General features: G+C 40.0%; 3 protein-coding genes across 5 annotated transcripts in view; 1 reads left to right on the forward strand and 2 right to left on the reverse strand.

Annotated features, from left to right (window-relative positions):
- Nucleotides 1-301: 301 nt before the first annotated feature.
- Nucleotides 302-27,291, reverse strand: LOC125456156 (structural maintenance of chromosomes protein 4-like). The gene is made up of 12 exons (XM_048538944.2): nucleotides 27,219-27,291; nucleotides 22,126-22,194; nucleotides 18,566-18,599; nucleotides 18,073-18,221; nucleotides 15,146-15,227; nucleotides 14,863-15,055; nucleotides 14,371-14,438; nucleotides 13,421-13,497; nucleotides 11,992-12,092; nucleotides 11,001-11,080; nucleotides 8,336-8,497; nucleotides 302-3,722 (listed from the first exon to the last, which is right to left on the reverse strand). The coding sequence occupies exons 2-12, from the start codon at nucleotides 22,189-22,191 to the stop codon at nucleotides 3,583-3,585; spliced, it is 1,152 nt and encodes a 383-aa protein (XP_048394901.2). The 5' UTR covers nucleotides 22,192-22,194; nucleotides 27,219-27,291; the 3' UTR covers nucleotides 302-3,582.
- Nucleotides 27,292-27,343: 52 nt separating this feature from the next.
- On the forward strand, nucleotides 27,344-41,182 carry mmachc (metabolism of cobalamin associated C). The gene is made up of 4 exons (XM_048538945.2): nucleotides 27,344-27,481; nucleotides 31,817-32,011; nucleotides 34,204-34,356; nucleotides 38,985-41,182. Exons 1-4 carry the CDS (start codon nucleotides 27,410-27,412, stop codon nucleotides 39,315-39,317), a joined length of 753 nt encoding a protein of 250 aa, XP_048394902.1. The 5' UTR covers nucleotides 27,344-27,409; the 3' UTR covers nucleotides 39,318-41,182.
- A 9,108-nt stretch (nucleotides 41,183-50,290) lies between these two features.
- The window catches only part of zte38 (zebrafish testis-expressed 38), a 34,317-nt gene continuing 12,518 nt past the window's right edge, over nucleotides 50,291-72,089 (reverse strand). For 2 of the 3 annotated variants that reach the window (XM_048539084.1, XM_048539085.1), the window contains exons 5-15: nucleotides 66,881-66,917; nucleotides 66,616-66,636; nucleotides 61,069-61,095; nucleotides 60,892-60,959; nucleotides 59,724-59,863; nucleotides 56,439-56,674; nucleotides 56,120-56,153; nucleotides 53,932-53,993; nucleotides 52,538-52,609; nucleotides 51,611-51,727; nucleotides 50,291-50,546 (exon numbers count right to left, since the gene is read on the reverse strand). In XM_048539084.1, coding sequence (XP_048395041.1) covers nucleotides 50,487-50,546; nucleotides 51,611-51,727; nucleotides 52,538-52,609; nucleotides 53,932-53,993; nucleotides 56,120-56,153; nucleotides 56,439-56,674; nucleotides 59,724-59,863; nucleotides 60,892-60,959; nucleotides 61,069-61,095; nucleotides 66,616-66,636; nucleotides 66,881-66,917 — 874 coding nt within the window. In that variant the 3' untranslated portion in view covers nucleotides 50,291-50,486. The remainder of the gene's footprint in view (nucleotides 50,547-51,610; nucleotides 51,728-52,537; nucleotides 52,610-53,931; nucleotides 53,994-56,119; nucleotides 56,154-56,438; nucleotides 56,675-59,723; nucleotides 59,864-60,891; nucleotides 60,960-61,068; nucleotides 61,096-66,615; nucleotides 66,637-66,880; nucleotides 66,918-72,089) is intronic. The other variant, XM_059647972.1, reaches the window with a different exon arrangement.

The raw sequence follows: 72,089 nt of genomic DNA on the forward strand, positions 1-72,089 counted from the left end.
CTTTATTGCTTTCATCTTCTTTCCCTGATATGCCTATCCGTTGTTCCACAAATGAGGGAGAAATGTCTCAACAGTTATTATCCACTTCCAATAAAGGACAATTACCAGTTATCATGTGAAGAACTAGCTGAGAAGGCTCGTATGGTGCAGTGATGGTGTTCTGATATCTGGGTCTGAAGATCCAGACTGAAGTCTTGTCTGTCATGAAGGTGTAATAAATTGATCGTACAAGTTCTTTCTTTTTTATTTTAAGAGAAACTAGCTGTGGATTTGCAAATCTGTCATGAAGATTAGAGAGATGTACAAAAAATGAAAAAACATTTTTATTTTGAACAGTTGTAAATTGTTACTTCCTCCAGATAACTCAACTCAGTTTGCACAAATACACTTAAAATAATGTATAAATTATTTGTCTTTGAAATGCTTAAGAACAGTTGATTTGGTTTCAAACATCCAATAAAACATGATAAAGATTCAATCTGTTGTATTTCCAAAATGTTCACTGAACAGTGGCACTATGCTTAAGTTGGTTTACTTATTTGCTCATAGTATGTGGGCATTGGCTAGGTCAGTTTTTATTGCACACTTGATTGCCTTTGAAAAAAGGTGGTTGTAAGCCTATTCAAATATACTTTAACCTATAACTTATTACTATTAGAATTTTACCTCTGCTTTCCCAACTATCTGGTTAGGCTTGAAATTTTTAGCTTTGTGGAAGATTTCGACTTTGATTTTGTGCAAGTAAAATTATTATTTAAAATGCCTGGACTAATACAACACAACTTTCCATTCAAGACCCACTTGCAGTAGTAAGCTTTGAGTGAGGTATAACCACAAAAAGGTTAAGTACCTATTTTGCTCAATTGAAAGGCAAGTTTAAAAACTGGAAAATGTTTTCAGCAATAATTATTTTAATTACCTTGAGATACAAGGCTGCACTGTTTGTAATGACACTGAAGTTGCTGTCCACAATTAGTGAAAATTACTAAAATTTAAATGTTCATTGTCTTATTCCTACCATATTTTACCAGTAATTATTCTCTGCTAATCTTGGTAGTTGAGATCGCAGAAAGTAGTGAGGAAATTGGTGCAGTAAATTCACTGGATGAATCAGGCAAAAGGGATTGGTGTATCACAGATTGAGGGACACTTGTATAACCCTGCCAGACTAGGATTATGATAAACCGCCTCTGAGGGGACAAACACCAGTAATTGGACAAAGGAGGACCAAAAAGATTGCCATCTCTTGAATGAAACAGGTTCTTTACTTACTACCTAGTTATTGCTTATTACTAAGTGTACACTTTAAAATGTCCAAATTCTACTTTATGGGTTATCAACAGCATTGAAGAGTTGCTAGGGCAATGGACTCGAACCATGTCATGTGGAAGGGAAGTAAGTGTACTGAGTAAAAGCAGGCCTTTGGAACTGGGAGTCTAAACCTCAACCTCCAGCTGAAGTTTAAAAATCTGACCAGTGTATGAATAGAAGTGAGGGATACATGACCAATTTTCTACAGGAGCAGGGTCTCTGCCAACTCCCTTGACTGAACACCATCTGGCCACTGACCACACTCCTAGCATAAAATGCCTGGCTGGATTATTTAAATGAGGATAATCTTCTATGACACACTCTATTTCTCCATACTTTGGTAAGATAAGAGGTCGCAGGTAAGTTGGTTATAATACTTCAGCCAGGATAGATGACTAACAGAACTGCAGACCTTGTGCATTGAGAAATTTATATTTTATCAATTTATTTCATTTTAAAGTAAGGCCAGCAGTTAGTGCCCTTTGAAACAAACTATGTTGAAGTTGACAATCAGTAAATGAAAGTTCACAAATCCAATGATCTGTATTAACACCTCTTATTTTAGCTTGGTATTAATTAGTGGCTGATAATGCCAATTGTGAAGGGTTTTGATGCCTCATTACAATACAACATAAAATCAAGCTAAGATAACTAGGTGTAGAGCTGGTGAATACAGCAGGCGGAGCAGCAGCAATGCTGACGTTTCGGGTCTGGACCCTTCCTCAGAAAAAGTACCCTTTTTTTCCTGACGAAGGGTCTAGACCCGAAACTTCGGCTTTCCTGCTCCTCTGATGCTGTTTAGCCTGTGTTCATTCAGCTCTACACATTGTTATCTCAGATTCTCCAGCAAGGGCAGTTCACACCATCTCAAAATCAAGCTGTTCGTGCAGGTATGTTCACATACCCTGTTACGCCAGTGGAGGGTGCTGTCATTAATTTTTCACAATTCTGTCTTGCCATTTTAAAATTAGTTTGATCACTTATTTCAGTCTTTTATGCACTACTTATTCCTACTTGGTTGAAAGAAGTAAGCAATGAATTCTGCTAATTGTCCACTGACACCCTGTGCTCAGACACATTAACTAGTGTCATGGGCCTAGTGAAGGTCACTTTTTAGAAATCCTAGATATGGCACACTTCGATAAATCATTACCCCTGTGTACTCTTAAATCTTTATAGATTAAAAATTTGAAGTTGATCAAACAATTTTTTTCCTTTTTGAAATCCATATTGGCAGCTACACTATTGGTTTCTTTTATTGTTGTTACAGTACTTAATGCTAAACTGACTAAATCACGTCCAGAAAACTGGATTACTATTTAAAATAATACCAGCTATTTGCCAAAAGGTGGAAGAGGAATTTGTTGAATGTTGAAATTGTGACAACCCCAAAATTAAGGCATTTTGAAAACCTAAAAACTTCAATGACTAAGTATAGGAGCTTTCTAATTTAATAGATTAGGCCAACAAGGGAAGACTTGCTGTTGGATGTGGCAATCTGAAGTGAAACCAGTACCTCCTTCCAAAGTTCCACTCCTCTTTCCCTTCACTCATTCATTGGATGGCCATTTATTCAATACCAGACTTAATCCCTGTTTTGGTTGGCCTCAGCTAGCATTCTCAGTGACTACACCTGGTCACATGAATACTCACTTTAAAAAGTGCACCAGTTTTTTTTTGAAATTGTGTAATGCCACTAAATCAGCTAGTATGATGAAAACCTCTTTCATTTCTCTCCAACCAACTTATTCACAGAAACCAAACCTATTCATTCTGATCTATGCACAACAGTCATGGAACAACGCAAATATTAAGATTGACTACCTGAGGTTTTGTCTTTCAATGAATAATTTACTGTGATTATTCTATTTCTTAATAGTTAAGAGAAAATCAGAACAAACCTGAGTGGTTCCCTGGTGCTAAACAATTCTTTCATGTTCATTCAAACTGATGTCAAGTCAGAGTCCCATATTTCTTTGCTAGTTCACTTGTAGAAGTTTAACCAATTTTTGGATGTTTTTGCCTGGCACCATAAACAATCTACTTTTTTAAAAAAATACTGAAATTGCTTTTTTAAAACTCTCAATCAAGTATACCTAAAGTATGGATATCACTGGCACAGTACAGATAGAAGTTATTGCCTTTGACATGGAGAATCTTGATTTAAATTATTAATAAGGTGCAAATCTTTGAAAATGTTAAAGGGGTCTTTATGAGAAATATTGCAAAAATATCACTCTGCAAGGCTCCTATTTTTGAAGACTCCGATACTCATGACAGATCACTGAGAGTTAGTTCAGGTGGGTTGTCAGATAGCCCTCCTAAGTCCACGCTAAGATCTTCATCAGAATAATTTGTTCTTGGTTCGTTCTCACACTCCTCTATGTGCAAGGCAGAATTGTACCCGACATCTGTTAGAACAAAATATTTGAGTTAACATCACTTGTTTATGCTAAGTGCTTTTTGAACTAGTGTTGGGAACGTCATGCTTAAGAACTTTCCAGCTCGGAGTTATTACTCTCCATTTAAATGTTTAAAAAGCAGCACTTATTTCTCTATTTAACATCCCCTGGATCTAATTTTTTTTTTGTAATTTCACCCAGTTCATGAAGTTATCAGAATCCTGTTTGTTATATGAAATGCAAACAGGTGTGAAACTATGAATCACTTGCTATTCAATTTCATTGACCTCAGTGACAAGTATTTTTTCATTTCATTTGTTTTCTTTCCATTTGTTGATAGCATTCTGGTGTGATCCGTTATTATTCTGTCGGCATTGCTGGTGAGGCTGACATTTACTGCGAATTCCTAATTAGTCTGAGCAAAGTTTTGCTGAGCCACTGAACTACTGTAGTCCATCTGGTGTAGATATAGCTACAGTGCTGAGGCATTCCAGGATTCCTATCCAGCAATTTTGAAGAAATCCTATACTTCATCATATACTTCAAGTCAGGATGGTATTGGACGGGCAAATTGCAGGCGATATTCTCATGCATCTTCCACCTTTTGTTGTTCTTGGTACTACAAAGTTTGGAAGATGCCATATTTTTAAAAAAAAAGCCTGAGGAAATTTATTGAATTGTGTGCTATCTATAACAGTGCACCTCTAATGGCACGATTGAATGTTTAATGTGGTGCTAATGCAACAGACTGTTGTCTTCGATTTTTTTTTTAAATTCATTCCTGAGATATAGGCATCACTGGCTAGACCAACATTTTATTGCAATTGCCCAGAAGGCAGTTATGAGTCAACCACATTGTGGGTCGGGAGTCATGTGTAGGCCAGACCAGGTAAAGATGGCAGACTTCCTTGTCTGAAAAACATTAGTGAACAGATGGAGCTTTTCCTCAACAATTGATTAGTCATTCTTAATTCCAGATTTTTATTGAATTTAAATTATACCATCTGCCATAGTGGGATTCAAACCTGGGTCTCTGAAATGGTAGTCATGAGACCCTTGCCTCCCCTAAGGGAGGATGATTGCAAGCTTGTGTTGCTGGACTTGAAGGGCAGAATAAGTGCATTTGATCACATTCCTGACATCGTGCCTATTAGCAGTTGGATAGGCTTTGGGGAGTCGGGAGGTGAATTACTTGTCACAAAGTTCCCACACTCTGACCAGCTTTCATAGTTACCTTTTGTGACTGGGTCAGTTAGACGTTCTACGTATTATTAGAAATTTATGCTGGGGTATTCACTAACATCATTGAGTATTCAAAGGTAATTGGTCATATGTACTGATGACTAAGATTTGAATTTTGCTCTTTTGTAGAATTCAAAGTATCATTTTTCCCCACAGAGTTTGGGCCACATACTGCACCACATGATCTTTAGGAAGCAGCCAATGATTGCACTCATTCCTTGACTACTTCTGTCCCCCACTTTTTAATGTGTGAAAACACAGGTTTTATCTTTGAGCAAGGATAGTTGATTGGCTCAATTCACTCCAGATCCATATAGTGATCATCCATTCTTCTTCCTGCCCTTTCCTCACCTCTGCTTCAGTGGCTTTTTTCTCCTTCAACACAGCAGTTTCCAAATCTGCTCCTCACTTTCATGACCTTGTTCTTTCTGCCTTCCACAACCTTCCTCCGACTGATTTTTTAAAAAAAAAATCATGCATATTCTATGAGCTCTTTCCAACTCTGACCACCCTTTAGAACTCTTTTTACACAACTTCTTAAGATGTCATGGCCATGCACTTTAGAATTCTCTGCCACCTGACACACTTCCCTCCTTCAAAACATTCCTTAAAACAATTTTTTGGTCATGCCTTGGGCATCGTCCCTTATCTTGTATAATTATTCAATTTCACTGCTGAAATTTTTGATTTTAAATTTCCATCAGAGTCTTCAAACATCTTAACTCAATCCAACTTCTATTCCGAAGTCACTTTGTGTACTATTTTCTTCACCTTTTAAAAATCTCTAGCTATTTTGACAAACTTTCAGACATCTTTCAATCCTCTCACATAGCTCTGCCTCGATCTTGTTTTTTGTTTGTTTTGCTTTCCTCCTCTGTAAAGCCTGCTAATGCTTCTACATTTAAAAATATGTTGCTGCTTTCTTGTTCTACTTAATTTTTATTCTTGAGTCTTTGAAAAAGACTCATTACTGAAAATAAAATTCATATATGAAAATATGTCTTCATACTCCAGATCTCCCATGCATTCAGACATTGTTAAAATCTAATAACAATATAAATTGGGAAGTTCCACAACTGAATTAAGCTGCTTCTCAGAATAACCTTTTGGAATTGCTGTTCCATACCTGAACGTCTTGTGCTAGGTGGGTGGATTGGCCATGCTAAATTGCCCATAGTGTTCAGGGATATGTAAATTAGGTGGGATGTCTGAGGGTCGGTGTTGACTTGTTGGGCCGAAGGGCCTGCTTCCACACTGTAGAGATTCTATGATCTAAGTGGTGGTAATGCTGGACATGGAAGCAGATTCTGAACTAAAATACCAATTTAATTTTAAATAATTGAGGTGGCCAGTGCAGGCTTCAGTACACAGGCCTTTGTATATTTTGCATATAACCTTTGAAAAGTTGAATTCAACAATGGGCAAATTCGTTTTGTGGCATAGCACTAATAAATTTATGTGAAGCTTTAATTTTGCACAATATCTTGCATGTGCTTTGTTGAAATGTGTACAATTCTGACTGTTAACTAGATAACTCACCCCCCACCCTTAACATTTCAAAACGTACTAAACTGCAGACATTCCAGCTTCCCATTTAAGCTTTATATTAGCTGACATTTAACTGTTCTCTTTCCTTAAGTTTTGACCCTTTTTCGTTCAAATGTGTAGTCATCAACTCTCAAACACTATAAACCTCATGTTTGCCAACTACTGTCCCATTCTCAACATCCTTTCCTTGCTTAAAAATAATGGACATGTTTTTGTCTCCTAAATTTGTACTATGAATCCTGTCAAATAACTTAGTCTCATTGCCTTTGTCACCCTATCCCTCTTAGGTTGCAGTCTGGTCAAGAAGAACTGACAGTTGATCACATCACCTTCTCCTAACACCTCTCTTACTATTCAGCCAGGAAACGCTGCCCCAGAAACCAGAAGAAATCTATTTAATTGTAATCAGTGCCTCATCATTAATGATTCCTTTTTTCTCATTTCCAATTAGCCAAGCCTGATTTTTCCTCGAGGATCTAATGTTGAGACCCTATCTAAATTTTTATCTATGTTTCAAGGAGGCAAGGGTCTAGTGGTATTATTGCTAAACTATTAATCCAGAATTAATTTTCTGGAGTAGAGAAAAACTGCAGATGTTGGAATCCAAGGTAGACAGGAGTCAGAAGAACACAGCATCCAGAAGAAAGGAGCAGTCAATGTTTCCGATATTACCCTTCCTCTGGGCTGGATGTGGCGTGATAGTTATGACCTGGTTGGTCAATGCCCCTCTCATCAACTAACTAGGTTGTACCTACCACCATTATGCATTCTTTCTATCCTCTGTTCCTCAAAGTAAAATATCGACTCTCCTTCCCTCTAGATGCTACCTGGCCTGCTGTGTTCTTCCAGACTCCTGTTTGTCTACCCAATTTTCTCGGGACCTGGGTTCGAATCCTGGCAGAATAGTGGTGGAATTTGAGTTCAATTTTTAAAAAAGAAATCTGGAATTAAGAATCTGCTGCCTATGAAACAGTTGCTGATTGAGGGGGGGGGGGGGAGGGGAAACTCATCTGGTGACTAATCTCCTTCTGGATAGGATCTCTGCCAGCCTTACTTGGTCATGCCTATATATGAATCCAAATCCACAAAATGTGTTTAACTGACTCCACTGCTCTCTGAAATGGCCTAGCAAGCCACTCAGTTGTAAAAATTGTTACAAAGCCTCAACAAATCATTGCGGGTTAATCCACAACATGTAAACTGCAGTGGTTCAAAAAACCAGCTCACCACCAGCAATAAGTGCTAACTTGCTCCCACTTTTTTGACATGTTGATTTTCAAATCCCATTACTGCAAATCACCTCCAATCTTTGAAATCTCCTCCAGTTTCTCACCTGTCCATTAACTCTGGCCTCTGAGCATCCACGGTTTTAATGACTTGATTTGTGGCCACTCCTTAAGATGTCCAAGTCTTAAGTTATAGAATTGTGTCCTTAAATTTCTGCCTCTGTACTATAATTTCATCCAGCTCCCTGTTTTGGTCATCTTTCCAAAAATTTCATAGGTTACTATTGGCTTGTTTGCATTCATTTATTTAACCTATTTTTCTAATCAACCCCTGTTCAGAGATGTTATTACACACTTTGAGCAGCTGGAACAATTTGTCCACAAATAGAAATACTTTCCCTCTAACTACTCTAACAAAACTTTTTGACGGTCTAAAAGACCCCCCAACTGATTACTCCTCCACTTTTGCCCCAACCTTTGTGATGGGCATTTTACGCCCATTGAAGGTAATGTGACTGGACTAAAAGCTGAGTTTAATGGTCTGCCATTACAGCAACTGGATTGTTCAGCCAACCTTTTCAACAGACTAATTATTCTAGGTTTTACCTTTTATACGTGGAGGATCTAAATCAAGATCTTGCAATGATGAAAAGTCATCATCTGAGCTGGTGTCTCCCAAACTAAGAGTGCAACTTAGAGTGGAGTCAGAATCTTCATTTAGTGACTGGGTCACAGATTGGTGGTTCTTTTGGTACTGTTTTCTTTCTTCTGAAATGAAGAGAATGAAGTACCTTAATAAAATGAAGTCAACTTGAATACTTGAATATCTAAACTACTACAGATTATTACTCAAAGCAACGAAATGCTGCAATATCAACAAGAAAACACATTTTGTCTGCTTGTATTTAACTAACTTTCCATAGTCTTATATAATTATACTCCATTCAGCATCCAGGCCTGGAAGGTCCAGTGTGTCTTGCTGCAAGTTACTTTAGTGAAAGTACAGAACTGAAATAGTGGATTTCTAAGGGAAAATCATCTTGGATTTAAATTATCTGCTTTACTTTGCAGACTTTACAGAAAGTTACCCAAGTGTTTTGTTTCAGTGTACAAATGATGTCTGTTTTGGAAGATCCTTGAAGCTGCACTAATGGAGCCATCCAGAAGCCAGAGTGAAATTAATTTCCTCTAATCATTCAAAACTTTGTTTAATCAAGAGAAGAGGAGTAAGCATGGCCCATGTGTCAAAGGCTGCAGATTGGTTGAAAAGGACAAGGGTGCACCACAAACAGTGTTATGAATATCAGGTTTCATGATTAGTGTTTTGTAAAGTAACTTTCAGGAAATTGAAGTTGCAGTAATTACAGTTACAAGGTTACTCTTTAATACTGTCTATGTTAGAAGTGACAAACAAACAAGAAAAACAAAACAGTGGATGACCCATCTGAGCTTTTGTTACGAGCAGGAGGTCTGCAGTAATTTCAATGAGATTTGAATTACTTGTGCAGTTCCCAGATCAAAGATGATAAAATGACCTTTGTACGAAGGGGTTTCCTAACTGAAGAAACAAGTCAGGCAAGAGTTATTTAATTCTATTACATATATAGATTTATTCAGGTGGGTCACAATCAAAGGGTTGCATTGGAAGTAAAAGTAATTGACGATGAGCATTTTGATCTGGGAGCATTCCATGTATATCACATGGCTATGGAGATAGGCTGTACAAGGTTAGTACTTTATGTTAATTTTTTTTCAGCCTTGTTTTCTCAAAGGGAACAGGGAAGAGGGAGAGGGCTACAGCGACAGACAAATCTGCACGGGCAGACTTGAAAGAAGCAACCGGTGTCTGCTGAATGCCGGAGTGCGTAGGCCATTAGGAACTATGGGTGTTCATGATTTTTTAAATCCTTGAGCACAACTGCATTGAGACCCCAACTTCAGATTAGAAATTCACAACTGTGAGAAGTTGAAGAAAAGATGGGCGGATCACTTAACCAAAGGCTAAGGATCCCTGTGAAATTTTGTATTTGAGAATGATTGGAACCGAGGAGAAATCAAAGTGAATTCCAAACAGCTATGGCATTCTATTTTTCATTTCAAAAGAAGTGAACGAGATTGAGGGTTCAATGTAGCAAAAACAGGAAGGCAGACCATCTGAATGGTGATAGATTGGGACAGGGGGAGTGCAACAAAAGCAGAATGTCCTTGTACACCAATTGCTGAAAGCAAGCATGCACCTGTGACAGGGACTGATGAAGACAAATGATACGCTGGCCTTCATAGCCAGTGTTTACAGGGGCAAGGATGTATTGCTTCAATTGCACAGGGCTTCGGTGAGACCACACCTGGAATACTTTGTGCAGTTTAGTTTCTATTTGAGGAAGGTTGTTTCATTCCTTTCGCAGCCAGAATAAAGATATACCAGACTATTTCCTGACATATGAAGAGGGATTGGATCAGCTAGGCCCATATTCATGAGCTTAACATCAAGGGATCTTGTAGAAACACAAACTTCTAACATAAGCAGATAGAATAAACACAGGGTTGTCCCCAATGACCAAGGATTCCAGAGATCACAGCCTAAGGATTAAGATACATAGTGAACCTGTGAAATTCTCTGCTACAGTTGATCGGAAAACATTACATGCTTTCAAGGAGTTAGATATAGTTTTTAGAACTAAATGGATCAAAGGGATGTAAGGAAAGTGGGACCACGGTGCTGAGTTAAATGATCAGCTATGATCGTACTGAATGACAGGGCAGATTCAAAAAGGTTCATGCTCCTATTATTTATGTTTCTACAAGTCTTCGGTGAAAGTCTTGGCAAATTATTAAGTTAGTCTCACTACTTCTTTTCTTCTATATACTGCAAAGCTTTTGTTTTGTTCAAAAATTTTTTTTGTGACATTTTAGTTCATTTATTTTAAGTGTTTTGAATTTCTTCACGTATTACGTCGCTGAGCTTTACTACAACAGTCTGAAATTTGATACAATTAAAGTCATATTAGTGATGGAAGTAAGTATAGAATAGTGATTGGCCTTGAGGTCCTTGTTTAAATCTTTCCAGTGAGGATTTTAACATGACCGCATGTTCAAGGATTTGGAGAAGAAAAGATATTTGAAGAGATAATTATATTCCAGGACACAGAATTGTTGACAGGACTAAAAACGAAAGAAGACAGTAATCGAGGGTTAATATGAGCTTTTTGGAAGAGTTACAATCAACGGCGAGAGAGTGGTTGCAATGTTAAGTAGGTATTTATGTACATACCTGGTTTTGATGGTGTACTGGTCTGTTTGTCAGCTATATGGATGTTTCTCAGTTGTTCCTTCAAGCCTGCAACAGTGGATCTACAAAGAAATTTCACCTCCTGAATTAACAATAAGTATTACTATGGCTGCAGTGAACTCTATTTGTTTATATTTAACTCTTCAGTGACTATTTTGTAATAATTAGATATTTTTATAGATGGATGTGACCGCAATGAAAACTGCGATCTAATCTTGAAGTTTACAATAAATCTACTTGAGTTCCTGTAATGTTTGAGGTCATTCAGATCTCTGATTAAGATTACATGTTAGAAGGCCATACGGTTCAAGGGCTGCATTAGCTCCAGCCTACTCTGCGGCAAATCAAAACAGCTTTCTTCTTCTTCACTTCCCATCATTTTAGCAAGGTCAAGAAAAGACTGCACGTGTGAATGTTATCACCTCCAAATCACATACTATGCTATGCTGACTTGGACATTTTCTTATCATTCCTTCATTGATGCTGGATCAAAATCCTAAAACTTCTTATGCAACAGCTTCAGCACATGATTTAAAAAGGCGACTAACTTCCACCACCTTCTCAGGGCAACAAGGACTGCGCAATAAGTGAAACCTTACTTCCAATACCCACAGGCAAGCATTTTTTTTCCCATCTGAAATCCAATATAATTGTGCTTGTATAAGTAAATTGCATGATTTCACAATATACATTTGCTGTCACTTAGCCATTAGGATTATGGTATGTTTCTACCTCTAAAGTTGCATGTGAGATTTATTTTTAAGCTAGTGACCTATCATATGGAGGCTAGAATCTGAGGAAGACTGCAGAGACTATAGAAGAAATGGAGAACAGGATTTAAACTTTTGAAGAAATGTATATAAAGGCCTTGGCCGCTTACATCAAATCTGGCTAGCCATCAGCACAAAGTTTAGCAGTTCAACATTTACCAAAGCTTCAGTGCTTTGTTTGTCAATTTATACTATTTACTTACCTGAGGTGTGTAAGCTCTTGTTCTGCATATGCTCGTTCATGAACTGACTTGTTAGAATCCAAAAGGTGCAATTGATACTTACTCATCAATTCTCTCAGAATCTAATCAGAGGGGAAATTAAAAAAGACATCTTTTACAACCTGAGGACAATCCAAGGTTCTTCACAGCCAAAGGAACAGTATTAACTGCTATAAAATAGGAAGTGCATCAGGCAGGTTGTACTGGTCAAAACACCAGAGGAACTCCCTGCTCTGAGTTACACCATAAGAACGCAAAGATGTTAAATCGGGCTTTACCCTTGTCTAAATGACAGTAACTGCACCAGTGTGGCATTCCCTCAACAATGAAAAAAAAATTAGTTGCCATAAATTTGGCAGAAAATGACATAAGCACACATCAGTCTGTTTGACCATTGTAATAAATATTCAGCACAATTCTACATTTAAGAAATACTGAATAAAAACAATTAATTTTAACTTTTTTTCTATTACCTAGAACAAAATGCTGTACATGCTGAAAATCTGATTAAATACAAAAAATAACTGGCAATAGGAGGTCAGGCTCCACCTATATAGAGCGAAGCAGAGTTATGGTTTCAGGTGGGTGAATTTGCTTGAGACCATTTGACTGAAAATGCTCACTTTTCTGTTTGCAAATTTGCCTGAATTGCTGATATTGGCAGTATTTTGTGTTTATTTGTATTTATATACATTCTGCAGCAAGAGCAGATTTCTGGAGAAACACAGCATGTCTGGTGGGTATCTCTGAAGTGCTGCAAACCTATCTACTTTGACCTTGTCATAAGAATAAGGTTTTTGTCCCATTATATTTTTCATTTTAATTAAAACCAACCTAACAACACATTATGAAATGCATTGCAGTTACAAAGTCAGTGCTAAAAAATGTCGTTGTTCTTTTGCGATTTTATGCACCTCTTTTAGGATGGGTGCTACCCAGCATTCTGAACCACATACTTTCCAAGTGCAATATGGAACCAATTACTTTTAGAAGCTGGATTAGCTTAATCGGTGTCACTCAATAATTTGGACTTTTAAAAAATAGGTATGTTGAATTTGAAACAGATGATAGCAGAAATCAGGAGAGTTAACATCCTGGAGAATTGCCAATGCTCTAGTCAGGGCTGCAAAGAGAGGGACAAAGGATGCAGTGTCCAGGAATAGGTGGGGGGGAAAGAGTGAAGAGCTGCAAAGAAATGTGAAAAGGGCTTTTGGGAGATAAGGGACACAAAGGTGGGGCAAGTTGGGCTGCCAAGGAAGTGGTTTTGAAAAGGGAGGGCATGAGGCAATCTGAAAAGGGACAGTACAAGGATGTTTGAAATACTGGGAGAGGGGCTAGTACTAATATTACCAAAACTAGAGTGCAAATCAAGACATATCACACAAAACATTCCTAAAATGCAGTGACTTACCTTACTACTTTTCTCCTGTGATTGCTTAAGTTCCCTTGTATCAGAAATGTGATTCAGTAGTTCCTCCTCTTGCCTCCCTAATAAATACAGTGCAAATTCATTACAATTCACAATATTTATTAGATAATAAAGTCTGAACCAAGCATATGTAATAGTGTGTCCAACATTTAAGAAAACACACAAAATCTAACTTTCTTTAAAAATATGGCTTACTATCACATCATATCAAGTGCCTGTGTCTGGAATACCAGAGAATGGCTGTATGTGATGAAATATTTTGTTTGTAAATGTCAAATTACAGAAAACTGTAAAATAATATATGTAGCAGTATAATTGATTTAACATCATTAGCGAGGACTAAGTTTCTTAATGAGACCATATAAATTATGTTACTGTCACTGAACTTGGTAAAGTGAGATTGCAAAATCTTACAAAATAGAGGAAGTAGTCTCAACAGTCTAAACTTAAATGATCATAGAACTGTAGTTCTGAGAATCCCTAAAGTGTGGACATAGACCCTTTGGTCCAACAAGTCCACACTGCCAACAAAAACAAAGTTCCTGGAAAAGCTCAGCAGGTCTGGCAGCATCTTTGGAGGAGAAAACAGAGCTAATGTTTTGGGTCTGGTGACCCCTTCCTCAGAACCCAGTTGCCTAGTACAGAAGGGTTCCACTGACCTAATCTGGGAAATGTAGTAAGGAATAATGCAGATTTTTAAATTATCCAATGTTTCATGGATTAGCAATGCAGATCAATGTCTTATCTCTCACAGGAATTCCCTGTCGTACATTAAGTTTGAAGAGGAGGGAAAGAGAAATATAAATATTTTTAAAAATACTTTAAATGTTGATGGCAAACAGATCCTTTCAACTTCTGTCTAAGGAGGGGGAAAAAGAAGAAAAACTGAAAATACAAACAATCTAGTCTACTGTCGTCAAAAATGCACTTACATATTTTGTGCTTCAAGTTATTAATCTCCCTTCGAAGTGAGTCATGTTCTTCACATAGATTTTTTTTGCTGTGAATAAAACATTTGATTAAGAAATGTTTTGAGTGGATTATTTGTAATTACTCACTGCTGTGATAATGCACAACAAGCTTCCTGATTTTAGAATAGTTTTTCAAAATAATTCTAATTCAAGTGCACTAAGTGACAACACAAATTTTCATATAAATTTTCAGGCCTGCAATGAGACTAAAAATGCAGCAATGATCAGTTTCCTTACATAGAGACCAAAACCAGATTTCTCCAGTCCAATCAGTATTAATGAAATAAAACTGAAGATACTGTTTAAAAAAAGAAAGTTTGGCTTTTTTGGCCCATTATATCAGCTTCATTGTTCTATCACTGCCTATAAATAAAAGCATGAAATCTAAACAAAACATTATTACAGGAGCACAAGGTCTAAAAAACAATGAAGATTACTTTAATTAGTTCCTACCTTTGCTGCACTTCTTGCATCAGACTAGAAACTGTGATTTTTCCATGACTAAATCTCCCATCCACATGTTGTACTTGCTCTCGTAAGCTATAAATTTCATCGGATATCTCCCGCCGCCATTCTTCCATTTTCCTCTCTAACTGGAAATCCAAACATCTTTCTCCAGATTTACTCTGTAATCGTCGAATGTCCTCTATGTCAGAGAGGAAATTGGTAAACAGAATTCAGAGTTGTTTTTAGTAAAATCTTAAGATCAAAAGTAAAAGGTTTTTGAAAGCTTTACCTTCTAATGATCGAATTTTTTGCTTTTGCTGTACCTTTTCTGTTTCAACTCTCAATAAAGCTTGTTGTAAAAATTCAATTGTCTAAAAACACAGAAATATATTGATCACCACTAATGAAATTATGCAAATACAGCAGAAGAGACCACTTTGGAAAAAAATGTTGTTTTGATCTATTTTGTCATAAACATAATACTGGCTAGTATTCAGTTTGGATGATTTACGTAAAAGATGTCAAATGCAAATTCCATGAACTGTTGAAGCAAATAAGGGCTGGCAAATAAGAAGAAACTAACTACACCAGATGTCAGCCTGTTCTAGCTGGTGATATCTGGCCTCCATGCATTCCAACTAGGCAACAGATTGAGTATGAGAATGGGGAAAAGTGTTCACAAAAACATAAGTTCAGGAAACAACCATCCAGCCCACTGAAACCTTTTCTTTTGCCTTTCAACAAAATGATAGCTAATCCAATTATGGCCTTAGCTCCACTGTCCCTCAACTTTTGACACCCTTGTCAATCAAAAATCTATAACACAGACATGAACTTATTCAATGACCTGCCTCCATTACTATCCAGCGAAAAGAGTGTCACCAACTCAAAATCCTTTGACCAAAGAAATTCCTTCTCTTCTCCAACTTAAACAGAAATCCTGTCTTTTCAAATCGTATCCTCTGGTTCTAGATTCCCTTGCAAGAGCGAGTATCTCCTCAGCATCTATTCCTGTCAAGCCCCCTCAGAATCTTGTATGTTTCGAGACTGTCACCTCTTGATCTACTACATGCCAATAGGTTAAGGCCAAACCCGCTCAACTTATCATTATGGAATCCTTTTATTCTGGGTATTAGCCCAGTGATCTATCCTGGAACTGGCTGCAGGTTACTAAACTTAAAAAAGGCTCACCAAGTGCAGTGGAACTTTGTCCCAGTTATAATTCAAAATGCAAGGCTTTCTCACCCTCACCCCTATATAACAAAATTTGGCTGACAGCTCAGAAATCCACTAAGACTGTTCAAAGAGCTGAACCCCATGGAAAGCATTACACAATTGCATGACCTGTCCCTCTAACCTATTCTAATTGGGTAGTGCTTATTTACACAAGATGGTTTCAGGTAGTTGCAATTCTAAAAGGGTTTGAATGCTTGACATCCATTTACTTTGTACAAAGTAAGAACAATCCCCTTCCTTTCTTTTTGAAAGAAGTGCTTTTTAAAATTTATTTTTTATTCGGAAATAGAAAACAGGAGCGAGAGTAACCATCCCAGCCCACCAGGTCTGCTCTATCATTCAACGTGATCATGGCAGATTCTCAAGCTCCACACCATGCTCCCGCACTCTATTTCTTTCTTAAACATATTGATAAACAAACTTATCACACTCAAGTGAAGAAATCACTGCATTTCAGTTTGAAATAGTCTGCGATCATGATTCTTTATTCTATAACCTAAACAAAGGGAATTATCCTGCTTGCACCCAATCCGTCCAACCCTGTTGGAATTTTATATAATTCGATCAGATCCTCTCTTGTTTTTGACTCCAGCGAATACAGGCTCAAGTAACCCAATCTTTTCTCACATGACAAATCTGCCATCACAGGAATCAGCCTGATCATTGCGCTCATACATGTCCAGTTCATCTTTGCTCAGGCAAGTAGACCAAAATTGTACACAATACTCAAGTTACGGTCTTAAAGCCCAATATAACTGTTGGGTAGACATTCTTACTCCCTGTACTCAAACTCTGCTGCATTGAATGCCAACATAGTAATGGTTCTTGTGGTGTAGTGGTGAGCCAGAAGCCAGAGTTCAAATCCTGCCTGTTCCACAGGTGTTTCATAACATGTCTGAACAGGTTCATTAAAAACATCCACAATTTGCAAGCCTAACTTCTTGTAGCAGCATGCTTGCTTTTAGTGATGGTTGTAGAAAGACACCCATGTCCCTGTGTATATCCACATTTTTCAATCTATCACCATTTAAGTAATACTTCCTGTTTCTAGTCTAACTTTAGGGCTCTTGTCAATTAAATGGTGTAAATTTTTAATTTCTTTTATGGGATGTAAACGAGTCAGGAGCAACACTTATTGACTATATTTGGCAAACCACTCATGAATTGTTTCAGTCCATGTGGTATAATGCTGTCAAAAAGGGAGGAAGTTCCAAGAATTTGACCCTGTGACGGAATGAACAGTGATATACTTCTGAGCCAGGATGGTGTATGGCTTGGAGGGCAACTTGTGGGTGGTAGCACCCCATGCATCTGCTGTCCTTGTATGTGGTTACAGTCATGTGTTTGGAGTGTATAGTGAATGAACAGACCTGGATGTGTCATTGCTTGGCATGGGCGCAGGCATGAGATACTATGGGACTTGGTGGTGCCCAAACCTGGCCTGGGAGATATGAATAACTAACTGGGAAAGGGGAAAGAGCCATAGTTTGTCATGGAGATACAAAGGGAATTTGCAAAGCATAGTTTGGCACTGGGGACATGACAGGCCATGAAGAGGTGGGCAAATGCCATAGCTTGCTAAAGGGATCGAAAGGCCATGGGAAGGTGAGTGGGGAAGCACTGTCTGGTAATATGAGGCACTAGGATGACCTTTTGAACCTGCCTGACAAACCAGAGATGCCATCAATCACGACACTTTAAAAAGCTGTCCGGGCTGTAGAAAATTGACGATGAGTAGGACGTGCCTATCCTCAAAATGTTTGAAGTACAGCATGATAGTTTGTGAACTCAACCAGCCATCACCCTTAAACAACAAATCTGAAAACTGGAAATCCTGAAATGGGGTCAGGAATGTTGTCACGTCCACCATTTTTAAAGGGTTTCCACGTTGTCACAGTTCAGCTAAATATTTTTAGACTCCATACAGAGAAAATCATGAATATGTAAAATATGTAATTTCATTTACTTTTTCACACTTACTTTTCCTTGGGATTGGAGCTGTCTGTAGATACCCATTAATTCTTCTTTAGGTAATTTATAGCTTAACATATCTGAATAGGAAGAGGGTTCTATTGTAACTGATATAGGATCACTGAACTGAACATGTTCCATTTTATCAAGTGAACCACCTACAAGAAAGCAGAAGAAATTTAAAATACAACTAAGCAGCTGAGAGACCTGCATATTTTGGTGATCACACCAAATAAATTATTTTTTTCAGGTATTATGTGCTAATTTTTCCTCAGATGGCATGATGACATAATGTAACTTACTCCACAGAATGGGAGAGAAAATTTCTTGTCAGCACACGTATGTTTTGTTCTGCGCAGGCAATGCTCATGAGAAATTCAGAGTCTTGATTTATAAATGATACAGCATAGAACAGGGAAAAATTAGGAGTGTGATTGGAAAGTGTATTCTCATTTTAATTTAAATCACAAATAAACATTCAGCTATTACATTAAAGAAGTACCTTTTGCATAATAACCTGCTGTGTTCAATCTTTTCTGTAAAGAAAGAGAAAATGTATTTACATTAATTTTCATTATTATTTAATAACAGTAATATAATTTCAAATGATATATGTTTGGATTTTTCAGCCAGCAGTCAAAGGAGCAGTGCTTGCTGTTTTTTAAGATTACAGCTGCCCCAATATTACATATGGAGTTTTGATTGACAACTTGTGGTATGATTTGGAGCTTGATGTAACACAGTATCTCAACAGGGTTCTAGAACGTGTGTGAACACAGAAAGCAAAGTGGGCCTCTGCACCCAATTTGACTCAAGGATTTTTACTGAAGCACACAAAATCTGAAACAGGAAACATTCGTTTGAATGTTCAATTCAAAGTACAAAAAGTGAAATGAAAAAAAAAGCAGATACAAAGAAAGGAGAAAACCTGTCCATTTTGTTACACTTCAAAAGATAATTAAACTAATTTTTACAAAACTAGTCACCTCACTTGCAAAAGTACATTTTCACTGTCAAAGGCAGTACTTGGCTATAGTTAAAACATATCAAATTATGATTTTTTCAAGTAGTTGGTCAATATCTAGTAGGCAAGTACAGTAACCTGACATACAGAAACAAGGCTTGTTCCGCGTGTTAGAACAGAGGTGAGTCAAGATTCTCAAAAGATGGTAACTGAATGAAGGAATTTATAGAATGTGCATGATAATGGAAAAGGTAGTTATCAAGATGAATATATTCTTGATCAGAGTAATACAGCATAGAAACAGACTTTTCTTTCAAACTGGCTCATGCTGACCATATACCTGAACTAAACCAGACCCCATTTGCCTGTGTTTGGCCCATATCCCTCCGAATCTTTCCTATTCATGTACCTGTCCAGAAGTCCCAGTCTATCTAGCCTAATTTTATAACTCAAACTGTTGCGAAGTTGGATAGAGTACTAGTGGATTGGAAGGCAGAAAGTTAGAATTTGGTGCTTGTAACATGCTAGCAGGGCGGGGGGGAGCATTGTGTGGTCCCTTGAAAAGAATTTTTTTTTCTATGCTTCAAGATTTACAAAGAATACATGTCTGTGAGCCGCAGCTTGACAGTTTGCAAGTACACAGAGAGCACTTGAATTAAAACATCTGCATCAAAAGGCCACAGATGATGGGAACTGCAGATGCTGGAGAATCCAAGATAACAAAGTATGGAGCTGGATGAACACAGCAGGCCAAGCAGCATCTCAGGAGCACAAAAGCTGACATTTCGGGGCCTAGACCCTTCATCAGGGAGGGGGATGGGGAGAGGGTTCTGGAATAAATAGGGAGAGAGGGGGAGGCGGACCGAAGATGAAGAGAAAAGAAGAGAGGTGGAGAGGAGAGATTAGGCGGGGAGGTAGGGAGGGGATAGGTCAGTCCAGGGAAGATGGACACGTCAAGGAGGCGGGATGAGGTTAGTTGGTAGGAAATGGAGGTGCGGCTTGAGATGGGAGCAAGGGATGGGTGAGAGGAAGAACAGGCTAGGGAGGCAGAGACAGGCTGGGCTGGTTTTGGGATGCAGTGGGGGGAGGGGAAGAGCTGGGCTGGTTTTGTGATGCAGTGGGGGGAGGGGACGAACTGGGCTGGTTGTGGGATGCGGTGGGGGAAGGGGAGATTTTGAAACTGGTGAAGCCCACATTGATACCATTAGGCTGCAGGGTTCCCAAGTGGAATATGAGTTGCTGTTCCTGCAACCTTCGGGTGGCATCCTTGTGGCACTGCAGGAGGCCCATGATGGACATGTCATCTGAAGAATGGGAGGGGGAGTTAAAATGGTTCGTGACTGGGAGGTGCAGTTGTTTATTGCGAACCGAGCAGAGGTGTTCTGCAAAGCGGTCCCCAAGCCTCCGCTTGGTTTCCCCAATGTAGAGGTAGCCACACCGGGTACAATGGATACAATATACCACATTGGCAGATGTGCAGGTGAACCTCTGCTTAATATGGAAAGTCATCTTGGGGCCTGGAATGGGGGTGAGGGAGGAGGTGTGGGGGCAGGTGTAGCACTTCCTGCGGTTGCAGGGGAAGGTGACGGGTGTGGTGGGGTTGGAGGACAGTGTGGAGCGAGCAAGGGAGTCACGGAGAGTGTGGTCTCTCCGGAAGGCAGACAAGGGTGGGGATGGAACAATGTCTTGGGTGGTGGGGCCGGATTGTAGATGGCGGAAGTGTCGGAGGATGATGCGTTGTATCCGGAGGTTGGTGGGGTGGTGTGTGAGAACTAGGGAGATCCTCTTTGGGCGGTTGTGGCGGGGGCGGGGTGTGAGGGATGTGTTGTGGGAAATGCGGGAGATGCGGTCAAGGGCGTTCTCGACCACTGCGGGGGGAAAGTTGCAGTCCTTGAAGAACTTGGACATCTGGAATGTGCGGGAGTGGAATGCCACATCCTGGGAGCAGATACGGCGGAGGCGGAGGAATTGGGAATAGGGGATGGAATTTTTGCAGGAGGGTGGGTGGGAGGAGGTGTATTCTGGGTAGCTGTGGGAGTCGGTGGGCTTAAATGGACATCAGTAACTAGCTGGTTGCCTGAGATGGAGACTGAGAGGTCCAGGAAGGTGAGGGATGTGTTGGAGATGTCCCAGGTGAACTTGAGGTTGCAACCTCAAGTTCACCTGGGACATCTCCAACACATCCCTCACCTTCCTGGGCCTCTCAGTTATCACTTCTACACTTTGAGGCAATGAGGTGTGCCATCTACAAGATGCTCTGCAACAACCTATACAACATTGTTAATGGTAACTTACAAACTAATGATTTCTACCATATAAAAGGACAACTCCCTTTCAAATCACACTCCGTTTTGATTCATAACAATTTCTCACACTAATGCTGGGTCAAAATCCTGAAATCCATTTCTAACAGCACTATTAGTGAAACCCATATGAAGAAGGAACAATAGTTCAGAAGACTGCCATCTTCTCAGGAGCAATTAATGTTGCCAGTGATGCTCACATCACAAGCATAGATTATTTTTAAAGAAGTATCAATTTATCTCAAAGAATGATCAATACCTGCAATGTACTTCATACTGGAGTAGTGGAGACAAAAGTACTGAGCCTATTTATGAAATAGGCGCCACATGGGGGAGCGTCAGCTTTTTCAAACTAATTAATTGGAATAGGTAGAACACTGTTCTTCCTGAAAAGTCTCTATTTTAATCTTGTATTCACTCATCCCTGGATCTATTCTAGCGACTCCATATTGGAGATTTGTACTAGACAATATTACATCTATAAAGCCGCATCAAAAATTGTAGATGTAATTTAAGTTATAAATTCTCAAACAAACAGCGACAAGCATAAGTATACACAATTACTGACAGAGAAAAGTCACAAACTAGTGTGTAACTGTTTACTAAGCAAGCACTTATATGAATCCAAAATTTAGCTTGTATGTTGTTTCAAAGTGGCCTGGAAAGAGCTTTGAACTTGGACTACACTTTGAGAGATTTTCTGCAACACAGTATCATTGCATTCATCGTTACAGTTGAAAAGTATAAACTAAAAGGAAGAAAAGCACATTCAATACAACAGCATAACATACTTACCTTAATTTTTGCAACATTGCAGTCAGTATCATTCAATATGGAATTTAGCTGAGTGTCCCAGTTCATGTTCTGTTACAGGAATGTAAACACAGCTTATGTCAACAACTACTTCAAATACATGACCAGGCAAGCTTAAAAATCAACAAAGATTCACTTTTTATTAAGTTGCTGTTGTTGCAAATGGTAAAATAATAGTGAATTTTCCTTAGGGTTTTGAAACAAAAACATTAATTTTGTTTGTCTTTAAACAGGAACTGCACAAATATATAAATATTTGCTAAAATAATAATTTACTTATATAGTAACTGTAACATAGAAACATAATCAGATAAGAATGCACATTAGCCAAAGGAGGAAACATTAGGAAGGATGATTGAAAACTGTGTCAAAGAAGTGGTTCTTAAGGAGCGTCTTAAAGAAGGAAATAGAAACACAGAAAGGGAGGGAATGCCAGACAGATTAGATTCTTGCCAGCATATTCAACATTATGGAGTGAAATGAATGAGGAATGTGTACTCAAGCAGTGTTGAAAGAATTACAGGGCTGGAGAAGATCACAAAGAAACAGAGGATTGACTAAATAAAGGGGTTCAAAGAAAAGGAAATCTAAATTTCATGCTTTGGAGACAGTCAGAGGCCAATACAGGTCAGGGATGAGAAGGATTATGTGTGAGGTTACATAGGTGGAAGTAGCAAAAACTCAGCTCTGGATCAAAAACAATGTTGAACTTGGATATCCTGGTTCAACCCAAAATTCCACCCAATACATTTCAGCAGCCAGGATGAGATATGGAATCAATGACAAGGGCATATCGAACTGGTAATGCAGCCAATGACAATTGCTCCTCTCTGACCAATACACAGGACATTGTGGCTCATCCAATACCAATTGACAGATAAACAGTTGAAGAACAGACACTTGGTTTGCTACCATTTATTTAAGTCTTTCTTTAAAATATAAAATGTGGAGGTTTGTTTAGGTTGGATACTGGACATCTATTTATTTTGTGACAAACTGCCACATGTTCAGACCTTAAGAAACAGGAACAGATGGAGGAAGTTCAGCCCCTCGAGCCAGCTCCACCATTCAATAGGATCATGACTGATTCAATAGTCCTCATGTCCTGTTTTCTGCTCTCTCCGCTTAAACCTTGATTTGCCTACTGATCTCTCTCTCCCAGCCTTAAATATACACAAGGGCTCTGCCCCCACAGCTCTCTGGGGCAAGGAGATTGAAAGACTCAAACAACTATGAGAGAGGGAATTCCAATTCACCTTAGTTTTAAAATGATGCCTCATTATTCTGAGACTATGCTCCTCTAGGGGGAAACATTTTCAGTATTTACCCTATCAAGCCCTTTTAAAATCCTGTCTGTGTCAATGTGGAAGCACAGTGGCTCAATGGTTAGCGCTGCTGCCTCACAACGCCAGGGACAGGATTTGATTCCAGCCTTGGGCGACTGTCTGTGTGGGGTTTGCATATTTTCCCATGCCCGTATGGGTTTCCTCCCCCAGTCCAAAGATGTATGATTAGGTGGTTTGGCTGTGCGAAATTGCCCATAGTGTTGAGGGATGTGCAGACTAGGTGGATTAGCCACGGGAAATGCAGGGTGAGAGGGTGGGGAATGGTGTTGAGTGGGATGCACCTCAGAAGGTCGGTGTGGATTCAATGGGCTAAATGGACAGCTTCCACACCATATGATTCTACATAACCTCTCATTCTAAACTCCAGTGAATAAAGTCCCATCTGTTTTCGCCTTTGCTCACAAGACAATCTATCCATACCAAGGATCATCTAACAACCATGTCTGAACTGCCTTCAATGAAATCATATCTTAACTTCAATAAAAGGGACCAAATCAGCTCATAGACCAGATATAGTCTCCCTAGCACCTTGTACAGTTGCAGTAAGACATTCCTACTCTTATTCTCCAACCCCCTTGATAAAAGGACCAATATTCTATTAGCCATCCTGATTATTTGCTGCAGCTGTTGAGCTGGCTTTATGTATTCTGTGCACAAGTACCCCAGAGTCCATATGGATTGCAGCTTTCTGCAGTTTTTCTCCACTTAAATATTATTGTTCTTTTCTCTCTCTTCCAAACTGAGCAGCTTCACATTTTCCCACATTATACTCCATTTGACAACTTACTGCCCACTTAACCAATCGATATCTCTGTAAACTGTATCCCTCTCACCAAACAGCGACATACTTATTTTTTGTGTCATATGCAAGATTGGCAAAACTAAATTCACTTCCTTCCTCCAATTCATTAACATATTCTAGAAACAGTTACTATCTCAGCACTCACCCCACTGGTCACAGGTAGCCCACCTGAAAAAGAACCCTTTATCCCCACTGGTTGTTTCCTGCCCATGAGCTAATTCTCTACCCAGCCCAATATACTGCCTCCAACATTGTGGGCTCTTATCTGATGACTTAATCTTTTGCCGAATGCCTTCTGAAAGTCCAAATACAAAACATGTACTGGTTACCCTCTATTTGCTCTAGCTGAGACTTCTTCAAAACTCGAATAAATTAGTCAAACACTTTCTTTTTAGGCTATGCTAACTCTGGCTGATTAGATTATGGTTTTCCAAAAGTTCTGCCATTTTTCCTTTATAATTGTTTCTAACACTTTCCCAACAATAGATCATAAGCTAACCGGCCTATACTTCCTGCTTTTTGCCTCCCTTCCTTTTTGACTAGGCACGTCACACTAGCAGTTTTCAAATCCTCCTGTATTTCTCTAGAATCTAACAATGTTTTAAAAAAGAATGAGCCAATGCATCCATGAATTCTGTAGCTACTTCTTTTGGAATCCTAAGATGCAAGCCATCAGGATCAAAGGATATATCTGTCTTTAGCCCTATTAATTTGTCTAAAACGATTTCTTTAGGGATGGTGAGGGTACTTAATTCCTCCCCATATTCTTTATTTCTAATGGAATGTTTGAAGTACCTTCCACTGTAAAGACAGATACATAGTATCTGTTTAACTCCTTTGCCATTTCCTTGCTCCCTAAAACTGTCTCCTCAGATTCATTTTCTAAAGGGGCGTATGTTCATTTGACTTCTCTCTTCCTTTTCATATAAAGAAGCTCTTAAATACAGTTTTTATATTCCTCACTAGTTTGCCCTCATTGTTTATTTTCTTTGTCTTTATTGTCTTTTTGGTCCTTGTTTGCTGGATTCTGAATTTATCTCAGTCTTTAGTCTGATTAGTAGAAACTAGTTAATGTTTCCCAGTTACATGAACAATTTAATCATTAACTGGATAAATTATAACTTCTAAAAATACTATCAATTCTAATCCTGTCAAAATGCTGTAAGATTTCAAATTGCAACTGAGACCTAACCTTCTTCAGTTGAATGAAAAGTCTTAAAATTTAGCAGTTGCTTCCTCTTCCTCCCCTGACCACACATTCATGGCAAACAAACTACATACAGCCATTGCAATGTAAGTTACATACTCAATGCCAAGACTTCAACTTTGTCTGGATTTGCTCTGAAACAGCCTGTGAAACCCCTAATGCATGCTGTGGACATTTTCAGATGCAATTACTTTATTGGTATTTTGACGGCCTTAAATCATCCGGTTTCTAACCTACCAATTTATTTAAAAAATGCATCCACCCACATTCCATCTCAGCCAACAGCTCCACCTTGTTTACTTACACATGCCCCTTGCACCACTGCCCATTCAATTTAAGTGGCTTTGCTTCTGTTACTGCCACAGAATTAGCTAAGCATTTTGGCACTGAAGGTCCCCATCTGGCCCATTGTCTTTGTACCCACTCGTTAAATGAGCATCATTACCTAAGGCTTAATCTGCTGTTTTGCCCCCATGCCCTTGTATAAAAAAAACGCAAATAATCATCCAATGCCTTCTTGAATATCTCAGTTGAACTGCCTACACCACACTTCCAGGCAGTACATTCCATGGCCTAATTACTCACTGAATGAAAAATACTTTTCCTCATTTCAGCCTTGCTTCATTTGGAGAATACTTTCAATCTATGTTCTCTTCCTCCTTTCACAAGTGAGAACAGTTTCTCCCATTCCACTCTATCCAGCCCATTCATGATTTTGAAAACCTTGATCATATCCACTCTTAGGCTTCTTCACTTCATGGAGAATAGTCCCAACTTTTTCCAATCTATCCTCATAATTGAAGTTCTTCATCCCTGGAACCATTCTTGAAAATCATTTTGGACTGTCTCCAATGTGTACACATCCATGTTGTAATGCAGCACCCACAACTGATAACAATAATGCACTTTAAGGTCTACCAAATGTCATTACACAAGTTTAACATCACTTCCTTGCTCTTGTCCCTATTAACGAAGCCGGGGACACCATATGCGTTAATTACTGCTCTGCCTGTCCGGCCACTTTCAATGATCTGTGCACAGAAACACTCAGATCCCTTTGCTCCTGCAACAGTCCCCCCGAAACCCCAGAACCGTACTCCGTTTTATACTGTTTTTCAATGTTCTTCCTCGCACTGCTCTGCACTTAACCTCATCTGGTACCGTCACCACCAACTAGCTTATCAATGTCGTTCTGCCCCCCTTCTTATGTTGAACTGTTGCAAGTTGTGACTCATTCCAGAGTTGATGTCGCACAATCAGCCTGACCACAGCGTTGACAAGATAGATCTGGTGCCGTAGCATTCGCCTGAAAATCAAACCAGAGGAGGCGACTGGAAGTGAGACGAGAAAGAGAAGGAACATCAAGGAGGTAGATTAAAGGAAGCGAATGCAGATCTCGTTATTGCAACTGGAGTGACTCTTTGTGGATATTAATACATCAACAACACAACGGCAATGCCAGGGAACCGGACAACATTGAAGAGACTTTGCAGGAGGTATAACCCCATTAAACTCTTGTAGAATTGAGAAGGGTTTAATTATAACGGCCTTTAACCTTCACCAGCTAGGGTGTCGCCATGTTTGACTGGAAACACTGGGTATGTTTACATTTAACGAGGCACAATCAGTACATTAGAGCCTGCCACGCTGTTGCAAGGTCTTGCCTACAGCCAAACTGCCGTTAGGAGTACTCGGGGTCAAACAACAAACATTTACTCACCCCAGCGGTTCCCCTAGGTGTTTAAAAGTGCGTCGGTTCGTGTGACGCCACCGCGCACAGCGCAGAGCCGCTTGGGAGTTGATGTTTGTCGTGCAGCGGCAACGTGGCAGATGTTGCGTCACTGCATCTGGTGCAGAGCGTCTTGGGAGTTGTAGTTGTATTTCCCTCTTGCATCACAGGGAGGTGAAGTTATGGCGGTTGAAATACATCTGCAGTTGAGTGAGTGGTTGGGTCCACTCGGCTTTCAGTGTGCCCCATTCAAGGTAAAGCTAACTTGAGTAAGTGGTAACATAGTGTGGGGCTGGAGGAACACAGCAGGCCAGGCAGCGTCAGAGGAGTAGGAAAGTTGACGTTTCGGGTCGGGACGCTTCAGAAATGTTTTGAGGTTGTTTGCCTAATAGTCTTTGCTTCCTGATGGAACCAGGTTAGGCAGTGATGACAGGTAGACTGCTGGAATAATGTTTCCCCTAAAAACCTGCAGCAAACCCTCCTGTCGTCCCCATTTCCTTCCTATTCAGTCACTATTCATGGCGTGTCTATATGCAGGTCACTCCACCTGAAACATAAACTCTGATTTCTTCATCGTACGTGCTGCCAGACCTTCTGAGCTTTTGCGGCGATTTCTGTTCCTGATTTACAGCATCCGCAGTTCTTTCAGTTTTCACCAACCACTGATGTCAGACTCACTGGTCTGCAGTTCTCAGGGTTTTCTTTACCATCTTTTTTTTTAAAAAAGGCACAATATCGGGCACCGTCCAGTCCTTCAACACCTCACATGTGGCTGTAGATGATGCAAATATCTCAGCTAAGGGACCCGGCAATTTCTTCCCCAGCTTCCCACAACATCCTGGGATACACTTCTTCAGGTTCTGTTTTTAAGACCTCCAGCACCTTGTCTTCTGTAATGCTTTCAAAACATCAATACTTTTCCCCCAAGATAACAAAGTGTGGAGCTGGATGAACACAGCAGGCCAAGCAGCATCTTAGGAGCACAAAAGCTGATGTTTCGGGCCTTTACCCTTCATCAGAAAAGGGGGGTGGAATGGGGAGAGGATTCTGAAATAAATAGGGAGAGAGGAGAAGATAGGTGGAGAGGAGAGTATGCGTGGGGAGGTAGGGAGGGGATAGGTCAGTCTGGGGAGGATGCACAGGTCAAGGGGGCAGGCTGAGGTTAGTAGGTAGGAAATGGAGATGTGGCTTGAGGTGGGAGGAGGGGATAGGTGAAAGAAGAACAGGTTAGGCAGGCTGGGCTGGTTCTGGGATGCAGTGGGGGGAGGGGAGATTTTGAAGCTGGTGAAACCCACATTGATACCACTGGGCTGCAGGGTTCCCAAACAGAATATGAGTTGCCGTTCCTTCAACCTACGGGTGGCATCATTATGGCATTGCAGGAGGCCCAGGATGGACATGTTGTCTAAGGAATGGGAGGGGGAGTTGAAATGGTTCGTGACTGGGAGGTGTAGTTGTTTACTGCGACCCGAGTGTCGGTGTTCTGCAAAGCAGGCCCCAAGCCTCCATTTGGTCTCCCCAGTGTAGAGGAAGCCACACCGTGTACATCGGATGCAGTATACCACATTGGCAGATGTGCAAGTGAACATCTGCTTGATGTGGAAAGTCATCTTGGGGCTTGGGATGGGGGTGAGGGAGGAGGTGTGGGGGCAGGTGTAGCACTTCCTACGGTTGCAGGGGAAAGTGCCGGGTGTGGTGGGGTTGGAGGGGAGTGTGGAGCGAACAAGGGAGTCTCGGAGAGAGTGGTCTCTCCGGAAGGCGCACAAGGGTGGGGTGGGAAAAATGTCTTTCGTGGTGGGGTCGGATTGTAGACGGCGGAAGTATCAGAGGATGATGCGTTGTATCCGGAAGTTGGTGGGGTGATATGTGAGGATGAGGGGGATACTCTTGGGGCGGTTATTGCACATACTACCCTACCAACTTCCAGATGCAATGCATCATCCTCTGATACTTCCGCCATCTACAGTCCGACCCCACCACGAAAGACATTTTTCCCACCCCACCCATGTCTGCCTTCCGGAGAGACCACTCTCTCCGAGACTCCCTTGTCTGCTCCACACTGCCCTCCAACCCCACCACACCCAGCACTTACCCCTGCAACCACAGGAAGTGCTACATCTGCCCCCACACCACCTCCCTCACCCCCATCCCAGGCCCCAAGATGACTTTCCACATCAAGCAGATGTTCACTTGCACATACTGCCAATGTGGTATACTGCATCCGCTGTACATGGTGTGGCTTCCTCTACACTGGGGAGACCAAACGGAGGCTTGGGGCCTGCTTTGCAGAACACCTACACCTCCCAGTCACGAACCATTTCAACTCCCCCTCCCATTCCTTAGACGACATGTCAATCCTGGGCCTCCTGCAGTGCCATAATGATGCCACCCATAGGTTGCAGGAACAGCAACTCATTTTCCGCTTTGATACCACTGGGCTGCAGGGTTCCCATGTGGATTTCACCAGCTTCAAAATCCACCCCCCCCCCCCACTGCATCCCAGAACCAGCCCAGCTCGTCCCAGCCTGCCTAACCTGTTCTTCCTCTCACCTATCCCCTCCTCCCACCTCAAGCCGCATCTCCATTTCCTATCTACTAACCTCAGCCTGCCCCCTTGACCTGTGTGTCCTCCCCAAACTGACCTATCCCCTCCCTACCTCCCCACACATACTCTCCTCTCCACCTATCTTCTCCTCTATCCATCTTCAGTCCGCCTTCCCCCTCTCTCCCACTTTACTTGTTGAATCTTTTTGAATTATCCTTAATGCTCTCTGCCAAGGCTCTCATATCTCCTTTTTGCCTCGCTGACTTCCCTCTTGAGAATGCCCCACACCGTTTATGCTCTTCAAAAGATTCACTTGATCCCAGTTGTGTTTACGTTACATGTGCTTCCTTCTTATTCTTGACCAGAGCCTTAATATCTTTATTCATTTGTTGTTCCCTCCTCCTACCAGCCTTACCCTTCACTCTAACAGGGACATACTACCTCCGAACTCGTCTCACTTTTGAAAGCCTCCTTACTTGCCGGTTGTCTGTTGTTCTATGAACAGTCTATTCTCGTCTACTTTTTGAAAGTTTCTGTCTCAAACCATCGAAATTTGCCTTACTCCAATAACTTTTTTATTCAAGGCCCATCCTTTACCATAACTACTTTGAAACTAATAAAATTATGGTCTCTGGTTTCAAAGTTCTCCCCCACTAAGACTTCAGTCACTTGCCCTGCCTTGTTTCCCAAGGGAAGGCCAAGTTTTGCTCCTTCTCTTGTAGGTACATCTACTTCATAGACTCCCTACAGTGTGGAAACAGGCCCTTCAGTCCACCAAGTCTACATCGACCCTCAGAGCATCAAGATGATCATCCACCCAGACCCATTCCCCATAAGCCACCGGCACATCCCTGAACACTGTCGGCAATTTAGCATGACCAATCCATCTAGCCTACACATTTTTTGGACTGTGGGAGGAAAGCAGAGCACCCAAAGGAACAGACACATAGAGAATGTGCAAACTCCCCACAGACAGCCACCTGAGGGTGGAATCAAACCCAGGTCCCTGGCACTGTAAGCCAGTAGTGCTAACCACTGAGCCACCATACTTATCAATTTGAAGAAAATTTTCTTGAACGCATTTAACAAATTCCTCATCTTCCAACCCCTTAACTCCATGGCATTCACAGTCTATGTTTGGAAAGTCAAAATCCCCTTCCAGGAATAACATTTGCTTCTCAGTTTCCCGCTGACTACTGAGGAACCTATAGTACAATCCCATCAAGATGATCATCCCCTTTCATATTCCTGAGGTTGCACCCATATAGCTTCACTGGATGATCCCTTAGGAATATCCTCCCTAAGTATAGCAGTAATGTTTTCCCTCATCAAAACGCCACTCCCTTGCCTCCCTTTCTATCCTTCCATTAACATTTAAACCCCAGAATATTGAGCTGCCAGTCCTGTCGCTCCCTCAACCATGTTTCGGTTTGTTTATAATTTCTGGAAATCTTAGTTTTTCTGTAAATTTGCGTTTTCAATCATTTTCACCATGTTCACTACTATTTAAATAACTTAGAGCTGGAAAAAAGAGCATTTATAAGCTGCTTTTCACAACCTTTGGATGTCATAGCCATTGAAGGACTCAGTAAGTGTAGAAAATTCATTAAGTTATGGTAAGTTGTTCTTTGTAAAAAAAAAAAATGCGCGGGTGAGAGATACTTGAATGCTGTGCAGCTGCTAGTATGGCAGAAGTATGACCCAAACATGTGCTCATGATTTCCTATTTTTATTATTCAGCTAATTTTTAATATGGGGGGGTGGGGTGTTTGGTTGGCTCAGTTGGCTGGAGGACCAGTTTGTGCTGGGTGGGTGGGTTCAATTTCTGCACCAGCTGAGGTTGCCATGAAGAACTCTCCTTGACTTCTCCTCTCACCTGAGGCATGGTTGAATCATCACCTGTAATAAGAGAGCAGTCTTATGGTCTGGTAGGCCCATGAAAACTTTTAATTTTTAAAGCGCTTATTTGTATTGCTTTTCTTTAGCCCCACTTGTTTATTCCTGTTGGTTTGCCTACAACTACTTTGTTGATTTTCTTTCACAGATTGCTTGGTACAACGCTTTCGTACAGCCCTCTTTTCACCTTCAGTACCAAGATGACACATTGGCCTTTGTTGTCCTCAGTACACCTCAGATGTTTGAGAAAGCCTTCAAACCTTACATTGCAGATATGCTGTGGGCCACAGTTCGGGACCCTATAGATGAGTGTGTTGTTCATTATTTTACACTTCTGAAAAAAGTAAAGAACACCTTTTCATTTAATGTTTTCAAAAGTTAATACTGTGAACAAATAGGTATACTAAACACTTTTTCCATTTTGTGTCTCATCAGGACAGAATCTCAAACGTTCCAATTCTTAGAGAATATCAATAATTGGAGGAACCTACTCATTTGACTTGACTTGCTGTTCTTGTGATTCTGCTCTGTTGAGTACAAGCTAAAAGTTTCAGCAGGATGCTTTTTTTTTAAACAGAGGAATGCTAAATTTTATACTAGCATGGAACTAAAATAGGTAGCTCACTGAAAAGATATTTGAAGAGACTTAGGGGTTCAGAGTGTTGTATTTTATGTTATCCCCTTGACCTGAAATATCCTCTGATTACATATTGGGAATACTGAAGCCATTGTGTTGGTCTTCTCTACCAAATCTGTTTCCAGTTCAATTGTTCCATCTCTCAACCAACAATTGTCTGAGATGTAACCAGATAATTTGCAACTTGGGTGTCATATTTGAGTTGAGCTTTTTCCAATACCATGCCATCGCTAAATTTCTGCCTCAGTAACATTGCCTAATAATGTTACAGCTTAATACAGCTGAAACCTCCATCAATGCATTTGATTCTTCCAGATTTAAGTATTCCAATGCACTACATGTGTGTCTTATTAATTATAAACTTGAGCTCATCCAAAACGTTGCCACCCAAGGGCTAACTTACACCACCAAGGATTCAAGGGTAACCCTGTGCTCCCTACATTGCCTCTTAGTTTAAGTTTGACTTTTAAAATTCTCACCTTTTTTTCTCCCCCCAAGGAAGATGGTTGTGGTTGTTGAAAATCAGTCATCTCAGCTCAGTTCCACTTTGCCGGAGTTCCTTGGGATAGTGTCCTAGGCCCAACTTCTTCAACGACTTCTTCAATGACCTTCCCTCCATCAGAAAGGGTAGAAGTAGGTATATTGATTGACTTGTAACTCCTTTGATACTGAAGCAATCCAAGCCAAATGCAGCAAGACCTGGACTATGGAGAGGCTTGACCTGACCAATGGCAATTAACATTCATGTTCTTCACAAGTGCTAGGCAATTAACCATCTCACCAGGACATCTTAATATTCAAAGGCATTGCCACCACTGAATCCTTCAACATCAGCATCCTGGGGTTACTGTTGACAAAAATCTGATCGATTGACTCATATAAATATTCTGGTTGCAAAAGCACGTTGGAAGCTTGTAATCCAACAGTGAGGAAGTCAAAGCTGGACTGTTCAAAACCTGTCCACCATGTATAAGGCATAAGCCAGGAGTGTGCTGGAATACTCCTCACTGAATGAATACAGCTCCATCAACATTTAAAACTTGACACCATCCAACTTGCTTGACTAATACCATACCCATAAACTTTCACTCAATCTACCATCAATTCACAGTGGCAGCACAGTGTACCACCTACTGCATTGCAGATACAAGACACTTTAGAAAGCGCTATCCAAATGCACGATCACTACCATCTAGAAGGATAAGGACAGCAGATAGCTGGGAAGACCACCACCTGCAAGTTCACTTCCAAGCCATTCATCATCCCTATTGCCAATCTTTCAGTGTCAAAGGCTCAAAATCCTGGCACTCCCTAACACCTTGTGTGTACCTACACCAAATAGACTGCAGCAATTCCAAAAGGCAACTTACTACCATCTCAAGAGTAACTAGTGAAGGACAATAAGTGCTCGTCCAATCAGTGAAGTACACATCCCATGAACGAATAATAAAAAAAACCTCCAAGAACCTCTCCCCTTCTATCTTTACCACTTACAACTACCGTCTAAGATATCTGCATTCCTCAATTCAGACTGCTTGAACACAGATTCCATTTTAATTGTTCTTCCAATGCAAAACGTATTTTAACTGTCATGGACACACAGAATCAGAAACCATAATGGAGAGCTAAGTATTAGGGTGAATGGTGGTTTGACTCCGTCCACAAGGGAGGAAAGGAGCCGAGTCGGCCAAAATTAGATGAAACCTCATTGGTGGAGTGCCATTTAAATCTAAATTTGTGTTTAGATTATTAGGTATTTATGTAGCTGTTGAAGAGATAATGGTGTGAATAATTGAACAAGTTTTCTTTTTAAAATATATATGTATTTTGTACATCAGATGTTTGACTCGTTATAATTTGTACATTAAGAAACATTTTTCTCCTTTTTCTTGCTTTAGAATTTCTCTGATCACAGGATTGAAACCATACATGACTTTGAGATGTTTCCTAATCGAAAGCCAAAGATTTTGGTACAGACAGCTGCACATGTGGCTGGAGCAGCCTATTATTATCAAATGAAGGATGTGCAGCAAAATCCCTGGGGAGAAAAAGTAAGGGTGAGGCCTTCTGTGAAGAAGGAACACTGTGATTTGCTAAATTTTGAATGATTCATTAAAAATATTTCTGATAAGATTGGAACTTAGACTTGTGAATTGTTGCGCCAGCCTGTATTTGGCCTTTCACTGGCCAAACTTAGACGAAGTTTCAAGAAGGGTCATACCAGATTCTCAACGTTCATACTGTTCCTTTCTCCACGGATGCTGCCAGACCTGCCGAGTTCCTCCGGTATTCTCTGTTTGTTTCAGATTTTCAGCACCCACAGCATATTACCTTTATTTGAATGATTCTTCATAAGGTGGTTTTCTTTTTACTTTGTAGTTTCTGACAACCGTAAAGAAAGCTTTCTTCCCTCAAATTTCTAGTAACAGCACATTTCCTTTTTCAGGGTTTCTCATCAAGGGACATTGTCTCTTGGAAACTAGTTTCTTTTTTTTAAAACAAAATACCTGTGCAACAGCTTCTGAAGAGTCATTATTCTGAAATTGGTCATTATAACACGTTTGAAAAATATTGAACCTTGCAACCTGCTACTTTAATCTACCACAAGTCACTGAAACCCTCCATCAACAACGGAGTAAATAATAATGGTCCGGGAGCAGACAGGAAAGTACCGCTAAGGACACAATCAGATCAGACACGATCTTATTAAACTAAAACAGAAATTGCTGGAGAAACTCAGTAAGTCTGGCCGCTTCTGTAGAAAGAAAGCAGAGTTAATGTTTTGAGTCCAGTAACCCTTCTTCAGGACCTTCTTTAGCTCTACATGTTATTGTGTACCCTCCAATTTTCTGAATTTGGCTGTGTTTGCAAACCCATCTCTGGTTTCCAACTTACCACCTTGACTTGTTAAATGTTTCCACAGTCTTGGTTCAAAACAGTAGATTGTGACAACATCCTATACCTAGTGTGGCTTTTGTAATGTTTATGTAATTATGAATGCAAGCTCATGGGGTGCAATACACTTTCATCATCTGGTTTTAGTTAAGCCAAATAATGCTTGTGGAATTAATGGAGAAAGTACAAACTTTCCTGAGGATATTTTTCAGATTGCAGTTATTTTGAACAAAATAATGAAAACCTGACCATTTATTGGTTTGACGATTTGTGTAGCATTATCTTTAGGATGTCTATTACTAGATATAAAAGATTCAGTGCAACTATTTGAAGATGATTGGGGTACTCCTGTTAATTCAGCCAGCATTTGTCCCTCAACTAAGCCCAGAGTGTTCAATTTAATTTTAATCATAAGATGCAAGTCAATTACAATTATAAGCAGAGTTTGAGACATCTGATCTAAAAGTTCCTCAGTCCTGATTATATAAGTATGTTTTCACAAATTTCACAGAATTTATTAAGTTTGTCACAATAACTTCAATAGAATGATTAAAAAAACAGTGGTTCAATTGGTTCACTTTGAGTTTGCTAATCAGGCTGAGTGGGCTCATGTCTCTTCTGTCTCCTCTTCTTCCTTCCTTACAGCTTATTAACCCCTGTAATCCACTAGTTGTATAAATGGTCATTGATGTCTCTGAATCGGTAGGATGCCTGTGAGGGAATTGCCAGGGAAGTTGAACATGCTGCTGGCAATTCCATAACACCTGGGACCCCCTCAAAGTCTCCATTTAAATTGGAAATTCACTGAAATTATTCTGAAATAAGTAGTCACTCAAGCAAAGTTAGACGATTAAGTAGTTAATCTAACTAATGAGTAACTATTCAACTGACTCTCCAGCTCGACCTCCCCCACCTCCCTTATGCTCCCCAGACCCTAGTTATGGACAGGCCTCCAAAAAGTAGTCAGGAGCTGGATGCTAGATACACCAGGAGATAGAAAAGGTACGTAAGAAAGGCAAAGTTACAGTGATCATGGGGGATTTCATTATGCACGTCGACTGAGAAATTCAGGTTGGTAGTGGATTTCAAGAAAAGGAATTTGTGGAATGTCTATGAGATGGCTTTTTGGAGCAGCTTGTTGTGGAGCCCACTAGGGAGCAGGCAATACAGGATTTAATGTTGTGCAATGAGGCAGACTTGATTAAGGGAGCTTAAGGTGAAGGAACCCTTAAGGAAGCAGTGAACATAATATGATTGAATTTATTCTGCAACTTGAAAGGGAGAAGATAGAATCAGATAATGGTATTACTGCTGAATAAGGGTAACTACAGAGGCATGAGGAACGAGCTGGGCAGAATTGACTGGGAGAGAAACTTAACAGCGATAGTAGGAGTTTCTAGAAGTAATTCGGGAGACATAGCAAAAAGTCATCCCTAGGAAAAAGAAGTATGGTACAGGGACAGCAACCGTGGCTGACTAGGCAAGTCAGGGATAGCATAAAAGCAAAAGAGAAAGCATATAATGTGGAAAAGGGCAGTGAGTAACCAGAGGACTGGGAAGCTTACAAAGACCAACAGAGGACAACAACAAAAAAATGTGGAAAGAGAAGATTAAATGAGAGGGTAAGCTAGCCAGTAATATAAAGGAAGACAGTAAGAGTTTCTTTAGATATATAAAGGACAAAAGAGAGGCAGAAGTGAACATTGGACCACTGGAAAATGACAGAGATACTAGTGGGGAACAATGAAATAGCTGAGGAACTGAAATAATTACTTTGCATCAATCTTCACAGTGGAAGACATGAGTAATATCCCGAAAATTCAAGAGAGTCTGGGGACGGAGTGGAGTATGGTGGCCATCACCAACGACAAGGTGCTGGAAAAACTGGCCTAAAGGTGGATAAATCACCAGGACCTCGTGGACTACATCCCATAGTTCTTTAGGAGTTGGGTGAAGAGACAGTGGAGGTATTAGTGGTGATCTTTCAGGAATCGCTAGAGTCAGGGAGGGTCCCGGAGGACTGGAAATTCGCTAATATGCCAACCCTGTTTAAAAAGGGGTGAGGCAAAAGACTGAAAATTACAGGCCGATTAGACTACCCTCAGTCGTGGGTAAGATTTTAGAGTCCGTTGTGAAGGATGAGATTTCTGAATACTTGGAAGTACTTGGTAAAATAGGGCAAAGTCAGCGAGACTTCAAGAAGGCCGTTGACAAGGTGCCGTACAGGAGGCTGCTGAGTAAGATAAGGGCGCATGGTGTTAGAGGCAAGGTGCTAGCATGTATAGAAGATTGGCTGTCTGGCTGAAAGCTGAGAGTGTGGTTAAAAGGGTCTTTCTCAGGATGGTAGCTGGTAACAAGCGGTGTTCCACAAGGGTCTGTGCAACCACAGCTTGTCACTTTATACATTAATGATCTAGATGAAGGAACTATGGGCATTCTGGCTATATTTACAGATGATACAAAGATAGGTCAAGGGACCATGTAGTATTGAGGAGGTGGGGAGGCTGCAGAAGGGTTTGGATAGGTTAGGAGAGTGGGCAAAGAAGTGGCAGACGGAGTACAACATGGGAATGTGTGAGGTCATGCACTTTGGTCAGAAGAATAGAAGCATGAACTATTTTCTAATTGGGGAGAAAATTCAGAAGTCTGAAGTGCAAAGAGACTTGAGAGTTCTAGTTCAGAGTGTTCTCAAGATAAACTGACAAGTTGAGTCAGTAGTTAGGAAGTCATTTGCAACTTTGGCATTTGTTTTGAGAAGATTTGAATATAAAAGCAGTGACGTACTTCTGAAGTTCTCTAAAGCTCTGGTCAGGCCAGATTTGGAGTGCTGTGTGCAGTTTTGGGCCCCATATCTCAGGAAAGATATATTGGCAATGGAGCAGGTACAGAGGAGGTTCACAAAAATGATCCCAGGACTGAAAAGCTTAATATATGAGGAATGTTTGAGGACTAAGGGGCTATACGCAATGGGATTTAGAAGGATATGGGGGAGATCTAACTGAAACTTACAGAATACTGAATGGCCTGTACAGAGCGGATGTTGGGAATATGTTTCCATTGGCAGGAGAGTCTCAGATCTGAAGGCATCGCCTTAGAGTAAAGGGAACACCTTTTAGAACAGAGATAAGGAGAAACTTCTTCAGCCAGAGAATGGCGAATATATGGAATTCACTGCCAGAGAAGGCTGTGGAGGCCAGGTCATTGAGTACATTTAAGACGGATATAGATGGGTTCTTGATTGTCAAGAGGATTAAGCGTTATGGGGAGAAAGTGGGAGAATGGAGTTGAAAAGCTTATCAGCCATAATTTAAATGGCAGAGCAGATTCGATAGACTGAATGGTTTAATTTATGCTCCTATGGTTTATGGTTGAATTTCGGACATTGGAATGGGCAGGTCAATTTGTGCTGAAAATGTTGTGCAAGATTCTAAGCTGCGGTTGCGCAATTTCCAGCAAATAGTTGGAGTGGCTTTGGAGGCCTAGGACCTGTTGCTTTTCATATCTGCTATGGATGAGTTTCTTTGTTCTGCAAAATAAATCTGTATTGGCATGGAAATGCATGAAGATCTGTAAAGTGATACAGGAAAAATGATTTGTTGCAAGAAGCAAGAAATAACTCTTTTTTTTTGAGGAATTGAATGTCTTCAATGGGCAGTTTATACAATGTCATTGAGAAAGATCTAGTAGCTGGTCATCTATGCACCACATTAGCTGTGAAACTGAAAGAGAAAAGATAAAACAATAATAACCTTGCATTTAACAGGAAAAAAATGTTTCTTTCCAGAAGATGACTGGAGTCTGCATTCATCCACGCTATGGGGGCTGGTTTGCAATACGAGGAGTCTTGATATTCCCAGATGTCCAGGACCAAGCCCTTGAGCAGAAGCTACCTGTAGACTGTGTGTCAACAAATGAGAAAAAGATCCAATTACTTGAAAGGTTTAACTTTCACTGGCAAGACTGGACCTACAGAGATATCATTGATGTAGAGGAAAGATATTCCGAAGAACAAAAGCAGTATTTTGCTACACCTCCTGCTGAAAGATTTAAACTTCTTGGACTGAAAGGTGATGCTTTTAGAGGTAATCAGCAACCTAAAACCCATGGAGATTTTTAACCTGTCCACTCACAGGCGCATGTGAAGGGAAAGTAATAGAGAGAGGGTTCACTATTTAGCTACTGCATAAATAAATTATGGGAATAAAGAGACTCTGTTTTTGTGAATGGGATAATTTATGTACTCCATTCCTTTATTTGCCCTAATATGTAGTTTTACATCATCTTACAAAAGAAGCATGGTTTTCTATTTTGGCTTTATATTTTCATATGGTTTTTGGCTCTCTGTATACTTATTGCTTTATAAATTGAGAAATTAGCATTATTAGATTATTCATAATTAGATATCTACTTACTCAAAATGTGATATTTTGAGAGGTTTTCAGTGAGTTTGTTACCTAAGCAAAAGCATGGCCTTCAGTTTATATTCTGAGTTTGCAAAATAACTTTGTTTATTCAGAATGTAATGTAGAAGCCAATACATAGAAATTGATATGGACGAAGTCAAAACATGGAAAAAATGCACTTAGCCTAACCCTATTGAAACAGGACTACTGACATAAGTAAACGTTATGAAAAATCTGAAATAAAGGTTTACATTCAGAAGTCACTTTAAAGGGTCTTGCTGAACATGACCCTTGATCATTTAAAAATATTCATTTTAAAGCTACATTATGTACACAATATTTGTGAAATTATGTACTAAATATTGTGAACTCTGAGAGAACTGTTACAAGTCTATGTGCTGAAAACTTTAGAAACACTGAGCAGATGTCAGCATTATAAGTTACAAAAGCAAAATATTGCAGATTTTTGAAATTTGAAGTAAAAGTGGAAAATGTTGGAAATCTCAGTAGGTCTGGCAGCATCAATGGAAAGTGAAACAGAATTCATGTTTAGAGTCTGATATGACACTAATTCTGTGCCCTTGTCACTCTTAGTGCTTCATCTAAATGGAGTTCAACATGGTAGAGTACAGATTCAACAGATGTGGGGCTGGTGTATGTGGTAATCAAGAGGTTTTGGTACCTGTACTTAATCTGATGTCATGAGATCTCGCAAGATCTAATGTAAATATTGACTCTTATCTTAACTGACTCTTAACTTACTCCTGACTGTAGACCACTCAACCATTACTGTCACGCCAGGGAATCAATCTTGTTTCAATGAAGTGTGCAGGGGAGCATGCTAGTAGCAGCAATAGGCCTTCATAAAAATGAAGTGTCAATCTGATGAAACTACAACCCAGAACTATTTGCATGCCAAACAACAAAAGCAGTGGTAGACAGGATTAAGTGATTCCAGAATCAATGAATCACATCTAAGCTCTGCAATCCTGTCACATTCGGTTGTAAGCAGTGATGGACAATTAAACAAGTCTGGAGAAGGAAGTTCCACAAATATTCCATTCTCCATTATAGAGAGCCCACCACATATGCCAGAGAAAATGCTGAAGTATTTGCAACAAACTTTAGCCAAAATACTGAATGATATTTAATATCAGCTGCCTGCTCTGGAAGTCCAACATCACCCACCACTCTGCAATCGTCCAATTATACCAAGGTAAACTCTTTCTGCTGCCCTTCACTTTGTTTTTGAGAAGTGATCTCAATAGCTTTTCTCTATTGCTTTGAATAGTCTTAGGCACAGTACTGAGCTCTCTTGTACTACTTGTCACTTGAAATGTCTCTGATCATTCCTTTTCTAGGCTGATACATTCTAGTTGGTCCCAATTAGGGTCTCACATCTTTACTAGCAATATTACAGTTCGACAACATGTCTGGTAACTTTCGATGATAAACACGATTGAATGTTATTTGTAGTCTATGACGCACAAGATATTGATTACATTTTTAAAGTTTGTTCTGGTAAAATATTCCCTCGTGTTCTGACACCAGACCATTTAAATACAGACTGTTTCACCAATGCCTGCTTTAAATGTGTTATTTATTTCTATTATGATTGTGAAGATCACTTTAATGAAATCACTTATTAAACTTATAGATCTAGAATGAGTACACTCCTTTGCTTTAGGCTTCTTGTGGCACAATGGCTCAGTTGCTAGCACTGCTGCCTCACAGTGCTAGGGACCCAGGTTCGATTCCAGCTGTGGGTGACTGTGTAGAGTTTGCAAATTCTGCGTTGGTTTCCTCCAGGTGCTCTGATTTCCACCCAGAGTCCAAAGATAAGCGGGTTAGGTAGATCGGCCATGCCAAATTTCTCATAGTGTCCAGGGATGCGCAGGCTAGGTGGGTTAGCTGTGGTAAGTGCAGCGTTAAAGGGCTGGGGCAGTGAGTCTGGGTGGGATGTTATTCAGAGGGTCGGTGTGGATTCAATGGACCAAATAGCCTGTTACCACACTGTACGGATTCAGTGATGAGGCACAGCCAATTTTAAAAAACAAGGAGGGCCTCAAGTCATTTTGGAATGCATCTTTTGGGAGATATTTAATATCTAACCTCTGTTATCAATTCTAATGTTGCTTATCCAAGGTCTTTGATGTTGTGTTGTTATTTCATTTGTGCCTGGAACTTTTCCTGTACTCATCAGTTTCAGTGTATTCTTTACTTTGGTTATCACGTTTTATCCATCATATGCCTTTCTTAACGACTCCCTCAACTTGGACCAATGTACAAGTCACATTTATATTCTGTCAACCATAGTGTTACTGCCTCTTTCAAACAATATTTTACTTTGTCTTTCATACATCGGCTATCTGTTGTTATTCCTTCCTTCCCGTCTGTCGCATATTTCACCTCCTGATCCAAAACTCTCATTTTGTGATTTTTATCTTGCTCCAATACTTCATTACTCATCTCACTACATCATGTCTCTTTTCTTTTAATTATCCTGATTTTTCTAATTTCTCAAACTCAGTCCCTTAATCCCAGGAAACATCTTTGTTATTGTCGATAAATTTTGCCCAAGACTAATATATCCTTCCTAAAGTCATCCAAAACCAAACACTAAGTTTTACTGAGGTTTAACAAATGGTTTACATAAAATTAGCACTGTTGTCGACATGCGTTTTAAAAAATTTTATCATACTAGGGTGTGTTTCTTTTCTCTTTTCCATCATCAATGCTGGTGTCTCATCCATCATTTACTCCTGTCCCAAAGATATGTAAATACAGAGCACCTAGCTACCCAACAATAAAATTAAATAGCAATGACCCACATATAACAAAACCCAGAATCAGGTTGAATGGATTTCAGAAGCTGCTGACATTTACATACACAATTAGATCATATGATGTAAGAGCTGAAGTTAGCCATTTGGCTCATTGACTCTGCTTCACTATTCAGTTGGTTATAAAGCAGAAGCGACCTGAGCAGATCACCTGCCTGACCTTTCAGCCAGGGATGGTGCAAAATGTTTCAATCAAAAGAAAGAAAGGGCAAAGTATAACACATAAATAAAAGAAATTACATATCAGTTTGTATACTGGTAAGCAGTCTTCTGCATAAGAATCACATTTGTATCTATCATATTCCAATCAACTTCATGTAGGTTTGAAAGCACAAAGTATATAAAAAATAATAAACTTAAAAGAATCCTGTTTAAAAAAGTAATCACAAGCTGAAGCAACCTGAAATAATAGGAAGTTTTATGGTAATTCAATTTGTTAATTCAATTTCTATATACATGAAGTTATGTACGTCAGCATTTATCAATGAATATTTGGTACTGACAGAAGTTTATTTACTCAAGAAATTAAGCCATTATTTCAAAGCATCCTGGAACTATCAAATCGAAAAGTTGCCCTATATTGTTTCACTTGAGATTTCACATCACAATAGACTTCTGGGCAACCAGCCATATATTAATTTCATGTATACAACTCCTGTCATCTAATTTAAAAAACTTAAGGCAGATAATACACCATAGAATGAATTTACCTTTAAATTAGGAATTTCTTACTGTTAAATCAAGATGCATTCAGTGATTATTTTTACATTTTCTTACATTTTCACTGACTTTTCTTGTGCTATAGTGTCAGAGGGAGCAGAAATTTCAATGCCTCATCCAAGACCATACTCTTCATGTGTGAGCCTGATTGAAAAGTGAATGTTAATAGCAAGAGCAGTAGACAGCTGAGTAAAAGCCAAGGTTCCATTTAACATGTTTTCTGGCAGTCAGGAGGTGAAACCCTGGCTGACATTTTCACTCATCGCACAAAAGTGCTGAGATAAAGTACGATACAACATGAGATTGATCAACACGGTGCTGCCTAAACTGGGAGCTTCTAATCAGAATTTTACAGTGTATTTGTTCACTGCACTTCTCAAATTGACAATTTATATTCTTGTAACATATAAAACCTTCATTATGTCCTCAATATCAACTATTAACTGCTTATAATAATATAACAATCGTGTTTATGATTTGAAGAGTTATCTCCATCAATGATAGCATCTGAATGTCAGGATATTACTGTTTCCAAAGAAAAGTCAGTGAAATAACATCTTCTTATAAAATTTACCTATATTTGCAATAATTAATTTGAGTTTGCCATTTTGTATAGTGCCTGATTTACAGTTGATCCATTCAAAACTGTGTTAAATTTCTTCTTCCCGTTTTTCCTTAATCACATTCCATCTAATGAAATTACATCAACATAATAATCATAAGATCAATAGTCCTATTTGTATAGCAAAGGATATTGAAATTCTCACTGAAATCCGATATTTAAATATAAACTTGGTTTCAGCAACTTTTGCACCCAAGTCAATAGGCACAGCACGTCCTGTCGGGCCTTGCACCTCCCTAGAGCCATGAATGTATTACTCTTGAGGAACTGCTTTAAAATTTAGCTCCTAACATGATATAATGGCTTTGCAGGAACCACCTGCCAACTCTTTCATGTGTTACTGCTCCAAATATGGACCATGCCAACTAGTTCTGCCACTCACAGCAACAGAAGTCTGTCAATTATTAAACATGCAGAAGTTCATCTAAAGGTTCTTATTCTTTGTTTTTAACTTAAGAATTCATTTCATGTAGCAAGAATGAGATTGACATAATTGCTCCTCTCGGCTGGATGTCTCTGCTTATAACCAACAAAAAATACAGTAAGGAATCGTGTGTAATTCTAATTTTCTAGTTAATACAAACTATTTACTTCACTTTATTTTCCTAAATATTAATAATCTGAGTTTACAGTGGGGTAGTAGTACTGTAAAGGATAGAAACAGTTAAGAGTTCCTTGAGTATGCTTGGGTGAATTTTCAACAGTACTATGTTTCCAGTCCAACATGAAAGAAGGCATTAATGATTTTGCACCTTGGGGATTAGGTAGGCCAAGTTGCTCAAATTTCAGAAGGGCAACATTCAGGATTCAGTGATCGTGATATTATAAGGTTTACACTGATCACAGAAAAACACACAGAGCAATCCAGCGTAAGTTTAATTAAGCAGATGGAAAACCAACTTCAACTGGTTAAAAACAGTCCCGGACTCCAGATAAAGATTAGCAAAACTGTAAATGAACAATGAGCTGACTTTAAATATGACATTGTTCAAGTACAGTCATGGAATATTCTTTTGAGAGGAAAGGCTGGGCAAATAAATCTAGAGTTCCCTGAATAATGAAACGGATAGGGGTTAAGAATAAGCAAGGAAGAAGTTGTGCTTATGACTAATGTCATGTGGATAATACAATTGAGAACCAGGCTAAATATAGAAGATTAAAATTGAAAATGTATAAGAAAATACTAGGAATAAAGATAAGGGAATACAAAGGTCTTCTGTCAGGCATATAAATGAAAGGGAGGAATGGAACAAATTAGAAACAAGAAGGGGATTTATACAGAGAGGGCATTATTAAGGTATTAAATAGAATGTTACTGGGGCTGTTTGTACTTAGAAGTTCTGAAAGCACAAGGACTAAATTAAATGCATCCAAAGATGCTGAAGAAAACGAAGGTGGAATTTGTGGATGTAAGTTTTCAATCTCCTTAGATTTAGAGGTGGTGCTGGACAACTGGAGAAGTATAAATATTACATTTTTGTTCAACCAAGTATAAAAGTTAAACTTAGCAAATACAGACCAATTATTACCTAGTTGAAGAAACTTTGAAAAACAATCTACTAAATTGTTCCACTTTCAGTTCATGTTTTGTCAAGTAAGATGCATGGTACCCAGTCCATGCTGACATTGTGTCTTCGCTCATGTCACTTTCCATTCTTCACCTCAATAATTTCGTAATAGTACTCTTCAGCACCCTTCTTATGCACTTACTTGGCATGAGAGGCAGGTTTGCTCACCATTGCAGGGAACTGAGGCGTTTAAATTGACTCCCAAAGGAGGCAATGCCACCAGTTGCTGGAAGAAGGTTAGATTCACAAGTACTCCACAAGGTTGAGAGCCACAATTTTTTTGTGATTGTGATTTTGTGAAAGAAGAGATAGGATTTATGATCACTTGGAAAGGCACAGTTTGATTCATGATAGTCAGCAATCATTTGTGACGGGTAGATCATGCCTCACAAACCTTATCGAATTCTTTCAAGAGGGGACCAAACACAAGGATGAAGGTAGAGCAGTGGATGCGGTATACATGGATTTAAGTAAGGTGTTTGATAAGATTCCCCATGGTAAGCTCATGCAGAAGGTAAGGAGGCATGGGTTAGTGGGAATTGTGGCAGATTGAATTCAGAATTGGCTGACCCTTAGAAGACAAAAGGGTGGTAGTGGACGGAAAGTATTCAACATGGTGCTCGGTTACGAGTGGTGTACCACAAGGATCTGTTCTGGGTCCTCTTCTATTTGTGATTTTTGTAAATGATTTGGATGAAGGAGTGGAAGGGTGGATTAGTAAGTTTGTAGATGATACGAAGGTGGGTTGCATTGTGGACAGTGCGGAGGGCTGTTCTTGGTTACAAAGGGACATTGATAGGATGCAGAGCTGGGCTGCGAAGTGACAGATGGAGTTTAGATGGAGAAAAGTGTGAGGTGATTCATTTTGGAAGGAAAAACTTGAAAGCAGAATACAGGGTTTATGAAAAGATTCTTGGCAGCTTGGAGGAGCAGAGGGATCTTGGGGGTTCATGCCCACAGTTCCGTGAAAGCTGCCACCCAGGTGGATAGAGTTGTTAAGAAGGTGTATGGTGTGTTAGCTTTCATTAATAGAGGGACTGAGTTCAAGAGCCGTGAAGTTATGCTCCAGCTATACCAAAGCCTGGTTCAGCCGCATCTGGAGTATTGTGTCCAGTTCTGGTCACCTCATTACAGGAAAGATGTGGAAGCGTTGGAAAAGATGCAAAGTAAATTTATCAGGATGTTGCCTGGATTGGAGGGAAGGTCTTACGAAGAAAGGTTGAGAGCTAGGGCTTTTCTCTTTAGAATGACAAAAGATGAGAGGTGACTTAATAGAGGTGTACAAAATGATCAGATGTAGAGATAGAGTGGACAGCCAGAGACTTTTTCCTTGGGTGGAGATAGCTATTACGAGGGGGCATAGTTTTAAAGTGAGTGGAGGTAGATATAGGGCAGACGTCAGAGATAGGTTCTTTATTCAGTGAGTGGTTGGGATGTGGAATGCATTGCCAGAGTGGGGAGTGGAGTCGGCCTCATTAGGGCATTTAAGCGGTTATTAGATAGGCATATGGATGATAGTATAACTTAAGGGTGGAGGTTAGATGGACCTTAGAATTAGGGTAACAGTTCGGCACACCATCGTGGGCCGAAGGACCTGTACAGTGCTGAACTGTTTTATGTTCTTTCTCTTTGCTTTTTTACTCACAGGGATACCAATCATTTTAATTCTGTCACTGCAACTCATCTTGCCAAGCTCATGGACTATAACTTTCACTGTTGCATGCATCATGTCCACTCAAAAGCTTTCACCTACCTCATCCTCCCAAACTACTAATCCTTCCTGCTCTCTTACTCACTAGGACACCTCATAATCTCTCCTACTCCTGCACCACCACTAACTTCTGTCCTACCCACTTCCATCATACTCAATACCTTCACATTTCTCACTGTTTGAAAAATTGTCCCAACTATGTACATCTCCAAAGGACACTGACTGACCTACCTATAATCCTCAGATTAATTGTATTTGACCTGCAGAATTTACCATGGCCAGTCTTTGGAATGTAAGGTAATGAATGCCTGGATTCTGTTAAGATCAAATTCCTAACTGACCATGGCCAGTTTCCTGGACTAGAATTTGACATGTCCTTTGACTGTGGCAGCAGTCCTTGATGCCACAAAGGACTGATCCCCTTTAACTTGCACACATTGCCATTTGCTTGAAGCACATGCAGGATGTTTGCCATGCAAGCTACTGGCACAGGCTGCAGGTATAATGTTGATATAGTCCAGTGCTGCACAGAAACACGTTCATCGCTCCCCACTGTGTCAAGCTGTTTACCTCTCACTCTGATAAATAGCACAGTAGCTCAAGGGTTAGCACTGCTGCTTTGCAGTCCCAGGGACCAGGGTTCGATTTCAATCTTGGAGCGTCTGTCTGTGTGCAGTGTGCACATTCTCCGTATCCATGTGAGGTTTTTGTTGGCTGCTCCGGTTTCCTCCAACAGTCGAAAGATGTGCACGTTAGTTGAATTGGCCATGGTAAAATTGCCCAGTAGTGTCTAGGGATTTGCAGGCTATGTGGGTTAGCATGATGACCATGAGGTTATGGAAATAGGTTAGAAGGGTTCTGAATCTTGGGGGAAGCTCTTTGGACAGTTGGGGCATCTGTGATTGACTGAATGGCCTGTTTCCACACTGTGGGGATTCTATGACTGCATGAAAACCACTGCAAGCCAGAGGTTGGAAGGAAAGAGAGCACTAAGAAAACAAGTAAACTTGTCTGCTGTGTGGACGCAATGTGACCTGGCAAAGTTGGAGGTGTCCTTACACTCCAAAGTGTTAAAGGGCTGAAGTAATGTATGAGTTGGTCCAGGGGAATACATGATGATGTGGTGAAGCTGATGGTTTGATACTCCAACTTGCGTGAATGCTGATTGGAGGAGGATGGTGGCCATGAAGTTTGCTGGGATATTATGGTGAAGTCATTGCTTGATGACAGTTGGGCAGCGCAATTATCATGCTGCAACCACCTGCTATCCTCTCTGACTCATATGTTGAGAATTTGGGAAGGAAAGAACAGAAATTAGCTATAAATAAGGTGAACTGGGCTAATAATGAGTTGCAAATGCATAGAAACAGGGTATTTGCTGCTCAGTAATTAGGTTGCATAGTTGCCATTTAATTATAGGGTGAAAATTTGGATTTTTTTCTCCAAGTCGAAATTCTGACATTCTCATTTGCTGTATTTTTCCAACTTCCTTGCCATTGCCCTCACTGATTGAAAGAGGAGCAAATTACCACCAATAATTCAATAGAATTTTATAGAATCCCTACAGTGTGGAAACAGGTCCTTCGGCCCATCAAGTCTACACCAAACCTCAGAGCATGCCACCTAGACCCGTCCCCCTATAACCCACCTAATCTACACATCCCTGAACACTATGGGCAATTTAGCATGGCCAATCCACCTACCCTGCACATCTTTGGACTGTGGGAGGAAACCAGAGCACCCGGATGAAACCCATGCAGGCACAGGGAGAAAATGCAAACTCCACACAGTAACCAGAGGCTGGAATCAAACCCGAGTCCCTGGCACTGTGAGGCAGCAGTGCTAACCACTGTGCCACCCAAAGTCAACATGAAGTCACTTGAGAAAAGTGGTTTAATTTAAAAAGCCAGCAGAGTCTTGTTAAGGGCACATTTTAACTAATTTGCTTCAGTTTTGATGAGTTAACAGAGGGTGATGAGGGTAATGCTTTAATGTGATGCACAGAAACTTTCAAAATAAGCATTACCCTCATCACCCTCTGTTACCTCATCAAAACTGAAGCAATTTAGTTAAAATGTGCCCTTAACAAGACCGTGCTGGCTTTTTCGATTAGCAAAGATAGGGTTCATGGAATAGAAAAGACAGTAGCAACATGGATATGAAAATGGCTGTGTGACAGGAAACAAGCTAATAGTGAACGATGGTTTTTTAATGAGGGAAACCCGTTCCCATTGTTGGCAGGATTGAGAACCAGGAGATGAAAATTTAAGGTAATTGGCAAAAGAAATGAGACATTGGAAAAATACTCTTTCACGCAGTAAGTGGGTAGAATCTGGAATGCACTACCAGACAGTGTGATGGAACAGACTCAGTTGAGGCTTTCATGAGGGAATTGGATTATTTTCCAAAAAGGAACATTTGCAGGGTTACAGGGAAGGCAGAGAAGTGGAACTAGGCCAGTTGCTCCGATAGAGGACCAGCGCAAATGTAAGAAGCTGAATGGCCTCCATCTGAGCTGTAACCATTCTATGACATTGCATCAAAAATGATGTGATTTGGCAGTTTGGTGTTCAAAGACATGTAGTCTTGACAGAACAGATAGTGAAAAACTGGAGGGGTGGAACCAGCCAAATTGCATTGGCTGTCATCGGGCATAGATATGATGGGTACTGCGTCTATCAATAAAATTTATTTGCAAACTAATCAGCACCCTTTTCTCAATTTTGTATTCTTGCGTTTGTCCTGATAAGTTCAAAATGAAAAGTTTGAACAGTACGTCTCCTTTTTCAGCAAAATTCAAGTACTGTATGACAAAGTAACTACTTGAACTCAAATGTAATCGTTTAAATTACTGCCCAACCTCAGACCAAGTCCAAAGATGTGCAGGTTAGGTGGATTGGCCATACTATATTCTCCTCAGCGTCCACAGATGTGCAGGCTAGGTGAATTAGCCATGGGAAATGTTGAGTTACAGGGATAGGGTAGGGGGCCGGATCTGGGTGGAATGCTCTTCAGAGGGTCAGTGTGGACTCGATGAACCAAATAGCCCACTTCCACACTGTAAAGATTCTATGATTCTAAACTGACACACATATATTATCACTAATTGTTCCTAATTCCCAAATGCTAATGCTGGAAAATTTCTAACTTGGAATGATCTATCACAAGAAATTACTCTTGTAAAGTTTAAGAAATGTGACAAAACTCTACATGACTACAATGTTTTATTTCCTTTGAATTAACCCAAATATATTTTATACAGATATAACCAAAGTAGGAACAACAATGACTAATTAAATTTCTGGGTGAATATATATTTTGTTGACATGTAGTGCAATATATTAAAAATCTAACTAAATTAATGGTTAAGTAATGCTGTCACAAATTATGAATTATGCCCAATATTGTCAGATCATGTTTCAATTTTTCCTCCTTCGCTTTGTAATCTTCTCTTGAAGCATAGCAGATTCACATGTTGCCTGTCAAGAAATGGACAGCATGAGAACTCTAGCTGTGAGTTTTTTTGTAATATCACCATATATAGTAGAAAAGCATTTGTGAAAGTAAAGAACATTTTTTCTGCCACAACATGGACCATTAATGTAAGTAAATAGCAAAATATACTGGATGCAAATTTATTTTTAGATACAAGAACAATGAATTCTGGTAGACAGGAACAGAGATCAAGGCTGGGCCCAATTTTATTGAAAATGGAAAGGAAAATGAGGGAATTATGTTATGTTCCATATTTCCCTCCATTTGCCAATTTTGATGTACATTCAGGTATACACAACTGTTCATCCCTATTAGAGAGTGTCATTAATGACATTGGGGACAATTTCTATGCTGCCATATTTCACAGAGCAGTACTGAAATTAACCTAATACAAAGAAGAGATAATCACTTTTCATAATTATCCAGGTTCTTTAAAAAATTGAGTGTAGTTCTAAACACCAACCGGAGTCAGGTGCATCAGGTATGCTGTAAATGGAACAGGAGATACTGTCAGGTGCCAATAGCGAATGCTACACATTTCCAAAATAACTGTGGGTGGAGGTGAGGAATAAGAGAAACCTGCCAGTGGTCCAAATGAATAGTAGGCAGAGTGGAAAGATAAGATATAAAGTAATATATTATTTGCAACCTCTTTACCCAAAGATCTCTAACTTCTTCTGTGTTATGAACTCCTCACCTCTGTCTTGAACACAACTAATCCTGACAGCGGTTGGATCTCGTAGTACACTATGGAGCTTTACTCAAGTGCAGCACCAGTCCAAATCCAGAAAACTTGTTGCTGTGCCACTGACATATCCAAATCAAGCCTGTGGTCACTTGGCAGCTGTGCAGCATAAGAGCTATAAAACTGCAAGGAAACCCAGGGGTAACCATTTAAAGGCAGAAAACTGCTTCCGCCATATACCATTTCTGCACAGTATGCACATGTAAACTGTAAAGAATGAGTGCTCATCTAAATATGTACAAATTTGTCTACTAAAGCAAACTGAACAAACAGAACAATTGATAAAACGATTTTTTTACTCACCTGATGAAGTTCAGAGATAGTTTTTTTAGCCCGAACAGCTTTTACGGTCTGTGTTATGCTCAACTTTTGAGGTTCCTCATGTCCTATGCCATTATCCTGTGAGTCATCTTTCTGCATCTAACAGTGAAAGCCCAGCAAAATAATTACATATACACTAAGAATTCAGTTTGGTACGAACCATTAGCCAATACAACTCTCAAATACAGACATAAGTATTACAGGGTTAAATATTTAAGTCTTTTTTCATAAGTAGTACAATGGTTTTGACATTGTCTTAAATAATTTTGTTATTCTCACAACAATAACCCAAAGAGCAAATTGGAGTTATTAAAGACGGTTACATTGAGGATTAACTTTTTTAATGCACAATACAAGTCATGCAAGTTATATTCATAAGTCACATGTTGTCAAAGTCAACATGCATCAATTTGGAGGAGAAATTCCTCAACAGGATGGCTTGTGTTGGTGTTGCTATATCCCAGCAGGTTAAACTGTCAAGAATTGACCGAAGATATTAATTGCCTGCTCAGCAGCAAGCTTGTCCACGCTGGAAGATTGACCAGTTGGGGAAAAGCTAAGTCCTATTGGCTACCCACCACCATAGGCTGGTTGCTTCTACAGTGATGACTCCACCTCCTGCAAGATTGCTCACAGCTGTGAACATTATCTGGTAGCAGCGGATATGACTAGCTATGATCCAGCACTGCTCCCTTTTCTGCCTCCATGCAACCGTGAAAATTCCCAATGCATCCCAGATTTGTGGGAAGAAACAAATATCAAAGTCCCTTCATTGTGAAAACACTTTTCCTTGGCTGGACTATTAATAACTTCTCTGTTCTTCAGGTTGGACCACAATTCCTGGAAATACTGACAATTAAAGGTGCGAAAGGGGAAAATATCTCAAATAAGATATTGCAGAATACTGACCAGCACTTTTCTAAGTTTTAATCTTTTGCCTGAAACATCCAACTCTGCTGCCTTGGCAACCAATTGCTTGATCTGAAATGAAAGAGTATTCATAAAACAAGCACAAAGTTTATACTGCAGTATACACTTTGCTCTTAATCGTGAAACATCAGCTTTGCTGTTTCACCTTGTGTGCAGCTGTCCAGAATATTTTCACAAGTTTGCCAGCAAAGATTATAAACTACTCTGGCCTTTGGTCCAGGGCAATGCCCTCTACAGGATATTTATGGTATCTATAAGAAAAGCAAGCAACTGCAAGGCTCATCAACTAATCATATTGAAAAATCCACACTGAAACATGCAGATCACAATCCTGGAAATGAAAAATATGAACTAAAAGCTTATTTACATAATTGTATACAAAATTAAATAAACTTTGACACACAGTTGGGACTAAGATGGAACAGTAAAAGAGAAAGAAAGCAGTCAACAAACAAAATTTGAATTTCTATTTTTGTAGTAAACTACAACATTAACTTTTTTTGGCAAGTATAAGACCTTACAGCAATGACTATCATATTGGGCACTGTTTTAAAAAAGAATCATGTCCAGAATCACTTTCTACAAACGGCATCATATGAAGAGATTTCTCTCCCAGAACCACCCTAACTTTTCAGCTGGGTTTAGTAATAGGTTAAATGTAAAATAGACCAAATTTATGTAATTATAGCAATAACAGCAAAAATCTATTGCTGAGGACTGCATTAGTGCATATTTTCAAAGTTTAGGGTCTGTCTGACAGCTACATCAGAATTGCTAAGATTAACTGCACATGTCAACACTAGAAGTAACCATCAGACTCATTTTTCTCACTTCAACATCATTATTTGGGCCACTGTAATGTAACAATTTAAAATTTAAAAATGTGAAACAAGTTGTAACCAAGAACACCATAATATTACAATATGTTGAGATAAAACAGACAAAATGCTCTGTTGAAATTGTGCTTTTCACGCAAACTTTCTTTGCGCTATCACCAAGGTACAAAGTGTTGTGATCTGATGTTATTACACACCTCTGGAGCAGGTGTGACTTGAGGGTGTGTTTTCCAGTCCAGGGTTAGAGACATTACCAGTGTGCCACAAGAGGACCCGAACCTGTGTAACTAATTTACATGTTTCTTGTTGTTTGAAATTTGGTAGCGATGGGGAAAATTTCCATTACTACGTTACAGCAGTTGATCCAGACAATAAGGAAGCATTCTAATACTGTGTACTGACCATTTTTATTTTAATGATGACACACGCTTACATTACATTTTATATAGTATACATAAATGAAAATTCTTTCAATTTGGCCTTGTGACATCCAAAGTATTTATCTGAATTTCTTCACAAATGACAAAACAGCAATACCTCTTTCTCTGACTCACTGAATGACTGCTCATCAGTCACACTCCTCTGAAGTTCAGAATGGGCTGCCAAAATATGAAAAATTGTCAAAGGTTACATATTTTCCTACTAATTATGGTATAAATGAAATACTACCCCAGATATTAACATTATTGTTTACAATGATGCAGAACAATGTTGCATAGCTATCCTGTAATGGTTGAGACAACTCAGTTACACTCAGTATATATAAAGTGACAATTTTTATCACTATCCATAATCACTGTAGGTATCAATCACAATTTTATTCATAGAACTTACCTTGTTTGGATGCTCTGGCAAAAAAAATTATCCAGTCTTTTTTCTTCTTTTACTGAAAATTACGTACTTGTACTTATTTGATCTTTGCCATATATCACCCATATAAATATATGTTCCAATATATACAAAACTGAAAAATGTGCTTTTAATATTTCTTGAATTTCACACTTCTAGCAGAATGTGTCTGTTGGCTAAGATTTAATGTAGATCAAGTGCGTAGCACACATTTCAGGCTTTGAGAAGGTCTAGTGCTATCACTTCATGTATTTGTAAACACAGTCAAAGTAGAATAGAGATGGCAACTCAGCCAGTCAGGCAGTATCTATGGAGAGAGAAACAGTTCATGTTTTAATCTGAGATGACTCTTCAGAACGCCAGATGCTGCCAGACCTGCTCAGTTTTTCCTGCATTTTCTGTTTTTATTTGCGGCATCTTGCTTATGTAGAGATGACACTTATCTGCACATTTATATTTTTGATCTGTAAAGAAATAAATGGACTGAATGCTTGTTTTTCATTCCTATTTCTTATTTTGGAAATTATGTGTCTCTGGTGATAGATTAGTTTAGATTAGATTCCCTACAGTGTGGAAACAGGCCCTTCGGCCCAACAAGTCCACACCGCCCCTTGAAGCATCCCACCCAGACCCATCCCCCTATAACCCACATACCCCTGAACACTACGGGCAATTTAGCATAGCCAATCCACCTACCCTGCACATCTTTGGACTGTGGGAGCACCCAGAGGAAACCCATGCAGACACAGGGAGAATGTGCAAACTCCGCACAGACAGTTACCCGTGGCTGGAATCGAACCCGGGTCCCTGGTGCTGTGAGGCTGCAGCGCTAACCACTGAGCCACCGTGCCAATGTGATGCAAAGGTATCGTTCATCGCTGACCAAAAGGAACAGCAAACTTGGTACTGGTTCTGGAGAAACAACAGCTTCAGAGATTGTTGGAAGATCTGCACATTGTGCTCAGATTTTCAACTGTCAGTTTGAAGAGTCTGGACTAAGCAGTGGACAGGAAGAGACACATCATACTATTGCCAGAGAGAGCGAGGAAACTCTTTAGGCAATGTCTGCAAAACTGGCAGGAACTGACCTTTGAGGGATCAATGCCAGGAACTTATTTTCAAGGAAACAATTGCAATGCCACAATAAATATTTAATTGTCAAGATTTGAATACTATTCTCTTACTCTCTGCTCACATCTACATCTTCAATGTCACTACTCATTTATTAGTTTAATGTAAAGTTGATCATGTTTGCATTTCTCAGCCCTATGGGCTTACTAGTTGTGCACAACTCCAGGCAGGAGTTAGCAGTGGAGAACTCCAAGTTCACCTGCAAACCACTTCATCAAAAGAAAGCATGCTGACCATTAGAGGAAGAGGGAGAATCATGGCCAATTTGACTCAAAATGCTAGAGGCCACTTATATGCACTGTGCTTAACAAATTGAAGTACCATAATAAAAATATTAAGTAATGTCCCTTTTGAGAAATTTGATGACACCTCTTGAAGAAGGGAAGCACAGCCTTCCTGATAAGTACCAACACTAAATTTGGCAAACTTATTTAAATATATTAATTTGATATTTTAACAATTTTGGGATGTACCCTGAATACCTAAGGAGCCAATCATTTTGATGAGATACTTGCAGCTCCAAATTAAGGTGTACACTGTGCTTGCAGTATTAACACTTATTTTATATCCAAGCAACAGATTCAGCACCAATAAATTTTTATGCCATCTTCATTAATTCATGCTAGCATTCTGTTTCTTTTTACACTGGATAACCAACCTTCTTAAATTTTCTATAGTTCAGGAAATTGAATGTTGCACCGACCTAGTGCTTATAGTTTCCTTTAACCTGTTAGAATGATCATACCTGTAATATTTTGGTAGAATGGAGAATTTATGTCCTGGATCAAAAGAAACAACAGTTGAGACACCGATTGCAACATGTCAAAACATGATAAACAATGAAGCATGCTTGTGGAATTTAGAACACTACTCCTGCAGGTCACTAGTTGTTCTGGGTGTCTCACCATAAATATTTCAAGTCTGTTCTGCTCTGATCTAAAAACAAGATCAATTTTTATGAGAAATCCATTCTTGTTATATTAGTTTCTGGTAGAACCTCACTGTGGTACAGACTGGAACATTCCAAAATAAGTTAAAAGTAACTAGTTAGTATTGGCACTCACATTCAGCATGGACTTGACTTCCTCCATTCCTTGTATGGAAGTTTTGGTTTCCTCATTTAGCATATTCTCCTTCTCCAGTTGTTCCATTGTCTCTTTCTCTGTGGTGACCCTTACTTTCATCATATGGAATGGAGTCGGCACATCACCAACTTTAAAATGGACTGGGGTTCCCTCGAACCACACAGCATCACACTCACCTTGTTTAAATCCTGGCGGCTGGTATTCAGGAGGTGTCACTGCCAAGCAGAAAGTAAATGAAGATATTTTTTCAAACAATATTTATGCAATGAACATTTTAAATGAAGATTAAAATACAAGGCATATTTCGTAAATTCTAACATTTGCCTTCTGGCTGGATATCCTAAATGCAGATGTACATATTGCTATTTAAATTGTCACTAAATTTTAGCATGTGAAAAATTTAGAAAGGAGAAATGGAGGACAAATTACCTGACTCAAAGGATTGTGAATGTTTGGAATTCTCTATTCCAGAGGGTCGGGGGTGTTCCACTTCTGAATACAAAATATTTATGGTTTATCAAGGATTTAAGGGATATAGGGAATAGGTAATCAAACGTAGTTGAGGCTCGAGATCAGCTATGATCATATTGAATGGTGGAAGAGGCTCGAAAGGACCACATGGTGTACTGCTTTTTTTATTTCTCGTGCTCAAACAGCTTCACTTACCAGCAACTCATATTCCGCCTGGGAACCCTGCAGCCTAATGGTATCAATGTGGACTTCACCAGTTTCAAAATCTCCCCTTCCCCCACCGCATCCCTAAACCAGCCCAGTTCGTCCCCTCCCCCCACTGCACCACACAACCAGCCCAGCTCTTCCCCTCCACCCACTGCATCCCAAAACCAGTCCAACCTGTCTCTGCCTCCTTAACCTGTTCTTCCTCTCACCCATCCCTTCCTCCCACCCCAAGCCACACCCCCATCTACCTACTAACCTCATCCCACCTCCTTGACCTGTCCGTCTTCCCTGGACTGACCTATCCCCTCCCTACCTATACTCTCTCCACCTATCTTCTTTTCTCTCCATCTTCGGTCCGCCTCCCCCTCTCTCCCTATTTATTCCAGAACCCTCACCCCATCCCCCTATCTGATGAAGGGTCTAGGCCCGAAACGTCAGCTTTTGTGCTCCTGAGATGCTGCTTGGCCTGCTGTGTTCATCCAGCCTCACATTTTATTATCTTGGATTCTCCAGCATCTGCAGTTCCCATTATCCCTCACTTACCAGCTTACCTCTCTTTCTCTCTCATAGTGCTTGGGTGTAGGCAACATCTGAAAACACCCCAGAAACATCATTTCTTTATTTATGCCTCTTTGATCTTCTGTCAGCCTGCTAGTCTTTAAGCGCCCTTCTTTTAAAGGAATCTCTCATTCTGTGGGAAGCACGACATCATATTGTAGTAATCTCAGTGACACAATCAAAGCTATAAAATTGCTTGATCACCTTTGTTGCCGTGGTAGGACACCTAGGGGAGGATCACTATAGCTGAAAGTCCTGAGTCTTTAGTAAAATGGAGGCATTAAATTGAATAGGCATTGTCACGATCCTGGATGAGACCACTACTTATGTTACAATCCATGACTAGACTGTTTATGCTACATTATAGCTAGTAACTTGGAATACTTTGTAGTTAAAGTAGACAAAACTTGGGATATCAGTGCTTAAGAGATTAAGCCACAAAAATCCATTGTTTTTTAAGGAACAACAGAAGTTTTCTTGTCAAAGTTGAAACAATGTAACATGTATTATATACACACATATATATGCAGACATACCTTAAACTACAAACATCCAGGATTAAAAAGGAGGTAAATATGGGTGACATATAAACGATGATCAAATACCCAAACCACATCAAATAGCAGGTTCCACAGATTTCTCAGCAACATCACAGAAGGTTTTTACCTATACTGTCAGTAACAATCATTAAGATTTTGTTTACAAGGCATCCTAATTCTTTAGAAGACCCAGCTTCAGAATTCATTAAACGGTGCTTCGTTAGACTTCCTCAACAACTGCTCACAACGAGTTTAATCTCCCCGTGAGACTGTTGTTCATTGGATTCCCAAGACTGCAGTCCAACAATATTCATCAGCACAATTTCAGTTTTATTGCAGATAGCTGGCTTCATTTAAGTTGGATTCCCCAGAAATCAGTATACTCATCTTTCCCAGTTGTACTAAGATACTGCTTGTGGGCTTTCTACATGCTTACTCTCAGTGGCACTGAACTACCACTGGTTCCCAGGATCCAAACAGAGCTAATGATTTCCCACCATGTTTTCAGCTCCCTGGACTACTCCTGAATCCTAACTGCATGGTGATATTAAAATGGCTCCTGGGACTTCTTCCTAATTCTTGAACTATGTTGCACCATGAAGACTCAGCTGTCTTATCAACAGCAGTTAATCCTAGCACTTTTAATACGTGGAGCTTACTTCTCTGCACTATGTTATCTGACTCATTAACACATCACATGTTTTCATGCTGCCAGCACCCTGCAGGTGTACAACTCTGGGGATGGGTTCATCCTGTTTAATCTCTGCAATGGCTGTGAAGTACTGCTGAGCAAAGAATCTCAGTAAACACCAGGCAGAGCGCAAATAGTTTCTCCTCCTCATGCATACAGCAGAACTTCCAGAGCATGCCAAGAATTGTTGTTCTCAGCCTTTGCGTGAAAATGGCAAATTTAGGTTTCCTAATATATTCCACATTGGGAAAATAAATATTCACCGAAGTGACAATTTTGAAATTACAATTTCTCAATGTATATAAAATAAACAAGTAAATAGTGAGGGTTGTAGCTGAACTGGCTTGACTAGGGGTGTGCCAAGTTCTGGAATACAAGTCTTCAGTCCTATTGCTGCAACGTTCTCAGGGCTCTTTGCTTTTGCAATATTCAATGCCTTCAGCAGTTTCTTGATATCATGAGGAGTGATTGGCTGAAGACTGGTATTGGCAATGGACACGACCTACAGAAGAGGCAGAGGCAAAGATGGATCCTCTTATCACTTCTGGCTGAAGATTAAGGCTTTTGCAACATGTTCTGCACTGACATGCTGGCTCCTGCGTCATTGACAGGGTGGGATATTTATGGAGCCTCCTTCTCCAGAGAGTTATTTAACTGTCCACCACTATGCACAACTGGATGTGACAATGGCTGCAGTGCTTAGATCTGATCAGTTTGTTAATGGAATTACTTACCGTTGTTAATCACTTGCTGCATATGTTGTTTGGCACATTTCTTCAAATAATAAATCAAATTTACCTTCATCATAATAGAAGAGTTTCATTGTCAGAGACACGTCATTAGGAAGTATTTCTAGGCTCTGCATTAAGACAAACAGCTTACGAATGAGCAGAATGGAGGCTTTCTTTGTATCTTGGAGGCTTACTTGCTTGTTTTTGCTGCAAACATGTAAGTACATTAAGGTGAATATCCTTGCTTTTTATAAATGAACCTCTCGTGCATAATCAGAGTATCAGAACTTTTACTACCAAGACAAGACTTGTACAGGAGTCTATTACACTGTTTTTCTATTAATTCACCTTCCTTTATATTTAAAACTACGCATGCGGAATTTACTACACAAATGCATTCAAATACACCCATTATCGCCTAAATAGGAATCTTTGAAAAAAATGACAATTTTAGAAGAGCAGGTAATTAATTTTTTCAGACCTTGTAAACACAATTTTGAAAAATCCTCACCTGTGACTGACTCTTTTTCTCTAAAATACATTTTTATGGCATCAGAGCACTTCACGTGAAAAATTAAATAGCTTCTTCAGTTGCAGACTCTTAACCATGGCAAGTATAAGATGGAACTCAAATTTTAAGACTCAAGGAACTTGTTTCCTAACTGGTCAGGGCATCCTCCAATTCTGCCAGCAGCTAGATCATACAACAAAGGGATGCAACTGCAAAGAGATTAGGCAAGTGGTTCAAGATGTTAGAAATAGAGTTTGATGAAAATATGCTTTGGTGGGGTGTGGATAGGTGTGAGGTCTCCACTGTGGTGCACTCAAGAGAGTTAGATCACAGTATTTTCTGAAATAAAATATTAAGTATCTAGGAATTGTGAAGGAGCAGAGATTTAGGAGCTCATGCACACAAATCTAAAAAAAAATCAATAGATAGGTATCATGTCAATTTATGTCAATTTAAAAATTACATGGAATGTTCGTTTTTTTTAAAAAGAGGTTAAAAATATGTTTCAGCTGCATCAACTCTTGTTCGACTATATTTTGAGCAGACACTGCCCTGAGGGAATATATATTTTTTCTCCAGAGCGCCAATTAACCAGAATGATACAGGATTAATATGCTGACAAATTACATGATTTGTATTTCCTTGAGAGTCAAACATTAAGGAACAACAAAATAAAGGGACTGCAAATAGAAACACTTTCTACTGGTGAAATCCAGTTTATTACCTTAAAATATCCAGCTTTGGTCCATCTGTAGTGTACTTGAACTTAAACTGGTAAGACTCAATTATGCTCTATAGGAGGATACGGAATCAAGTCTAATTATAATTATCTTTCATTTTTACCCATAAACGAAGATAAAAATTGTTTTATTGCAAATATTTTCAAAGTATAAACACTTACATTTGGATCCTCTGGATCTCTGTGAACCTAAAAGTTCAAAATTTACCAAAGTTGTACTATGGATTATTCTGGAGTTAAAATTAACCATATTAATAATTTTAGCTAAAGAATAATGATAAATATATTACATGCCAGGAATTTTAAATACGAAATGAGGAAAGACTAATTTGCTTTCAATAACTGAGTATTTTCTTCCCTTCCAACTCTTACGTGACTTGAACTGTCATGATTGTCCTTTTTTAAATCAATTTACCTCTCTCATCAAAACTTGCAGAGTTCAGTATAACACAGTTTGGAGCTGGAGGCACACAGGAGGCCAGGCAGCATCAGAGGAGCAGGAAAGCTGACATTTGAGGTTGAGACCCTTCTTCAGAAATAGGGACGGGGACAGGAGCCTCTGAAATAAATAGAAAGGAGGGCTGGGGCTGAGGAAGGTAGGCGGGAAGGTCATAGGTGAATCCAGGTAGGCAGAGGTAGGGATTGGTCAGTGAGGTGGGAGGGGTGGACAGGTGGGGGAGAAGATGGACAGGTCAAGGAGACGGGGATGAGAAGGAGATATGTAGGAGAGCCTCTGATGCTGCCTGGCCTGCTGTGTTCCTCCAGCTCCACACTGTGTTATCTCTGGTTCCAACATCAGCAGTTCTTACCATCTCAATGTAGAGTTCAAGTTGAGATGGGTGGGGTTGGGGGTGAGGGGTGTTGTAAGGTAGATATTTGGTGTGGCTGGAAAATACTCCCACTCATCCTGGCCCAAATTCAAGGTTGTAAAGATAAGGATCTGATAGAAACAAGCAATTCTTACTATTTCTTTATTTACTTGGTTTCCAAAGGATATTTAAATTTGGTACTAGGGATCCTTAAAAGCTTCCAATGATAGACCTACCTCTTGAGAGCAGATTGGTTGTCTGCACCTCTTCAGAGTCGGTTACAGCCAGATGTAGGTGGGCTTTAATGTTAAGATGTTCTTAAGATTTTATTTTTTTACCAGACACAATAATACTTTTTTCTTTTTGGGGGGGGCAGGGGAAAACAAGTTTAGGCTCACTTATGGTTCAGTTGGTTGTAACTAAATAGCTGTCTCGTACAGACCATCAAGGTTAGAGGTTGTCTGTACTGTACATCAAGTCAAATGATCCTTTGCTGGGAAAGCAAAGACAAAAACAGGCCTGGATAGTTTTGATTTATGAAGAGCAATAGCAGTTATAATTCTCAATCTGAAAACACTGGACTCTCTTGACAGTACATTTGTGCACATACTTGATGGAGATAGGAATAGGCATTCTTGTGATGTCATCATAGTTAGAACATCCAGACTAATGAGCTGTCTTATACATTAGAATGGCCACCTGAGGGCAACATTGGAATTAACACCTTTAAGAGTGTATGAAGGAATGAAAACAGAATAGAGAGACTTTGTACCTAAAACTTGAAAATAATAGCTTATATTTATGTATTAGCAACTTTAGGCCTTAAACTTTGCTCCATGTCTAACTCCCTCAGAGTAATGAATATTCAGAAACAGGTCAATTGATAACATAAGCAAATTAGTCCAGCATTTATGTTTCTTTGTAAAATAAATTCAACAGTATATGAAACAATATTTATAAATAACAGTAAATTCTGACAAACAGCATTTAGTTCACCAGTATTTGTAAAGGAAAGCCAAGATCATTTACTTACACAGCATTCCCATTCCATCAATATGTTCCAAAATACTTTACATTTATTAATTAGTTATGGGTATTTATAATTAACCTGTTCAGATGTGGTATGACACATCTTTGGAATATGTGGGACTTGAGCCCTCAAATTACTTGGTTTTTTTTGGAAATTAACCTGTTCAGAAATATTACACGCTTGTAGATCAGGGACTTGAAACCAGGCTTTCTGGCTGTCGATGTAGGGACACCACCACCAAACCACAAGAACACCTTAAACATTTCTACATTGTCAGGGCATCACTCAGTTTTTCACAGCTAATTGATTCCATTGGAACTATAGTTGATTTTATTTTAAAGAGAGATATTTCAATCAACCTACTCAGACATGTTTTGGATGTTGTGGTTGGTTGGCTCGCCGAGCTGGTTTGTTGTTCCACAGACATTTCATTACCCTGCTGGGTAACATCATCAGTGCAGCCTCCAATGAAGCGTCGTTGTATTTTTCTATCTGGTATTTAAACTCTGGAGTCCATTGAGCTAGATTACTTCACTTGGATTGAGTGAGGTAATCCAGCTCAACGGACTCCAGAGTTTAAATATCAGGTGGGAAAACATAATGGTGCTTCATTGGAGGCTGCACTGATGATGTTACCCAGCAGGGTAATGAAATGTCTGAAGAACAATGAACCAGCGAGCCAACTAACCACAACATCCACGACCTGAGCTACAAATCTACTTTAAAACCTTAATGTTTTGGATATTTTCCATTCAACCTGTTCATACTTGTTATAACATATCTGCGGAGGAAGGGGGACTTGAACACAGATCTTCTGGCCCACAGGTAGGTACACTATCAGTGTGCCCTAAATCTTAATTGCTTAATTACAAACTATAATCAACGTTGTTTGTGGACAAACATAGCAGTCAATTTGTGCACATTAGAGTCTCAGAAACAGTAATGAGATAATAATATAACCCACTACTGATTTTATTGCTTCAAGAATAAATGTCAAACACGTTCTGACAAGATCTCTGCTGTTCTTTGAGCTGTGTCATGGAATTTTCCGTGTCACCTGGGAAGGTGGATGGGATTCTGGCAGATAGGTCTACTCTGAAAGATTTCTCAACACTGTAAGCAGAACATTATCTATTTACAGCTATTGATAAATATGCAATACATTTCCAATCTTTTCTATTCATAATTCTTTTTCATCACTCAATTTTTATTATTCTTATCCTTATTTGGAAATCATTAAGTCATACAATATGGAAACAGACCCTTCAGTCTAACTCATCTGTGCCAACCAGACATCCTAAATTAAACCAGTCCCATTTACTAGTATTTGACCCTCTAAACGTTTCCTTTTCATGTAATCATCCAAATGCCTTTTAAATATTGTAACTGTACCAACCCCACCACATCCTCTGGCAGCTCGTTCCATATACGCACCACCTTCTGCATGACAAAGTTGCCCCTTAGGTCCCTTTTAAATCTTTACTCTTTCAAATTAAACTATTGCCCTCTAGTTTTGGACTCCCCTACCTTGGGGAAAAGACTTTGTCTGTTCACTCTATCCATGCCACTCATTATTTTATAAACCTCTATAAAGTTCACCCCTCAGCCTCCGACACTTCAAGGAAAATAGCTCCAGTCCATTCAGCCTCTCCCCATAGCTCAAACCCTTCAACCCCGGCAACATTCTATTAAATCTTTGCTGAACACATTCAAGCTCCACAATATCCTTCCTATAGCAGGGAGACCAGAACTGAATGTAGTATTCCAAAAGTAGCCCAACCAATGTCCTATACAGCCAGAACATGGCCTCCCAAATCCTGTACTCAATGCACTGACCAATAAAGGTAAGTGTAACAAATGTCTTCTCACTACCTGTCTACCTGTAATTCCACCTTCAAGGAACTCTTTGTTCAGCAACACTTCCTCAGGACCCTACTATTAAATGTACCAGCCCTGCCCTGATTTGCCTTACCAAAATGTAATATCTCACATTTATCTAAAATAAACTTCATCTGCCACTCCTCAGCCCAATGGATCAAGGTCCGTTTTACACCAAGATAACCTTCTTCACTGTTCACCACACCATCAATTTTGGTATCATTTGCACACTTACTACCTATTCCACCAATATTCACATCTAAATCACATATAAATGACAAAAAGCAGTGGACCAAGAACCAAGCCTTATGGCACACTGCTGGTTACATGCCTTCAGGCCAAAAAGCAATCCTCCATTATCACCTTCTGTCTCGTACCTTCATGTCAATTTTGTATCCAAATGGTTAGCTCTCCTTGCATGTTATCTAAACTTGCTAACCAGTTTACTATGCAGAACCTTGGTGAACGCCTTGCTGAAGTCCATACAGACAATGTCCACTGCTCTGCCAATCTTCTTTGTCACTTCTTCTAAAACTCAAGCAAGTTACTTAGGCATGATTTCCCTAGTACAAAGCCAAGTTGACATCCCTAATCAGTTCTTGCCTTTCCAAATACATCCTGAACCATGGAATCCCCTCACGCAACTTATCTATCACTAATATCAGGCTTAGCAGGAACTGCCGATACTGGAGAATCTGAGACATCAAGGTGTAGAGCTGTATGAACACAGCAGGCCAAGCAGCATTAGTGGAGCAGGAAAGCTGACATTTTGGGTCTGGACCCTTCTTCAGAAAGAACATGGCCTCCCCCTCAGAAAGAAGGGTCTAGACCCAAAACATCAGCTTTCCTGCTCCTCTGATGCTGCTTGCCCTGCTGTGTTCATCCAGCTCTACACCTTGTTGTCACTGATATCAGGCTCAGCTCTCCCCCACAACCCCCTGTTTATAGTTTCCTGGCTTTTCCTTACCACCTCTCTTAAATAATGGCACCACATTAACCACCCTCCAATCTTCCAGCACCTCATCCGTGGCTATCTATGATACAAATATCTCCACAAAAAGCCCAGCAATCACTTTCCTAGCTTCCTACAGAGTTCTGGGATACACCTGATCAGGTCCTGGGGATTTATTCACCTTTATGCATTTTAAGATGTCCAGCACCTCCTCCTCTGTAACATGGGCACTGTTCAAGGTATCACTATTTATTTGTCTAAGTTCTCTAGTTTCCATATCCTTCTCTGCAGTAAGCACCAACACAAAGTACTTCTTTAGCATCTCATCCGTTCATTTCCTGCCATTCCACATATAATCAGCTTTGTTATCTTTAAGGGACCCTATTCTCTTCCCAATTACTCTTTTGCTTTTAATATATTTGTAGAATCTCTTTGGATTCTCCTTAACCCTACTCGCCAAAGCTACTTCATTTCCCCCATTCGTTCTCCTGATTTTCCCCTTGAGTATATTCCTACTACCCTTGTACTCATCGGGATTCACTCGATGCCAGCTGTCTACACCAACCATATGCCATCTCCCTTTTCTTGACCAGGGTGATTTCTCTCATCACCCAGCATTCCCTACACCTATCAGCCTTGCCCTTTATGCTAACAGGAATATACGGTCTTTTCCACTTTTGAAGGCCTCCCGCGTTCCAACCATCCCATTATCTGTGAATAGCCTCTCCCAATCAAACTTCGAAAGTTCTTGCCTAATACTCCAAAATAGAACTTCAACACTTAGACCAGATCTATCCTTTTCCATAACTATTTTAAAACCACTAGATAATGATCACTGGCCCTAAAGTATTCCTCCACTGACATTTCAGTCATTTGTCCCAATTTTATTCATAGTTCCAGGAGAGTAATGCCATTATTGTATCTACTACATCTCATTGAACCTAATACCAAACATCAAGACACTTGTCTAATAGTTCTGAATGCAGTTCTATTTTCAAAATCTTAATGACAAACAAGTATTTTTAAAAGATTGTACTTACTCCCAGAATTATTGTTCGCAACTATCAATACAAAGAAAAAAAAGGAACTTGAAGGTTTGTTTTTAAACAAGTTAAGAAACAAATAATTTTGATGCATGCAAGTTTGAGACATTTAAATGAAGCTTAATGAATTGGAATTAAACTTGTTATATAGAGTTCAAAGAATATTAAAAATGGTGTACGTAAAATAACTAAAATACACATATTCTGAATTTTATATGATGATATAACAAAAGAATTTTATGTCTAAGCAAAATTAACTTACAAATCTTTTTTCCAAAGCATCAAAACAGCCCATCATCCTGGAAAAAAAAGGACTTAAATAACCACATACAGAAAGGCGAATCAAGCTGTTTATTCTTGACCGACATTTCAAGCAATATGGAGAAATCAACTCTGACTCAATGGCCTGGCTCTTCCGTGATGTGGCCATCACTGTTGGATTGCTGCCCCTGTCCTACTTTTCTAAACATTGGCTCAGCTTTAAATTTCTGGCTGGGTCTTCTGATTTGGTGTCTTAAGATTTGCCGAGCAAATTTTCAATAGGTGATCTTCCTTGTAGCCTAGATAACTGAGTGTTGAAGACGAACCATGGGCCCTCTTTATGGTACCAGCTGCTATAAGGCAAGTTCAAAGGGATGAATGAATGGGTGGGGTGGTAGGGTGGAAAGGTAGTGAAGTAAGTGGGTATAGCAGCAGATTGATGAGAGAATAGATCGGTTGGGTAACAGCTGGATAGGTTACTAGGGCAGGCTTGTTGGGAAGCTGGCAGGAACCTGGCTTCAGCATTTAACTTGAGTGTATATAGTGTTGGAAACCACTACTCAGTGAAACTTGAACCTATTCAGTGTTATAAGATGGCACTGGAGAGCAGCAACACTTTGCATAGAATATGTGAAAAAACACTTTTCACTGTATTTTCAAGATGGGACAAAAAATCTAAATCTACAGAACTGATAGTAATGCTATTAACAGAAGTTGAAATAATTCAGTGTATTTTGAATACTAGATTCTGTCTTTAACTGTCAGCATGTGTGTTTTTTCATTCTCCTGCAAGTTGTCAGGCTGAGCATGTCAAGAAGACAATGGGTTTGATAAACCTGTGCAATTAACATGCTGCAATGTCTTTAAATACAGAAACATGACAGCTGTTTCTCTGTGTAAGTGAAAGGCCGTGCCCGCAGGATATTTTCTGAATGTTTTCACTCCTTCAGAGCTTATTTCTCCTATTTTTGAGTTTTAACCTTTGATTTGTCCTTCCTGGCTGTTAGCCTTTTCAGCATCAGAGACACTTATGTAGTTCGATTTCAGATCTCTGATGAGCAACAAGAAGATTAGCACCAGTAGTCGCAGCATGAGTAGCTTCCTTCTTCTCAACAAACTGTGGCTCCTTGGGACAGAGGGAATGGAACCTTGTACAAGATACCCAGGATTCTGCTATGATGTCTTTATTCTTCACTAGTTAAGTCTCCAACACGTTTTTGTCACCTCTTAGTAGGGTCAGTGAATGGCTCCTTGCAGGTGAGAGCTAAACAAAATGTCTTAAAAATTTTGACCAGCCCTATCATTGTCACCCATGAAATATGCAACCAAAACCACATAAGCACAAGCATAGTCACTGCGCACATCATCTGATTCGAAAGACGCAGTTTAGTTACCTGGATAAATCTGGGGATGCCTATATTATGCACCAGTGAGTGAGTCCAGACTGCTTATGTTTTGCTGCATTTGCGCAATTTATCACAGTAGGAAGAACTAGAACCATTGGAGAAGCAAACTGAAACCACATTGCATCTTCAGTGGAGGACAACAAGGTGCAACAGAAAGAGCAGGAGGAAAGGGAGAAGTATTGAGGCTACTTCTAGTTTCTTCTTTAGCTGCCAAGGATGCCTGGAACCCTAACTTATGTGGACACACAACCATTACGAAGGGTCTTAGCTTTATGAAATATCTGGTGGGTTTGCACAGAGCTAAGTATGTCAATGTGGTTGATACTTCTCCCTTAATACTCTCCCAGTGGTAATTAATCAGATTTGATGGCTTCAAGAACTTCCCACTTGCCAGTTGGGAACCCCACAGGGTCCGATGTAATATTCCTTCATACCAGCTTCCGAAATCCTTGTTGACTTAAATTCAGCAACGAATTTAATAGGGTGTAAAACCAACATGTTAGGTTTTGACTGGTTTTGATGAGTTAACATTTTCCCCATTGGGCAGGGTACAAATCAGCATGCTAACACATTGGCTTGCACTTCTGGAAGTCACTGTCATGCACAGACCCTGGAAGGCTGTGCAGCAGAAAAAGATAATTAGCAGATTAGCTGGGGCAAAAACTTTCAGGCATATTTATCTAATTCACACACCCAAAGCCTGTCCACCATGTTAACTTGCAGAGGATGAGTGCAGCTCCAACAACTATCAAGAGGTTTGGCACCATTCAACACAAAGCAACCCTTTTTTGGGGATGGAAAACTGAGGTGTAGTACCGGTATACAGGAGGAAGACAGTAGAGAGGACATGGGCAGGGTCCCACTGTCACAGGAGTGTGCTGGCAAACAGCAAGCTGCTTTGAAGTGTGTCTACTTCAATGCCAGGAGTATCCAGAGTAAGGCAGGTGAGCTTGCAGCATGGATAGGTACCTGTGACTTCGATGTTGTGGCAATTCTGGAGGCACGGCTAGAGCTGGGTCAGGAATGGATGTTGGAGGTTCCAGGGTTTAGATCTTGCATTAAGATCAGGTAAGGTGGTAAAAGAGGGGGAGGTGTGGCTTTGTTAGTCAAGGACAGTATAACGGTGGCTGAAAGAACTTTTGACGAGGACTCGTCTACTGAGGTGGTATGGGCTGATGTCAGGAACAGGAGAGGAGAGGTCACACTGCTGGGAGTTTTTTTATAGGCCTCCGCAAAGTTCCAGGGACGTGGAGGAGAGGATTGGCAAAATGATTCTGGGCAGGACTGAACGGAACAGGGTGGTCATTATGGGGGACTTTAACTTCCCTAACATTGACTGGAAATGCTACAACTCCAGTACGCCGGATAGATCAGTTTTCGTCCAATGTGTGCAGGACGGTTTCCTGACACAGTATGTTGAAGGGCCAACAAGAGGGGAGGCCACACTGGATCTGGTACTTGGTAATGAACCAGGCCAGGTGTTTGATTTGGTGGTTGGTGAGCACTTTGGACAGAGTGACCATAATTCGGTTATGTTTAGTTTAGCGATGGGCAGGGACAGGAACACGCCACAGGGCAAGAGTTATAGATGGAGGAACGGCAATTATAATGCGATTAGGCAAGACTTAGGAGGCATACAATGGGGGTAGCAAAATGCAGGGGATGGGGACAATCGAAATATGGAGCTGGTTTAAGGAACAGATATTGCCTGTCCTTGATAGGTATGTCCCTGTCAGGCAGGGAGGAAGTGATAAGGGAAGGGAACCGTGGCTTACTAAAGAAATTGTATCTCTTGTTAAGCGGAAAAGAGAGGTTTATGTGACGATGAGACGAGATGGTTCAGATGAGGCAATGGAGAGTTACAGATTAGCTAGAAAGGATTTAAAGAGAGAGTTAAGAAGAGCAAGGAGGGGATATGAGCAGACATTAGCAGGTAGAATAAAGGAGAACCCTAAAGCTTTCTATAGGTATGTGAGGAATAAGATGACTAGGGTAGAAATAGGTCCAGTCGAAGACAGAAGTAGGAAGTTGTGGAGATTGGAGAGGTGTTAAATGAATATTTCTCATCTGTTTTCACTCAGGAAAAGGAGAATATTGTAGAGGAGAAGACTGAGTTACGGGCTAGTAGAATTGAAAGGATTGAGGTTAGTAAGGAGGGGGTGTTATCAATTCTAGAAGGTATGAAGGTAGATAAATCCCCTGGGCCGGATGGGATTTTTCCGAGGATTATCTGGGAAGCTAGGGAAGGGGTGGCGGAGCCCTTGGCATTGATCTTTGAGTCCTCATTGTCTAGAGGGTTAGGACTGGAGGATTGTAAATGTTGTGCCCTTGTTCAAGAAGGGCAGTAGAGATGACTCAGGTAATTATAGACCTGTGAGCATTAGGTCAATTGTACGAAAAGTTTTGGAAAGGATTATAAGAGACAGGATTTATAATCATCTACCAAGCAACAATTTGATTAGAGATAGTCAACATGAATTCGTCAAGAGCAGGTCGTGTCTCACAAGCCTCATTGAGTTTTTTGACAAGGTGACCAAGCATGTGCATGAGGGTAGGGCAGTTGACGTGGTGTACATGGACTTCACTAAAGCCTTTGATAAGGTTCCACATGGTAGGTTATTGGAGAAAATGCTAGGGCATGGGATTGAGGGAGATTTAGCAGTTTGGATTAGAAATTGGCTTCCTGTAAGAAGGCAACGAGTCGTGGTTGATGGAAAAATATTCAGCCTGGAGTCCATTTACTAGTGGTGTGCCTCAAGGATTTGTTTTGGGACCATTGCTGTTTGTCATTTTTATAAATGACTTGGACGCAGGCAGAGGTGGATGGGTTAGTAAGTTTGCAGATGACACTAAAGTCAGTGGTATGGTGGACAGTGTGGAAGAATGTTGCAGGGAGACTTGGATAAACTGCAGAATTGGGCTGAAAGGTGGCAAATGGAGTTCAATGCGGATAAATGTGAGGTGATTCACTTTGGGAAGAATAATTGGAAGGCAGAATACTGGGTCAAAAGGAAAGATTCTTGGTAGTGTGGATGTGCAGAGGGATCTTGGTGTCCATCTGAAAGTCGCCACCCAGGTTGATGGTGCTGTTAAGAAGGCTTACGGTGTGTTAGGTTTTATTGGCAGAGGGATTGAGTTCTGGAGCCGTGATGTTATGCTGCAACTGTACAAAATGCTAGTGCGGCCTCACCTGGAATATTGCGTGCAGTTCTGGTTGCCCCATTACAGGAAGGATGTGGAAGCATTGGAAAAGGTGCAGAGGAGATTTACCAGGATGTTGCCTAGTCTGGAGTGAAGGTCTTATGAAGAAAGGCTGAGGGACTTCGGTCTGTTCTCACTGGAGAGAAGAAGGCTAAGAGGGGATTTAATAGAGACATACAAGATGATCAGATGATTAGATAGGGTGGACAGCGAGAGTCTTTTTCCAAGGATGATGACGTCAGCTGGTACGAGGGGGCATAGCTACAACTTGAAGGATGATGGATATAAGACGGATGTCAGAGGCAGGTTCTTTACTCAGAGAATGGTCAGGGCGTGGAACGCCCTGCCTGCCAATTAACTCAGTCACATTAGGGGCATTTAAACATTCCTTGGATAAGCATATGGATGATGATGGGATAGTGTAGGGGAATGGGCTTAGATTAGCTCATGGGTCGGTACAACATCGACGGCCGAAGGGCCTGGTCTGCGCTGTACTGTTCTATGGTCTTTTTATTGGAACACCTTTGAACGCCGTATAACACTCACTTCCTCCATCACAGGTAGATAACAACAGCAGTATGTGCCATTTAAAATACAGGGATC

The sequence above is a fragment of the Stegostoma tigrinum genome, chromosome 8, assembly GCF_030684315.1.
Source record: "Stegostoma tigrinum isolate sSteTig4 chromosome 8, sSteTig4.hap1, whole genome shotgun sequence".
NCBI lineage: Eukaryota > Metazoa > Chordata > Chondrichthyes > Orectolobiformes > Stegostomatidae > Stegostoma > Stegostoma tigrinum.

Coding starts and splice junctions, on each gene's coding strand:
- LOC125456156 (XM_048538944.2), bottom strand. CDS start 22,191: ATGAACTGGGACACTCAGCTAAATTCCATATTGAATGATACTGACTGC. Junction 18,600..22,125: donor GCAATGTTGCAAAAATTAAG/GTAAGTATGTTA, acceptor CTTTCTTTACAG/AAAAGATTGAACACAGCAGG. Junction 13,498..14,370: donor TAACTTGAAGCACAAAATAT/GTAAGTGCATTT, acceptor TGTATTTATTAG/GGAGGCAAGAGGAGGAACTA.
- mmachc (XM_048538945.2), top strand. CDS start 27,410: ATGGCGGTTGAAATACATCTGCAGTTGAGTGAGTGGTTGGGTCCACTC. Junction 32,012..34,203: donor ATTTTACACTTCTGAAAAAA/GTAAAGAACACC, acceptor TTCTTGCTTTAG/AATTTCTCTGATCACAGGAT. Junction 34,357..38,984: donor AAAATCCCTGGGGAGAAAAA/GTAAGGGTGAGG, acceptor GTTTCTTTCCAG/AAGATGACTGGAGTCTGCAT.